The sequence below is a fragment of the Mixophyes fleayi genome, chromosome 6 (genome assembly GCF_038048845.1).
Source record: "Mixophyes fleayi isolate aMixFle1 chromosome 6, aMixFle1.hap1, whole genome shotgun sequence".
Taxonomy (NCBI): domain Eukaryota; kingdom Metazoa; phylum Chordata; class Amphibia; order Anura; family Limnodynastidae; genus Mixophyes; species Mixophyes fleayi.
Genome location: NC_134407.1, coordinates 141303691 through 141375779, shown reverse-complemented (window position 1 = coordinate 141375779; position 72089 = coordinate 141303691). Strand labels below are relative to the sequence as shown.

At 41.8% G+C, this 72089-nt stretch overlaps 2 protein-coding genes across 2 annotated transcripts; one reads left to right on the top strand and one right to left on the bottom strand.

Annotated features, from left to right (window-relative positions):
- Nucleotides 1-13853: 13853 nt before the first annotated feature.
- Nucleotides 13854-29016, top strand: SDCBP2 (syndecan binding protein 2). The gene is made up of 9 exons (XM_075176595.1): nucleotides 13854-13941; nucleotides 17996-18055; nucleotides 19826-19892; nucleotides 22942-23042; nucleotides 25006-25167; nucleotides 25267-25442; nucleotides 27086-27257; nucleotides 27732-27823; nucleotides 28465-29016. Exons 2-9 carry the CDS (start codon nucleotides 18005-18007, stop codon nucleotides 28517-28519), a joined length of 876 nt encoding a protein of 291 aa, XP_075032696.1. The 5' UTR covers nucleotides 13854-13941; nucleotides 17996-18004; the 3' UTR covers nucleotides 28520-29016.
- Nucleotides 29017-29218: 202 nt separating this feature from the next.
- On the bottom strand, nucleotides 29219-44214 carry SNPH (syntaphilin). The gene is made up of 5 exons (XM_075176594.1): nucleotides 44136-44214; nucleotides 40479-40566; nucleotides 40278-40382; nucleotides 32802-32951; nucleotides 29219-31837 (listed from the first exon to the last, which is right to left on the bottom strand). The coding sequence occupies exons 1-5, from the start codon at nucleotides 44149-44151 to the stop codon at nucleotides 30880-30882; spliced, it is 1317 nt and encodes a 438-aa protein (XP_075032695.1). The 5' UTR covers nucleotides 44152-44214; the 3' UTR covers nucleotides 29219-30879.
- Nucleotides 44215-72089: the final 27875 nt, after the last annotated feature.

Below are 72089 nucleotides of genomic sequence, written 5' to 3'. Positions count from 1 at the left end.
GAATCTGACTCCCATCAATGGCTGTGAGCAGCACTGGGGTAGGTAGTAACGTGGTAGGGAGTGACAAGGATTACACTAGATCGGAAGAAATAAAGTTCTCGGCTGCCCCAGAGTCCAGAAGAGGAGGCAGTTGTCTAGATTCCCTGGGACCATGAAGGGTAACGGGAATTAAATTAGCAGACAATTTATTTAATTCTGGAGAGGACTTAGAACTCCCCAATCTGACCATTCGATCATAGATTAGAGTTTGGCATTTCCCTGGCGTTTAGAGCATGAGACCAAGCGATGCCTGGGTTCAGCATAATAGAGACAAGTCCACTCGAAATTCTCCTTCTTTCTTCAGGAGAGAGCCTAGAGCGCCCTAACTGCATAGGCTCCTCTATTGCACTAGAGTGTAGGCTATGGGAGGCCGTTAACACAGGATTCTGCTGAGAAGGTTTTTTCTCTGAAGCCCTCTCTTGACATCAAAATGTCAACTCGGTGGCACAATGATATGAGAGCGTCTAGAGTAGTAGTCAGTTCCTGCAAAGCTAAAACATCTTTAATTCGGTCAGCCAGCCCTTGCCAGAATGTTGCCACGACGGCGTCATTATTCCATTGCAGCTCGGATGAAAGTGTACGGAACCGGATAACATGTCGAGGGTACGGGAACCCTGTCAGGGTCTGCGTAGACTTGAAGTGGCTGAGGAAACACGCCCTGGCTCATCAAAATGTTTTCAGAAGGTTGCAATAAACGCAGCACAATCCTGCAATAAGGTATCGTTCATCTGCCACAGAGGGGAAGCCCATGCCAGAGCTTGTCCAGAGAGGAGTAATATGATGTAAGCCACTGTAGTGCGATCAGTGGGATAATTTTGCGGGAGTAGCTCAAACTGAATTAAACACTGGTTCAAAAACCCTTCACAAAGTTTAGGGTCACCATCAAACTTTTGAGGAGTAGGTAAACTTAGAAATGAGGAGGATTCAGTCTGGGCAACTTCACTGGACTCAGAAACTGGTGGTGCCTGGGCGACCGATAAGGCAGTTTGCAGAGAATCTAACCTAGAGGCTAGGGCCTGTAGCCATTGAAGAAGTTGCATTTGCCTAGCATTCTGACGTTCACTGTGACCAGGTGTTACAGCATGTCTTTAACAGACGGTTCCCGATCAGGGTCCATTCCTAGTTTGAGCCAGGTCTTACTGTCACGAAGCCTGAGTCTCTCGAAACCCCGCACTTACCCCCAAAGTGGTGCAGAGTCTAACGGTAGAGAGGTATTCACCACGGATCCCATCAAGGGAATATGAACTTCGCTGCTCTCTAGCCGCAAGTCGTGGTCCTCTAAGGGAGATTAGAGCAGGGTGAGATTGAACCGTTGAGTGGAGCAGGACTGCTGGACGATAAATGCAGAGGTTCAAGTGAACGTCAGTGAACCGAAGTTTTGAGGTCTAGGTCTTTAGAAAGCGAATAGTTGAGAACAGGACTGATTATGAGGCATGAGGTTCTTGTAACAATACCGCAGGTTCTTATCAGTCACTCAGGCAAATGCAGTTAGAAAGTAAAGCAACACATTTATTGTAATAAAAAGCAATCACTAGATTATTATGTACACACAATAAATAAATGCCATTGTGAAAAATAGAGAAAATCATGTTATTTTGAGCTGTTTTTGTTCCTACAATTACTATTTATAGCATTAACATTCATTTACAGTCAATTTTCTAATGATCTCTTCACAACTGTTAAATTTTCACCAAAATTTGGTGAAAGTCTGCAGAGAGCTGGCTGGCTAAAATTTGTGACAGAGCAGCAGCAGGTTAATAAAAGATACAATCACTATGAAATATAGTGGCATAGCAGTGTGCATAAATGAAATGTACCTACATGTGGTTTCTGAATGATGAAAATGACATTCCTGTAGGAAAGGCACTAATTTCACCAATAATATTACTAATAAAAATATATGCAGCATGTCTGGGGACAATCAACCTATTCTATATATATATATTTTTAACGTTACACTGCATGCCTAATGGAAAGTGAAGAGGTTATTAAACATGTAACAAATGATGCTAGACCAAGGCCATAATGTTAAATAGTGCAATATGGAATTGTCCTTGGGCCAACCCATATGTTAAAAAGGACATGCACATTTTGCGAGACTGTACTGTATACATACGATAAATATGGAAACATTTGGCACAGGTGGGGAATATCTCTGCGAGAATTGGATTGCTCGCTGTATTTTGTATCGGGCAGACACCGCCATTCCATGTATTTTCCTTTTGTTTCTACTGAATATTTGCCTTGCTCATTGTAATGTATAACCTTGCTTACACAATGTATTCTACGTTGGTTGTTTTGCCTTTTGACCTCATGTTGTACATGTGCTTTGATTTTGAAGGGATAAATGTTTTGTTTGCAGTGCTGTTTGTGCAGTGTTTGATTATATGACACTTATCAAGTGCTCCTGCCTGGGTTTAGTTTTGTTTGTTTGTTCTCATAATTTTTTTTTACAAGAAAACCAATAAAACTTGTTTGATTTAACAAAAAAAAAGGACATGCACATAGTATAACATACCAAGCACTTCAACGACAGGGACTGCCACTTTTGTGGCTGAAGTGCTTGATTTGTTTGGGCCCCCACAAAAGAGAAGATTTTGGTTGTTGGTTGATGAACTAGAGAATATATAGGGATTTTAACAAATTGCTAAGGGGTATTTGGCTAATAATGGTCATTTTCTTTTATGTTGACAATGTCATCACCATCATCCTCATCACTGATGTTATAGATTCTGTTTGTAAGTGGCGGCAGGAATGGTATTCCTCATACAATTTGTAGTTCATTTTGATGAACACCATATTTTCTACACTTTTGGGAAGTAGTTTCCTCCGACAATCACAATGTTCACAGCTGTGCTAAACACTATTTCCGTGTACACACCGGAGGGTGGCCAACTTAAGTACACCATAGATAGTTTATACAAGGAGCTCCAAATTGCCTTTGTTTCCTCCCAGGATTCAAAGGGATTATCTAGGATGCTAATTTCTACTTTATCATTAAAGTAATCCTCCACCATTCTACTAATACAAGCTGTATCTGCTTGAGACATGGTAGAGGTCTCAATATATTTGGGCATTTCTTTTAAACCTGACCAGATATTATAACCTTTCACATTGATGTGCTGTGTTGACCCATCATCAGTGTGACTCGTAGAAAAAGGAAGTTTTTGTTCTGGCAGTAGCATTTTTAGGAGAAGCTGAAGCAAGGGACGTGTCATGTGCGACTTGAGATGACAGCTTGCTCATGAGGAGATGTTGCCATCTGTGAAGATTTGTGTCTGTTGGAAAGAAAGACGTTACATCAGCTAGGATCAAACATGGTTGCCAAAATGTAGTGATTCAATTTCAAGATGCTGCAAACCCTTGGGTCCTGGCAAAGTGGAGTCGCTAGGTTTAATCTACTCCTTCAGCTTCTTCAGCTGCTTTTCCAGTAACATGCCAAATCATCTGTATTGTTTTCACTGTATCACTGACTGTATATAAGCACGGGTTCTGGGACCAGTGTTCAGTCTATCTGACCACAGACTTCAGGACTGAATGACTGTATACTGGATCCAGGGTGCCTGTTATGTAACGGCTGTACTTATTTTACTTGGATTGTTACTCTGCTACTTTTTGCTATTAAATCACATTGTGCTTTGGAGCCACATCACTGGAAGTGGACAATCGTTATTGGATCGCGACTAGACGCTCATAACAGACTTGACGCAGGCTGGCAGTGTTTGAACTCACTTTATTTGTAACAATTTCAAATGGTTTCAGTAGTTTGCATATAACAGTAAGGATGCTCCAATGTGCTGGAGTATGGCAACATCTCCCCTCTCCCTATCTCATGGTTTGCTGTGTAGGACTTAATGGCTTGTTACTGTTTCTCTAGTCGCTGAAGCATAAAAAGTGTGGAATTCCACTTTGTTAGTACCTCTTGCTTCCGGTGGTGGCATGGCATGATATTTTTTTGCAGACGGTCGCGAAATGTTTACAATGGGCAGAAATTTTATGGGCCATAAACAGCATCTCCTGCATTGACATATCATTTTTTAAAGAAATTCTGCACCACCAAGTACATTGTGTGTGCAAAGCATGGTATGTGTTGAAATTCACCCAGTCAAAATGCGCACACAATGTTCATTCTGTTATTGGCAAGGAGGTATCCTGAGGAGAGTCCTATCAGGGTGCGCCATATTCTGAATTTTTCCAACAGACTAACACCAGTATTTTTATTTGTGAAACCAGCGATTCAAAGAGTAGCTTGCCTGTGAATGACCTTGCGTTGTGTTCTAGCACTACTATGCTGAAAGAATGAGGAGGAGGATGGTGAAGCTGTCGGTGCTGCTGTTGGTGATACACATAATCAGTGGGCTGTCAAGATCATGTAGTCCTCTGTTTGACCAGGGCAGCTTGTCCACATATCCATAGTTAAGTGGACAGTCAGTACAATGGAATTTACTAGGGACTGAACTATTTTTGTTTTCACTCCCAGTGGAGCTGAGGAATTTCTGTTTGCGAGAAATGTAATTTGGGAGCATGGACACATTACCTCAACTAACTGGCTAAAACTTGAAGCATTGATGGTGGACATTGGAGGCACATGCAATGCCGACATAGCTGTCATGGTTAGTGATCTGTTGTGTAATAAGATACTGACTGTCATACTTGGTTCCTCTTTGAAACACTTGCTTCACAGATAATTGTGTAAATCTATGCTGCTTACTGTTACTGGACCATTTCTGTATAGATGTATCACCCCCAGCAGCAGCAGCTGTAGCGCGCAAGGATGTTACTTGGGAATCAGTGATTGCAATAGGGGAGTTAGTTGGAATTAGAAAATTGGATGCTGGACAACGTACTAATAATGAGGAGGTTGATGATGAAGGTGTTGACGACATTTTCCCAGAAATAACGTTTTGCCTCGTTTTCAGATCTGTTGGACTTCACTTAATCCAAACCGCTCTTCTCTATTTATAATATAAATGTAATATATTCAAATATAGCACATGCACTTACCTAAATAAGTTATATAATCTTTCCTCTCGGAATCTTCGGTCATCTTTCTGTTCTCTCCTGGGCTGGACATGTCAAAATGACGCTCTCCAGTGCAGGGTTTGAGGTAAGCAGTGGCCACTATTACCACTAACAATTGGTACATATACTAAATTGGAGACAGAGGGTACAATACAATTATGAGCGAGGTGTCTATTGCTGCCTTGCACGTTATTTTGGTGGAAATGATCATCATCATTTATTTATTTATATAGCGCCACTAATTCCGCAGCGCTGTACAGAGAACTCACATCAGTCCCTGCCCCATTGGAGCTTACAGTCTAAATTCCCTAACACACACACTCATACAGACAGACACAGAGACTAGGGTCAATTTAATAGCAGCCAATTAACCGACCAGTATGTTTTTGGAGTGTGGGAGGAAACCGGAGCACCTGGAGGAAACCCACGCAAACACGGGGAGAACATACAAACTCCACACAAATAAGGCCATGGTCGGGAATCAAACTCATGACCCCAGTGCTGAGAGGCAGAAGTGCAAACCACTAAGCCACCGTGCTGCCCATAATCATGTGACAATAAATATGCTTCATTCGCTCACATTTGCTCGCACCCCAACATGCGAGCAGATTTAGGCATATTTTATAACGCAATCAATACCATAATTGCCTATATTTTGTGCGGTAAAGAATGGGTGAGGCATCTACGAAGCTATTGCTTTTAATTGAATCGCCCCCAGAGTGACAGACATACAAAAAGATGACAGAGATGCACACAAACAAAGGAGGGGGGTCAAAGTTAGTGAGAGGTACACATACACATTTGGAAACGGAGAGACAAAAAAAAAGGGAACATAGAGGGGTGATAGACAGACACATGGGGGGAGGGAGGAAAGGGTAGCAGAGAGACACAGACACAGAGAGCAAGCCATACCAACATGGAGGGGAGGAAGGAGAAGGTAATCAAAATAACAGATACTCAAAATATCAGTACAAAAATTTATATAAATATAGAGAGTACAGTTTCTGATATGCAATCCAGGTGTGGCCATAATCGTATAGGATGTATTTGCAATGAATTATAATCTTGGGAATATAATTTGTATAAGGGGCATATGTCTAATATTAAGGTAAACTTTATTTTGTTTTCTTTATAGCAATCTCTATTGAACTCCTATTCTTCCATCAATATAGGGAGAGCCTGCAGTAGAAGTCTGGACTCCTACCATGTAGTGTTTTTAAGGCAGTGGTAGATGTGTTGTTGGATTGTTAATAAAACTTATTCCCATATTTCAAAAGAAAAGTTTGTTTTTGAATAGATTTAAATCAGGTGGTTGTTCCTGCATCCATAATTGTAAAATACATTTCCAAGCCACTGCCAAAACTATTAATAGTAGTTTTCTATTACCTTTAGTTAGCTTTAAGGAAGGATCCACTATATCTAATACTGTCCACTGAGGAGAAAGTGAAAGACAATGTAATAAACGGTTAGAGGCATAAAGCTGAACCTTTCTCTAAAAATGTTTATTTCTAGGACATTCCCACATACAGTGTACAAAGGATGCTCCTTGAGAGCCACATTTCATACAAGCATCTGTGTTTGATAGTACCGTAACATTTCTTGCTATGGCGACGGCTGCGCATGCGCACCACGCCGCCGGAAGAAGCGTCCCCGTTGCTTGGCGGAAGAAGACGCCCGTCCCTGCCTAACGAGGAGGCACAGGGACGGTGTCTGATACTGGGATTCAGTTGGTTTTCAACCAGGAAATAGTTCTTGAGAAGGTGTTGTGAACATATAACGTATATGTTGTCAGAGGGGTTGCATAGCCTCCAAAAGTCTGTAGGGTTTTATCTATTTTTTAGGAGATGTATATTTTCACATTGGGATCAAGTAAAGTTAGGTAGTGAATGTGATTTCTCTAATTTAGGGTTATCAACAGTATTGAAATCGCCTCCTATAATTAGATTTGGTGTGTTTCTTTGGAGTAGTCTGGAAAGTGAGGCATAAAAGACTTGGTTTGGAGAATTTGATACATAAGTATTCAAGAAGATCAATTAGTGTCAATCAGAGCATCCAATAGGAGAAATCTACCATCCGGATCTACAAGTTGATTTGTAATATCATACTGCAAGTTTCTCCTAAAGAGGATTGCTACAACTCTTTTGTTATGTAAGGCGCCAAAATGCATTAGTTAATTCAGGAATCCATCTTTTGAAATACACCAGTGAGTTTCCTAAATAAACGCGACATCAGGTTCAAGATGTGTCAATATTTTCTCCTTTTAATTGGGGTATTTAGACCCCTTACATTCCATGAGACTATGCGAAGATTAGAAGATGATGAGTGATAGTATGGGACATATGTGGGTGTGTAATAATATACCTGATGGTGTGTTGCTCACCATGGTAAATGTTTCCAAACTGTTAATCAGTGTGCCCGTGACCACTGTCATGTGGGCTGGCTATAGTCATTTTTCCAACGTGGTACTGTACCCATTGTTGCACCATAAGTTCCGATTGTTGCACTATAAGAAACTGTTTACAATTTATAACTTATTACCCATTGTTGCACTGTATATTACATTTATTGTACTATATATTACCACTGTTGCTTTGTATACTACTGTTTGCTGCTTGTTTACGTTCTCTTTAGTCACTGTGTACTACATCTCCATTGTCTTCTCAGTACTTTTGTTACGTCACTACATACAAACAGTATGTAGTGACGTAACAAAAGTACTGAGAAGACAGGTTCTACTTCCTGTGCCTTGCATTATGCACTGTTCTCCGTCATTATTCCGTGCCTTCCTAGTTCCATCTCATCACTTAGTCCGTCCCCTCCTCCTCCCCTCCGCGGCCCTCAACATGAGCTTCCTTAAAGCACAACCTCCCTTTTTGCGCAATAACCACCCTTCTCTCTCCCTCTCTCACTATAGCCTCATCCTTTTCTCCTTTCTCACCCCCTTTTCTCTCTTTAAATCCCCTCTCTCTTTTCACACCATGCCTCCTTGCTCACGTCCTGTACCCATTCTTTCCCCCTGCCCTAGTCTGCGGGGTGTGATAAAAATAAAAAACTTCTGAAAACTATTTGAAATCATGTAATAATGAGAAAAAAAAGAGAAAATATGTTTATTACTAATGTCTAACATGTAAAAGTTGATTTTATTGTGAAAAAATAATTAAATAAAAAAAACATTAAAAAAATCAATACAAAAATCAATTATTAAATATATTTATGTATGTTTTTGGTACAAATATGTTTGTACTTGTGACAGGATGCCAACCTGTCTGTTGTTGCTGGGAACCGGCTGGGCTTACTTTGCCACTGTTCCCTTCCGTTATCCCAAATGTGCCCTCTTGCCGCAGTAGGAGGGGCTTACAAAGGATGCCACCACTGGAATTCTATACCGTCATCCAGAACCGGGTTTCTTCTGGGTAACTGACGCTGCTAGCGTATCTCGTTGCTGGTGTACCTGGGCTGGTACTCCTGACCTCTTACTGTGGATCAGGGATGCTGTGGATGGATCCCCCTGGCCTATCACACTGACCAGGGCTGCTGGGTAGCAGGCAGAGCGATGGTACCGGAAAGCTTGGATCGAAACCTCAGAGACAGCTGGAGAACGGATTAGATTTAGGGTCTAATCTGCAGGTCACAGGAATACAGCAATACTGAAGATGTTTTCAAGCAGGTCTTTGAAGCAAGTGATTTTATTTGCTCTCACACTGGTTAGAGGTACCAGTGATCAGGTCAGATGTTGAAATCAAAAGAACAAGTTTCCAATACAAGCTAGTGCCTTTTATACAATTCAGACACAGGCTATTTTTAGCATCAGGATATAACCTGCTTACACAAACATGGATTTACATGCATTGCAAAGCCACTAATATTTACACTTAGCTATGAAATTCTTAAAAACCTTGCTGTGATATTCTGCGTCTTATTTCAGAGGCAGGAAACATACTAGCAAGTCAAAAGGTCTGATATAAATACCTGCTTCAGACAGTCGCCGAATACACATTCCCACAGAACAACAAAAACCCAAAACAAGCCACTTCCCCACATAACAATACACCAAAGGCTTTGTAAACAAAGGCTCATTGTATCAGATATATACCTCAGACATAATGCATTTCCTCTATAAAGGCTAAACAGAAAAAACACAATTTCTACCCTTGTTTCAGAAATAACGATTTCCTATCTCAAAATATACACAATATTAAAAAATAAGTGCATTGGCAATTTATATAAATAAGCACCCGCGCTATTTCCTTTAAATAAATTCATACCATAAGTTATTTATATGTTATCCAGTCACAGTACTAATGTGTTTTGACATGGTATAGATGATTCTATAGCAAAAAATAGTTAAATAAAAAAATATGCTAAAGAAAGTACTGTAATGTAGATATTATCAACTAGAATGGTTGTGTAATGCAATCTAATGTATGAAAATGTATGCCAGTCCTTTTTTTGTGTTATACATGACCGCGTTAAACACTCCCCTTCACTTTCCTAAAAACTCGCAAACACCAATGATTAACGCGCGGGGGCAGCATTCCCTCTTTTTCAATTGAATTGCACATGTTTTCACGCTGCGTTTACTAAAAACGGTCGGTATACAGTTGAAAACCCGCGGGTGATTTTTATTTTTCTAACGCGGCACGAAAAAAAAAAATCTTGCGGTCAATTGAATACCTCCCTAATGCTATTAAGATGAACATTCTCCCTAGACTTTTATATATCTTTCAGGTCCTCCCCATCCGTGTCTCCCTCAAACCCTTAAATTCATACAAAACATAACCTCTAATTTTATATGAACCAAAAAATGCCTCAGAATAAGTCTAACCATTTGACAAAGACCTTACCAAAGTGGCTAGTTGGGTATCCCAAATTTCAAAAAGTATGACCAAGCAGCACAGCTGGCCCAGTGTGTCCAATGGAATATGGCTCCTAATGCAAAAGCATGGCTCTTTCTATTTAAGCAGACTCCATTAAAATGCACTCATTCTTCTCCCTTTTATGGTTGCCACCCCAAATTAGCAAAAGCCCACCCAGTGATATAGCTTTCCTTGTCAGTCTGGGTACATGCGAACAAGGTCTATGATCCTGCTCCAGACCCTTCTCCACTCATCCCTATTTTTACGCAACCCTGCCTTCACCACAAGTCTTAACTCCACATTTTCTTCCCTATGACTTACGGGTAACATTACATTTCTCAATGATTTAGCCTGCTCAACTTCTTTCCCTCAAATCACGGATCTTCAATCTTCACTTAATATTTCAAATAAACACTTTTATCAGTTTTTACAGATCAGAAATTTTCATGCGTCGCAAGATTACTTAAGTCTACAAAATGTCCGCTTTCACTGTGTGCTTGTAACAGGTAACATTGATTAAAATTTGGATGCTGTGAGATTGAAATTTTTATGGACACATCTTAGTGTACGAGAATGTGTACCTGTGATTTTGATTGTATTAAAGGTAACAAGCATTTTCATTGCATATGACAGGGTTTCCCAAATAAGTCCTAAGAGAGCACCAACAGTGCATGTTTTAAATTACATCGAGTTTGGTATAATTTTATTCGCAATTGCATGAATATTCCGGTATTATTTATGTAGCGTTCGCACCTTGCAAATATATAAATAATATCACTTTTTCATACACCAAATAGCCAGTACACAGGGTTCATAGAAAAAAGTTTATACGGGTCTAGAGGGGGGAGCTTGAGGAAAGGACATCTGGCAATCTCAAAGAAAAATGACCAGAGGAGTTCACCAATGCCACGTCGAGTTCTTAGAAGGTCAAGAAGCTTCGACCTATGAATGAAGACCTTAATATTTTAACTGTGTATCTTTGTGATGTCACTGCTTTTTACAACTGTGCTGTGTATAAATTGTTCACATCTGGCTTTGGAAACAGAGCGTTCTGAAAGAAGCTTGTGTTGGTGCCAACAGGTGCAAGCATATGTATGCCAAACTCTGCCTTGTAATACTTTGCGAATAAAACCGTTTGTGCTGTGGATCGCATCGGAGAATCTTTATTGCAAACGATAGATAAGAATGTAACACATATGACACATATAAGATACTTCATCAAAATTAAATGCCAAAAAATCTAACATAAAATATTCTATTTTAAAAATGCTTCCAATTCACAAACTTTTATGCCAAATTTCAGGAAAAATGGCTGTCAGGATGCCTGTCATATGTAAGCTACTTACCATATAAAACTGCAAGTAGGTGTTTGTGATTTAATTCATAGTATTAGCTTGGTGTAGCTCAGAGGAATTATTTTAATCATGAGTTAATACCTGACCTGAGAGGGAGAGACTAAATTACATTGTAATCTCTTTGATTGTCTTATTCTGCTCTGTGCATGAGGTATTCATGGATATCCAGAGGTGTAGCTACAGAAGAGTGCCTAATACCAATTTATGGCACAGGTCAAAAAAAGTTATAACCTTTTGAATAACCTTTTGGAACCTCTATTTAAAGTCAATATCCGCAATAATATCAATACATATATCAATTTCAATCAATAACCTGTTGTATGATGGTAATATCACCTTTGTACCACATTCTGGAGAAGTAAGGCCAGTGTAAATAAAACCTGACTTGAAAGGTGTTTTGAATAAATGGTTGTAAAACTAATTTGCATTTACACAGAGTTTCTAGTTCTGACATCCCACAAAGGGGGGAGGCTGTGGGCACTTGAAGCATGTTTAAAATGTCTTGTAAATCTAATAGTTTTTGTTCACATTTGGGAGTCAATTTCTTATTGTTCCATTGAATTCATACTCCCCAGAAAACAGAAAAACTGATCACTCTTGAGTGTACCATTTTCTGTTGTTTATTCCTTTTATATTTTACAAGAAACTATTGTATTATGTTTCTGTATGTTATTTTTGTTAATGGTTTTTCATCTTAAGCATTGTGGATTTATTGTCCATATTAAATTACACTTAATAAGTTCATGTCTCTGTTTTCTTACAAATTCACCTATCAGACTGTTAGAATTGCAGAAACTGATAAGCCTTTAAAAATCAATATCTGATATGTGTATGTCAGCAGATGAGTGCAGTTGTGACAGACAAAAACTATGTTAAAAAATACCTTTAAAGTTTTGGATTAAGTTACATTTTAAGATAAGTGGCCTTATAATATTGACTTTCTAATCAAAAGAAATAAATGTCATAAATATAGTGTATTAAACTTGTATTATCAGTGTTCAAAAGTTCAAGAGATCACATGTCCTTCACTGCATAATGTAATGACTTTGTTATCTCTGGGTGTGAGAACACATGATACATCTATTTATAGATGGCAGGTTTGTTTATCAGAGAGAAAAATAAGTTACCTGTATGCTGTGTTTCTGGGCATGGCACTAGCAGTATACAGTGCATAAAAATTTTGTTTTATATAATGGTGTGGATTAAGCCAGTGAGGAGAGTGTCTGTCTGTGGAGGTCTATATGTTAGCATTGTATGAAGTACTCTATTTAATTATTACGGTGTTCACATTGTTTCATAAAATGTATACAGTAATATAAATATGGCTGTAACTAAGTGGGGGCATCAATGCACATTATGGGTGACCTCCAAATTACTATAATCACAGGACATGATCCCGTATTTTAAGATATCTTCTTCAATATTTCTCAGCATATAGTGAAAGAACAGATAATGAACATTCCACCAAGTAGAAAGAACAAGTACAAATCATACTTGCCAACTCTCCCGGAATGTCCGGGAGACTCCCGAAATTCGGGTTGGTGTCACGGACTCCCAGGAGAGCTGGCAAATCTCCCGCATCCCGCAATTGCGGGGCTAAAATGATGTGATTTGCGGTGAATCGTGTCATTTTGGCCCCGCCCCTGCGACAAAACTGCATATTTGACGCAGGGGGCAGGACCAAAAGACACGATTCACCATACCCCGCCCCCTCCCTCTAGACACGCCCCTCTCCCAGATACAACTTGCCAAAGGTAGGCAAGTATGAAGTACATTGCTGAACTAATGGAAACACAATATACTGACAATTCTGTAACATGTACAAATAGACCCAGCATGCAAAACAAACAAGAGGAGTGGTACTCTGCAGTTGTCCCTATTTACCAAATAAGGTTCATATATTGTGAATGACATCACACATAGATTGGTACTGTGCTTTTGCCCATAGTTAGAGAATGATAACAACTCAAGTACTGGGAATTCCTTATCAGTTCAGGGACAAAGCTTTTAAATCAGTGATCGTTTATAACTTTGCATGTGATGCTATATATGAAAGGAATAGTGTACATAGTTACTGTATTTAGCTATGTATGTAATGTGGATACTGTACATACAGCAGTATGCTGCTACATGCATGCTTTTATGTCATTTCTTCACCTGCAGTTTATAAACTGGATCCTGTGAATATTGGTGTCCAAACTTTCCCTCTGCCATTTCCCTTTTATGGGTCTGATTATACACCTTTAAATTCTTCTGTGTGTAGAAAGCTATATATTATGGTCATTTGTATCAGGCCTGCAGTGTAGCTATGTAAACACATATTTATATCTCACTTTGTATGTTTCAAATGTTAGAAGGTTTACAGTATAATAAGTATAGTGAAACATGTAACATATAGTGTCATATGCCTTTCCCAACCACACTATCCAGTTACTGATCTGAAACGAAGTCATGTGGAGATACAATCCTCGTCAGTACTAGAGGTACTGCCATGTGCCTGTCATTATGTGCAACCTGCACTTCCAGTTTACTTCCTAGTTATGACTTCAAAGTCTTGTGACCTAGGTGATGTCACTGCCCCTCCCTGTTATTAGCACATATAGTCTTCAGAAACACAGGAGAAGTAAGTACAGAGAGAGAGAGAGTGAGACAGAGACAGCACTGAACAGGTGAGTTCACTTCTACATTCTATTACCTGCATCATTTCTGTGTCTCTTCACCTTCTAGCCTCCTCTCCCTTATTTGTGATACATCTTTCTCCCATATCGAAATCAACTCTCCATGTAACATATCTATGTTCTAAGATCAACCTTGGGAAAACTGGCTCTCCAGCTATTGCATAACTTTAAGTCCCAGCATAATGGCATGCTGATACTCTTAGTTTCAAAACCTTTTCAGAACCATAAATTGTTCACCTCGTGACAATCGACTTCCACCATCATTTACCAGCTTCTCCTGCATCCCACCCACCCTTCTAGATCAAATTTTTCATCTCTGGTCCGCACTTATCTACGAACAGGTCAGGCCTCAGTCCAAAGAGTGAATTTGATCAATTCACCTGTGTGTGATTAAGGAGATTCTTAAAACTCAACAAATTGGTTGTACTAGAGTATATTAGTAGGGTAACCTTGCCATAACCCATAGGCATTGTCCACCACGTAGAATCTTATGTGTACAGCCCCACAGTCTGGTAACCAAGGGTGATTTTTAACAGGTGGGTGGGATACAGGCATGGTTGAAAACTGTTTGCGGAATACCCCGGGAGAACAATCACAAATAATTAGTTGTTAAATGATCCCGTTTGAATTATAACTGTATCACGCTGTTACCTATAGTCTTTGCTCCTTTGCTCGTCACCCTGTGTTTTCTTCCCTTTCTGCTAATCTCCACTCCTAGTATCATCCCAAAACAGTATCATGTTTCTAGTCATACTGGTCTCAGTGCTCTCATACCTGTGTAATCCATCCCCACCTAGTGTCTGCATCATGTACTATTATTTCCTCTTATCTGAGGCCACCTGTATTTCACATTCTTCAAAAGCATGGTCACAGACAGCACTAAGTGTCAGTTCTCCTGGGCAGTGGGAGCAGGGTCCATAAAAAGTGGAGTAAGGTCATACAATAATGTTAAGTTGTCCAGTCACTGGCACACTGCAATTATTATTAATCATGTTGCTGTATTATTAGTTGGCCACAAGGACAAGGCTATATTATCATATAGGCACATACCTAGACGTGAGACTCCTATATGATATTATGTAATTGTTTTTTGTTTTCCATTTTCAATTTTTGCTACTTAGTCTTTTTCAGCCACGTATTTATCTTAGTAAAAGCAGTAAAGCAGTGGTTGTTCCAGAGGGGCATGTAGGGTACTCAAATGTGGGTTGTTTGTGGCACAGCCTGAAATGACTGACAACACAGAGAAAAAAGCTTACCCAACAGGAAGGGCACACCACGCCGTGTGGAGTTTTTACACAGTAAATATTTAATGCCTTTTCATTTTGGATCAGCTAACTGGTCCTTCAAAGAAGACATAAAAGAATGTATTCGTAACATAGGGGCCTATTTATTAATTATTGTTTTTTTCACCAAATATTTTCCGATGCCTTTCACACCTCTTCACTTTAAGTTTTCACGGCGATTTAACATTTCACAGGAGCTGGAACAGCACTTTCGAAAAGTGACTGTGCCAGCAAAGACACACAGAGTAGCCCATAGTAGGAGGCTGGGTTTCTTTGCAATCCTGGAGGTAAGAGGGGGGGGGGGGTGAATTTTAGGAGCAGGACTGAGATGATCAGGTAACCACAGTGGTTAGTAAGTAGAATGTTGCCAATAACTCATCACCAATAGGTGATCTTAGTGTGAGCGCTGGTTTATGTGATCGGCGGGCATTCCAGGAGGGATGCTCTAAAGGTAGCAGAGTGCCTGCTATCTTAGCAATAGGCACCAAGCTGGATTGGCATCTGTTTCCCATCGATTGCTTGTGAGTAGGAGAGGAGGAGCATGAAGCCTACAGGAGATGGATCTGAAGAGATCCCTCTACTCTGTCTCCGACAGGCATTTACAATGAGAAAAAAGCTGCTACATGGCATTAGCAAATGAGGACAAACTTGTAAAATAGAACCAGTTCACAGCTTTTGCAAACGTTAGATTACAGAACTAGCAGATATCTGCAGCAATACTACATTAATAATTACACATGTCACTTAATAAAGATGTAATCCTGCGTTTTCACAGGATTTACTGCATGGTAGACCTTGATAAATAGGCCCCATAGTGCCTGTCTCATTCATGATAAAGGTACAGTTACCTGGTAAGACTGACTTTGAATTTCATAAAGAACATTAAACTTTGTGACCCGTCCACACCCAGCTATTGGGTGACAGTTTCTTGTATGAGGTGTACATTAGTCATTGTATAACAGTTACTGACCTGACCTGGTCATTTTGTGATTCACAACACCAGTGATACTTAAGGTCTCCACACAATTAATTATACTGTTACTGACAAACCTGCTAACATGACAAAACTGGCCTGGAATTTTTACAGTGGAATTTATTCAGTCATTTCCTGATACTTGAGCTTGTCGATAGGCATATCTGGAGGCAAGCAGGAAGAACAGGAGGTCTATATTGCCTGGTGCACTATATCTTTGGTCAGAGAACAGGGGTAAATTACCCCAAATGGGATAAAAAAGAAATTCCTGGGGGTAATGCTGCCGATTCACATGCTGTCAGTTGGATTGTAGACCCCTTTAAATGTGAAATTGCTGTTGTACCAGAAGAGGCTCAAGGGTTGGCAGAGGCACTTCTTGAGCTTCGATGCAATAATGAAGCATGTATTGCATTTGAAAACAAAGCAGATCTGTCATATTTTTGGATGTCAACAGCTGCAAAGGCATTCACAATTGCACATGAGGAGGCAGTCAAAAAGTTGCTGCCTTTTGCAACAACCTACCTTTGCAAACAAGGATTTTCCACTCTAACGAACATAAAAACAAAGCAGAGAAATAGATTGGACGCTGAAGACTGTATCCAAATTGCTCCGACATCAAAATGCCCCAATTTTGATGCTCTCGTATCAAAAATGAAGCAACATCATTTCTCCAAAACCTGAATTTTTGAAGTTGAAGCTTTCAAAGAAATTTTGAATAGATTCAATACAATTTTGAATTCCAATAATTAATAATATATGATTTCCTTCCTTTCAAATCAAGGGGGTAATGTTGGCGTATGTAAATAGATTTGGTGGTAAAAGGTAAAAAAAAATCCCTGACTCCTGCACTATGTAGACCAATAATAGTTTTAACCATTAGTTTTTATTCATTTTCAATTGAAATCTATTTTTCTGCATTTCTCTTTAAACCACAATCTCATAATCATAAGGAATGGAGATGTTTAATTCATATATATATATTTATATTTACATCTTGGCACTTTCAAATAAAGTTAAAGCTGATGGGATGATGTGTGTTTGGACTAGCAGACTAAAACAATTTAGGGTCACCAGTATAGAACCAAAAGGGGCTACGTGAAGGACCTATTTTTTGGTGGTGGGTCTCAATTCAGGAAAGGAGACTGGTCAAAGGGTGGATATCCCATCCAACCCATTAGAGGTGCAAGTAGATGGGTAGATGGATCGTATTAACTGAAACATGTATCATCTTGAATAGGTTTGGCATCTGACTAGTAATAGTCGTCCTCAGTTACAATGTTATTTGCAAGATTGAAACAAAAATAGGAAGACCAGTATTGTTTCAGGAAAAGGTGCAATATGAATTCAGAACCTCATAGTTTCTATTTTGCAGAATATTTCCTTTGCTATCTATACTAATTGTTTATTAGATTACTGACCAATCTACAAGTCTACAGAACATTGCACTGCTCAATCGACCACCTCACATATACATATTATATTTTGCAGGGCATTTTATGCTTAGACACTGGAATAACACAAAACTGGATTTATTGTTTATTACGTTCCCTTAAAACCACTTTTCCTCTTACTTGCATCGGTGAACCTCACTCTACCATATATCCCTTCTTTAGATTTCCTTGGGATGAGAATCATCTGAAACTTATCTTCAGAGGCTCTATTATCTGACATTGCCCCATTGTCCCTGACAGATATAAGATGAACTGCACAGTGAAAGCATTAGTGTCATTTCTGACGTTATCCATAATTTAAGCAGCATGTACTTATACAAATTCTTTACTTGCCCTAGGTTTCCACCATGTCTCTATATCCATCTCTAGAAGATCTGAAAGTAGACAGGACAATGCAGGTAAGTCTGGTGGAACATTTAAGTAGATGAATTAACATGTGTATGATTAAGGAATTCCTCAAATATAGTCTATCTATAGGACTGTGTGTTAAATATTAACATCTACAGAAATAACCTATCATATCTAGAAGTGTTTGCTCTGTCTACGTCCACCCCCTTTCACCGGTTTTGAACAAAGTAGCCCAAAAAAATCTATTATTTATTATTGGTTAGCAGTAACCATCATTGAGATTTGCTGTGATACATAATAAAGTACCATGCCAGGGCTTCTCCGTTACCCTGGTGAAAATCCCCTCCTCTATGAAGATTTTTTTCCTGTTTATCAGCAGCTTAATGCTGCTGGAGAATTGAGGAAGTGCTATGTGCATGCATACTTATTTTGTTTAATAATTTGACTTAAGCCGCTGTCCCCATAGGTCTATAGGGACTACGGTAAGTGCCGGCTTTCACTCTTTGATAAATGAGAAAAAGCGGTGAAAGAACTTTTTGCGGGCGTTTACCTCGTCATTTGGACTCTTCACCGCTTGTTCTATAGACCCCTGATGATGCTGAGTTTGTGACACAGCAAGTGTGTGTTGTCGTAAATAGAGGGCTCGCTACGCTAACCCCCGCAAGATGGAGGATTTCAGGAATGTATATAGCAAATGCTTACACATAATATGCGGGCTAGTATCCTTTAAGTTAAGGAAGGTTCATTTATCTCCACCAAATGTACAGTCAGTAGTCATCTTACTTCTTGCATTACACCAGGTGCTATTTCCTCTCTCATATGAATATAATGCCACTGACATTAAGGAGGAGCTTCTAAAAAAAAAAAATCCCAAAAAAAAGGTTAGGGAGGCTGACAAATAATTGAGAGGTGACTAATAAAAACAAACAACTGTTTCCGTTTTGTATTGTGTACAGGTAGTTTGAAATAGAGCTAAACAAATTTTATTTCATTTTGACAGGTCTGTAATAAGCGCTCGTTTCACTCTTGATACATAGCAGTGATGTGATTCAGATTGTTTGTTGTGCAACTCTCACCCAGCCTCTACCCTTGTCCATCATTGTTATGTTCTGCCATGTGAAATATCATATAATGTCACACTGTTATTTTATCTCACGTGAAATAATATATTGTTGTGTGGGTGTAGCTGATTCACAGATGAGTTGTTGAGAAAACACTGTGATTATTCATTGATAGAACAGAGCAGGGGAGTAAATGTCATTACCCTGTGGTCAGATTAAGAGCCATGTGCATAAACACAAAGACATGCATAATTATCCTGCACACAGAGGGCAATAACTAGGGTTGTGCAATAGGGACAGCCACCCAAGGCACAAAGAGGAAGGGGGAGCAGGGAATTAATGTTTTACATTAATTTGGTTACAATTGAGGGTTTCGGAGTATCACGTTTCTTTCTTGTCCCAGACACTAACATTCCTAGTTAATCTCTGGCGCACAGTATCCTAACAGTATCGGGAGTATTTGTTAACACTATGGGTCTAATCACACGTTCACTTAACACGTGTATTTATCCCACATTTATTACGTGTTTATAAAAAGGAATGGATTAATGCACATATTTAAAGCAATATGCAACTTTTTTGTAGTTCCAGGTGGGCGGAGTGTTGAAATCCTACTTTTACAAGGACGCAGGTGTGAATGTCCTTCTGTTATAATCTGTTCACAAGACTCGTGTTTATGCACGTGTGATGGGGCTCTAAGATGCTACCGTTAGGGTACTGAAATCAATCTCTCCATTCATTTTGATTTGCTTCTTTCAGGCTCAGGCTACTCAAGTGCTTGCGCAGCCTGCTGCCATCATGCCAGCGTCTGTGCTAGCTGCTCCAGGTAGGTGACAACTGTCAGTTGTATCAGCAACATTTTTTCTTTCTTTACAGGTGCTCTCCCAGGTGGTGGCAAAATGAATAAAAAGATGAGAGACTATTGACATCTAATAATTTCAACAGGGATTTCATTAGACAGATTAGTCTCATAATGCCCAGACTCTGTATTAAATGAGAACGATGGCAGAGAAAACTAAGGTTTAAAAGAAAAAAAAACAAAAAACAACTACTGGAAGCATACTGCTGGCTCTTGTAAGATTCTAATAAAATACAAGATTTAAGTAACCTGTGGCATACTAACTTATTGAACAGGTTTGTTTCCTATAGAAGGTGCACAGGACTTCTGGTGTCAGTTACTGGAGCCTCTAATCACTACTTTGCGTTTGGTGGACCCTGGTCCTACTACTATCTATTTGCCATTTATCCTATTCTAAAGTGCAATTTGTCATCATTCTCTGGCACGTGCTCATCCGTGTGCCCCGATTTTGACAATCAAATTGTCAGAATGTTCACAGGAGCACAGATCACTTCAGTAGATGCAGGGACACCATAGCAAAATTTGGGCAGCACCGATGCAACTCTAGCCTCCTAGTGCCCACTTTATTTTCATTGGCAAGTGCCTCCAGTCTTACAGAGAAATTAGACGTGCTTCGGCATTATAGGAACAGCGCATAAACTTCCTGGTCTATCATCACATATAACTGTGGTGGTATCAGGGCTCATCCCAAGGACTTCCCCAAATAGACTGAAGTACTCCCTAGGCTCCACTCCCATTGCAATTAGGGGCAATGATGAAACACTAAGCGATCGTGCTGCACCTCTAAACCAGAAACGCACAAGTAATTGTGGGGTAACGGAGGAATGGAACATTGCTAAAGAGCCAGCAAAATGTGGGGAATGTCCCCCAATGGTGGAGGGAGACCCTAATCAATCACCCTCTAATAAAATAAGAGGTGTAGTATAAAAAATTTTTTTTTTAAAAAAAATAAAAAAATAATACACTTTAGTTACATGTGAAAAAAAAAAAAAGACATAAATAATAAACACTGGGGGCCTGATTCATTAAGGATCTTAACTTAAATAAGAAGTTTCTTAAGTCTCCTGGACAAAACCATATTACAATGCAAGGGGTGCAAATTAGTATTCTGTTTTGCACATAAGTTAAATACTGACTTTTTTCATGTAGCACACAAATACTTGATAGCTTATTTGTACACTGAAATTTAAAGTTGATATTTGTGTGCTACATGAAAAAACAGTCAGTATTTAACTTATATGCAAAATAGAAAACTAGTTTGAACCCCTTGCATTGTAACATGGTTTTGTCCAAGAGACTTAAGAAACTTCTTATTTAAGTTAGGATCCTTAATGAATCAGGCCCTGAGTTCTCAAAAAACTTAATGCTGAAAATCATAAACCTTAAATATACTGATCGGAACAATTAAAAATAAACAATCAGTATTTGCCAATGGACCCTGTTAGATCTAAAATTTAAAAAAAATATTTTTAGCACTGATTATATATCTATATCTATTCTCGGACCTCAAATATACCCTTTAATAATTGTATGTCATTAAGAGGTTCTACTGTACTGAAAAGATCTCTAATTTCAAGCCTATCATTACAAAAGAGTGTATTTTTTTTTAATTGTAAATGGTTTTGCATTTATATACCATTTTGAAAAACTTACATTAGACTATAAAACATGATTGTTCCCACATGGTGTACACTGGAGGTCATTCATGAAGTGCAAAGTCCATTGTGCAGTGTATCTGATTTAGAAGCACTAAGCTCCTTGATTTGGGCCAATGTGCTTACATTTCTGCCAAAGCTCTTGAGCTTGCAGAGCAAGATGATAGCAATTGCACAAGCAGTGGGAAGGAGTCTAGCGAGCTGTAGGCCCCGATGCAGGGAAGCGTGGAAGAGGGAACCGGGGTCCACAGCCCCCTAGTTCCCTGTGCAGCGGGTCCCATTATCTCCATGGTCCCCAGTGCACTGCACCAATTATAGTTCTGACACTTGACCTGTATGTAAACGAGATTTCAATTTATAAATGTATAGGACAAGATCTGGTATTGGCCTAGCAGCAGTTTTAGGCACACTACAAGCAGTATAACAACAAATAACGTCACATAGTACTTCCACATGCGATAAAGACCGGCCATTCACTCATGATTAATGAAAGCCATACAGGGACGCATGCAGGATTTTTAAGGGGGAGGGGGAGGGGGAGTACTTGTCAAGATCTCTTCCAAATATTGTTTTTAAAATAATCAATATTTCAGTAAAATGCCTCTGCAATGCCTCTAATTCTTAGTAAATACGTAGATTTAAACCAGTAATGGGCCAACTGATACACTTCAGGTGGCCACAGATGAAGGCTACAGGGGCTGCCTGCTGCACATCACTGACAAACCCTCTAACATGGCCTCTAAAACCCCATACAAGATGCTTTGTAGGTGATTACGTTTTAAGATAAAATAAGTTATCAATAGTGAAATTAAATTGTATAGCGTTGGGCAAGATGCGCACAATATACCATATTATCAGGAAATTCTTGTATTGCAACAAGAATTAGAGGATTTCTAAATATTGATGATCTGTAATTCTCAGCATGCTCTGCTACTGAAGGATGACAAATCTAGGTGTGATATTTCAATAAGTTAGCCTGCCACAGGTTACTTAAATCTGTATTAATGGCAATGCAAAACCTTAGTTACCAAATACTCATTTATATCTACAATGCTCCATCGTGTGGAGGATTCAGGTTACTACAGGCAGAAAAGTACAAAGGGAATGAAAATGTAAATATTTTGCAACTAGCACAGTGCCTAAAAAATTAACTCAGTCGTTAGTAAATTATATTGTTATGTACCAGACATTACAAATAGATATGTTAATTCTAATTAAACATAACTGGGATATCAACAAGAGTTAATATTGTTACCTGTTTTGTCTAACCAGCAGTTTTAGTATATGAAACTATTCCAGTCCACACATATTTGTTAGCTCAGAATGTCTTCACATCATTATTGTGGTCCGTTTTGCCATAGGTCTATACCCAAACCTGGCTGACCTGCAAAATTACATGGGTCTGTCGTTGTCTGAGGAGGAGTTACAACTTAATTTGTCGCTGGTTCCATCTGGAGGAAACGTGAGTTCAAATACCTATCCACCTGTTTTTTTTTTGTTTTTTTTTTAATCAGCAATAAAAAATTGAGCTAAACCTGTATTCAACTGATTAATTTAGTTTATTTCAGAACATTACTGAGGAATATGACATCACTGGTTGATTATATGCCCAAGTCAGGGTTTCCCAAACCCAGTCCTCAGGGCTCCCCAACAGTGCAGGTTTTTCGGATCACATGTGACATAATTAGGACCACCTGTGGATCTGTTACAATGTGTCAGTCAGTAATGAATACACCTGTGCTCCAGCAAGGAGATATGGAAAACCTGCACTGTTGGGGAGCCCTGAGTTTGGGAAACCCTGGCCTAAGTGATATATATCATTGGTTCCAAGGAATGGATAGGCTGTATTCTCATGAATATTGTTTCAGTCCATATAATGGCTGCCTTCACTGTGCATTGAAGACAAATTATCTTCAATGGAAAACCTATGCTTAATGATTTCCCTTGAGAACAAGTCTACTGGGTGACATTGTTCCTTTAGAAAAATGTTCCATGTTACCATGACGCAATAAACAATACAGCAGCTCCTATTCATGTTACACTAAATGTATATATAAAAAACAAACTTAGTTTTCTGAATAATTATACTTATATTTTTACTGAAAATGTAGTGATTTAAATTGAAGATGCACAATATCTTTCAGTAGGTTACAAATAAAGCTATACCACAAAAACCGCACTCATTTTTGCATAGTCCACAGCTCTTTAGATTGCCAGAAATCTGGAGTGTTGGCAGGTACGCCAAACCAAGGGCCCCATTGCAAACACTTTCATTCACGCACCATATCATTCATATTTTTTAAACATCCATTCCGGACCACTATTGACCTGGGGTATTAGTATATTATTATTATTATTAATTTTTATTTATAGGGCGCCACTAGGTGTCCGTAGCGCCGTACAGGGACAAACGAGATTACAATACGAGGTGAGACAGCACAGTACAGTAAACAATAATCACAGTAACTCAGTGAGCTCAAAGCACCGCTAGAGGGGCGGAGGAGGGGAGAGGGGAAGGTCCGCCAACGACGGAGTCCAAGAGGGAAGGCACGGATGACAGGGAGACCCCTAAAGGGGAGAGGAGGGAGCGAGAGGGGACACGGGAAAGAGGGTCCTCAAGGAGGAGGGCTAAGTAGCTGGAGAGCAGAGTTAACAGTGGTGAAGACAGGAGGAGAGAATACCCTGCTCAAAGGAGCGTACAATCTAAGGGGTGGGGTAGACAGACAGAGAGACACGGGGGAGAGATGGAGGAACGGAGGATAAGGATAAGGGGGGATGAAGAGGCAGAAGAAAAGGTAGGAAGTTAAGTGGGAGACTGGAAGGCTTTAAGAAAAAGGTGGGTTTTTAAAGCCCGTTTGAAACTGGACAGATTAGGGGAAGTTCTGATGGAGGGAGGGAGCTTGTTCCAGTGGAGGGGGGCAGCACGGGCGAAGTCTTGGATACGCGCGTGGGAGGAGGTGATCAGGGGGGAAGAGAGGCGACGGTCATTGGCAGAACGGAGAGGGCGGGATGGCGCATGAATAGAGAGGAGGGTGGAGATGTAGGGTGCAGTGGAGTTGGCGAGGGCCTTGTATGTAAGAGTGAGTAGCTTGAACAGGATTCTGTAGGGGAAGGGGAGCCAGTGAAGGGATTGGTAGAGGGGGGAGACAATACTGAGTATACCGAACATGCCTTTTCCTCCAAGTATTCTGGCATAAGGTTCAAGAACATATGAAGAAAGAAAATACAGGAAACCACTCACCACAGTGCTTTATCTAGACCGGGCGATTATTGCAGCATTGAGTTTGAATGGCGGTGGTCTGGGACCCAGACTACCATTGCAAAGCCCCATATAATCCACCAGTATCAAAAAAACATTCTCTGTAAAATAGCTTATTTTGAGCTTCTACGCATTTTTAATATTCTTTAACCTCTTTGCCCCGCAGGATGTAGCTGTCCCATGCATCCTCTCGGGGGGGCTGGTAGCTCCAATCACAGGCAATGATATCGGTCTGAGACGTGCAGAAATTAAGCACGGAATCCGAGAAGTGGTTTTATGCAAGGACGAGAACGGGAAGATGGGCTTGAGATTAAAAGCTGTAGACAAGGTGAGAAGAGAAAGGAGTGGGGTTCATAAGCCGCAATGGCAAGATTGATGTTGATCTGGTGGTCCTGGACAATTGTAATAGCAGCCTGTGTCTTTTTAGGGGGTGTTTGTACAGCTAGTCCAGGCAAATTCTCCAGCCTCTCTGGTTGGCCTGCGGTTTGGGGATCAGATTCTGCAAATCGATGACCAGAGCTGTGCTGGGTGGAGCAGTGACCGGGCGCACAAAGCACTTAAGAAAGCCGGACAGGACAGAATCAGTATTATAGTGCGAGACCGGTGAGTCACACATCTCATCAATGTAGTTCTGAGATCTCTGCTTGTTGGAAGATAACACTTCCTTACGTTAATCTAATTTTTACTAGACTGATCAATGGTTAACGCTAATTAGTTATGTATTAAATTAGGTACCCACTACAGGTTTTTCACCCAATTATCATGCCAATCACACGATAAACGACTGTTCGGTCCGATATTGTATTAGTAATCATGTTTTATATTAACAAAGCACATCATACCGTTTAATTTGATTTTATAAAATGACCAAAAACTATCAGCGATGGAACAATGTTGGACAAATTCTGAAGTGTGTATGCACTCACGACCAGCAGTGTAGGCAGATCTCTATAGAGTTTAGAGTCACAATCTTTTCAGCAGATGGTTATGACAAATGAACAGCACAGATCTGAAGGTAAATTCTGTAGGCATGCTCGTTGGGACTTTCAATCGTTGGTAAAAGTGTTACAGATATCACAGATATCTCATTGTGAGAAATTTTCTGTAGTGTAGTTGACTACTACACATAACACATTGCACTTATATAATAGCTGGTACACAGGAAAAATAATAATTTTATAAAATAAACTAGAAAAATTAAACACCGATTGGTTGCCATGAGTCACACTTTTGTCCCGTTGCTCAGATTCATAAATGTCCTCCATTTACACCTCATCCTCATTATTTTGTTACATTCTCATATTATTACCATCCTATGACACAATATAAAGCGCAAATGTTCCAATTGAATAATTAGAGCTTTAATCCACTTTATTTTTTTAAGAAATATTCAGTGATTAAAACAAGATCGCACACAAATAATGCAAATATGCAATACATTCGGTTATCAGTGACAATTCCAATGCTGTAACAGTAGGTAACGTGCAGCTCTGCAGCTGTTGCAGAATTCTCTGCATGTCTTGGCTAGTTGAGCATGCAGGGACTTGTAGTTTCACAACAGAAAGAGAAAGCCAGGGGTTGCCATATGGTTTCCTAAGCAGAGGTAAAATGGTACTGTGTGTCTAGCAGACACTCTCCTACTTGTTTCATTATACCAAATGACGAACAAGACATCCAGAGCATAAGAGTGCCCTTATTTTAAGAATCAGAAAAAATGTATATATTATTTTAAAGATGAACAACATTTCCATGTATATTCAGGTCTTTGTTTAGCAGAGCAAAAACCTTACACGCTGCAAACTTTTCTAGAGCAGCTTTGTTGTGCACTACAAAATATCTTCCCTTCCCACACACATACACCAAAGTTCCTTTAGACCTAAGATCGACAACCAGTTTTACTTCTCAAGACAACGGTTTAATACAAATGCTACTAAAAAAAAAGCAACATAAAGGAGATATATATATATATATATATATATATATATATATATATATCTGTCTAAGAGGAGAGGAGGAAAAAATTGACAAAAGATTTTATGGACTTAGAAAACTTAAATAAAGTTTGCAATGTGTAAAATTCCTTTCAAAATTAAAATCCATTTTAACTGTTAGAGGTAAGAGGCCTTTTTACACAAAGTTTTAATGAGTTTCCCTTTTGTGATGTTACGTGAAAGTGACATAGTAACACATTGTACCATATATCCATATATTGTGTGCTGCAGAGAGTGATTCATTATTCTCCCCAGGCCGTTCCAGCGCACAGTGACTCTGCAGAAAGACAGCACAGGACATGTTGGTTTTATCTTTAAAAAAGGACAGATCACATCTTTGGTGAAGGACAGCTCAGCTGCCAGAAATGGCCTGCTCACTAACCACTATCTGTGTGAAATCAATGGGCAAAACGTTATTGGACTGAAGGTGAGCATGTGCTTTCACGCAGTGCATACTCAAAGGAGGTCAGGTTATGTGTGCATTCTAATGCAGTGTACACATCCACTGGAGGACTAGAAGTGTGTGCTGATGCAGTATACAAATGTAGTTAGAGGTGTGGGTGTGTGTCTGCTTTAAAAGTGTACATTTCCAATGCAGGGCAAGAGGTGTGCACTGGAGGGCTACAAGTGTGCATGGTTTACAAAGTGTACAAGTCCAGCGTGAGAAAGGTGATCGTGTGAACATTGTCAGTGGTGGGCTCAATATGTGTGCTTCCATGTGGTATACAAGTCCACTGAAAGCTGTGCGCGAGCACTTTGATGCAGTGTGTTTACAGCAAGTGCTAGGTTAGTATAATAAATCCAATTAAGTGTGTATTAAATGATTTTCAGCAAATAGAAAGTCAGAAATGTTTGATGAAAGTCCAGATGTTCTAAAGAGTCGTCTCCTCTTTTTTTACAGGACCGACAGATCGGGGACATTTTGGCATCTTGCGGCCGTAGTGTCACAGTGACCGTGATCCCCACTATCATCTTTGAACACATTGTGAAACAGTGAGTATCCACTCAAATTCCAATACTGATTGGGGAAGGAGTGTGTAAATCAGGGTTTCTCTTCAATCACACCTAACAGGTCATGTTTTCAGGATTTCTGTTTTTGGGGACAAGTGAGATCATTGATACATGCACACGTCTAAGGAAATCCTTGGATATATGGCCTGTTGGGGACCTGGAAAAGAGTTTGGATAAAAAAAAAAGATATTGCTTATAAATGAAGCAAATCAGATTATTGTGCTCCATGGAAGGGTGGTTTGTGCAATAAGTGACTGTGGTTTTTTGATAGTTCATATATCATGGTCACAGCCTCCTTAGTTTGGGTAAGGAAAGTGGGCCCAGGACAATCTGGTATGGATAATAATGGAAAGTACTAGAGGTGTAGGTGAACACACACAGAATATAGAAAGAAATGTATATGACCTTATTATACGCAGAAGAAATGAGGATGAATATAGGCAGCATTATAGATGAACACAGTATGTACAATGTAGATGGGAGAAAGTGGGTTGCTTATAGGCAGCTTTGATGCTGATGTGAGTAGCTGAGATTAAACCAGTTTGTACAGATGAAGGGAAAGCGGGTTACTATAGGTTGGGTCTGCAGTACAATATGTAATGATTGATTCGTATTTCTTGCAGAATGTCCTCAGGACTCATGAAGAAAGCCATGGATCACTCTATCCCAGAAGTGTAAAGTAACCTTTCTGGAATGCCCTGATGCCAATGTATCTGGTGTACGATGGCAATCCTGCACTTTGTTTCTCTTTGGGGGACATAATATAGCTCTCAGATGCTAGCAGTACGGGGTGGGTGGCGGAGGGGGAAATGCGCAGTTCTGACATACACGTTTATAATGTGTCTTTTGGCTTCTGGTCGGGATAAAAGGATAAAACTCCACTCCTCACCCACGATTATCACAGCCCTGCAGTGAGGTCCTCCCCTTCTTGCCTGACTCTAAAACGGACAGGTGTTCGTGACCATTTTCCCTTTGTTAATACCGGACAAGACTGTTCTTACTTTGATAACCACCATGCCAGTCTCCTCCTGGCAAGAGCAAAACTCAAGTCTCCAACCACACAATCACAGAGGTTAAAGGTTTACATGAATTAGATAGTGTCATGTTATATGTACTGCCTTTCTTTTTACACTGAGAAGAAATCTTTAAATAAACTTACTGTTGTGTTGCCTGTATACCCTACTATATTCAAAAAGATACCACTGTTCTGGTACATTTGTGTTGAGCTCAATGTTGTGACTTTTTTTTTTTTAAAGAGAAAAAGAAAAAAAATTCTTACCTTTGGTTGGTCCTGATATACATACACCCCACAGGTGCAGGGAATTTAAGCCAGAGCTTACCGAGATTAGCGCAGGACAGACTACCAGTAAAACCATACATGGCTCATTACGTGGCTCAGGCCAGTTTAATACATTCAGCAGAACAGACAGCAAATGACAAGCAACATCAAAAATATATCTCTTTCTATATATATAGATCTATAACATTATAAGTGACGTCATTTCAAGATCAGCTACATTTTACCTGTCCACAAAGCTTAGTGACAGTCCGTAGACCATAGCCTTAGATTCCATTGGTCCCCAACTCCCATGAAATTGAGGGGGATCAGGTAAGTGCAAAGAAAAAGGTTTCCCAAGTGCTCAAAATATGTCAATCTGGGCTTAGTCCCTGTGGAGTTTGTGGTAATCCCTGTAAGCGCCCCCTAGTGAGAAGTAAACAGAGCGCAGTGTGAGTGACCAGCACATACACCACCACTCCAGCAGGGAAAGGGCTAACAAAGGTGCAGAGGATCTAGCTCACATCAGGGGACTTATACAACAGAAAACATGTGTCTGTAGGTGCCGGAGGCAGTGCTTAGCAGTGTGTTCCTGCACCATGCCAGCTTCTGCACAACCGAACCACATGACAGCTGGAGATACACAGCCATTTTGTAAGAGGACAGAGACAAAACCCAGCATTCTACAACAAAAATGCAGTATTAGGAGGTATGTGTACACAAAAGGGAGGTAGAAGCTTTGCGCACTCAATCGGGGTAGATGGGAGTCAGCTCAGAACACACACTTCACAGTGGGGTTTATAGCTCTGGGTAACATGCATAATGCACCAACATCACCTGGTATACAACTGCATCTACAAGGTGCCTCCTATGCACACTGCAAGGTCACATGACCGGTGATGACAATCAAGCAGCAGGAAGAAAAAAAAGGGAAGGAAAAATAATGCAGCAGTTTGCCTGTGGGCAGCAAAGAAATGATAAGGCTGGGGGCAAGGTCAAGGAAGGACAAGTACCATCAAGGTGAGAACAAGTGAGACTAGAACAGGTGTAGACAGGACCAGCACATAGCATGCACCAGTCTACATATGCACAGCACACGCCAACACACAACATATGTTTACAGATTACATTCAATGGCAATGCACTGCTCCCTCACTCTCCATCAGACAATATGGTCTGCTGAAATACATGGCAAATATGTATAAACAGGAAGAGCAGGTGAAATTGCATGTATGTGTATATGGCCTTCACATGGACACCATGTAAACCCTGGCACAGACATACTTCTTCATGTGAGTTATTAGGATCTGCTGTACCATGACAACGTATGAATAAGGACAGCTGAACATCTTATTTGTGTAGTCAGATCAGCAGCATCTATATATCTGTTCTAGAGGTATAAACATCTGAAGCTGGCAGTGCACTGTACGGACTACTGACAGACTCCTATTACTCCCCCAGTCACAGAAATGCCCTGAACTGGTCTTCTATGACCAGATGCCCTCACCAGATTACCAACACTACCTGTGTTTGGGGTGTTACCCCTATGATACAGTATGTGGCGACTGGCCATAACTCTTTCACAACCAGGGATATATAGGCACACAGTCTGCTCTGTGATCACCAGTAGGGTAAAACCACTCACCACATCACCTCTTTTTTCCCCCTCCTTTTAATTCAAAAACAAGATCCCAGGGGGGGGGGGGGGCGAGGGGGGGAAGAGTTCTACTAAGTGCTGAGTAGTGTCAAAGGGCAGACAGTTTTAGGGCTGGCTAGTGGAAGCACTGACTGGACGACAGCTGATCCTGCGGATTGAGTGCAGAGCGACAGAGCAGCAGCCGCGCATCAGAGAACTGATGTTATATACAGGCTGTCCTTGACGCCTCTGCGCGCGGCATAGCCAGGCTACGGTAGGCACCACAGGGATCAGTACAGCCAAGAGGTCCACCACAAAGTGCCGACTCCAGTAGCTAAGTGGTGCATCAGGCTCTTCTACTCCAGAAACTCCAGTTTCTGCTCCAGAAACTCCATCTGTGACCAGCACAACACAGCTCGGATCAAGATTTGCAGCTTCTAGATCTTTGGTGTCCTGGGCTGTGGGGCTGCTAGCTGCTTGCGATTGGAGCACCTTCTCTATGATTGCATCTGGGTCAGGGGTGCCAGGGGCATAGTCTGTCTGTACTCCGCAGTCACTCACACTGCTGGCCTGAACAGCAGCCTCTGCACACTGTGGTGTGAGCTGTACAGCAAGACACAAGGGCCCTTCCCCAAGGCAGAAGTCTGCACCAGAAGATACAGCACTGCTGTCATCAGGAGCAGCGTACCCGCTATCCCCAGTGTCCTGAGAGTGGCAATCTCCAGCAGGCGCCTCGCTCAGTTTGGTGTAAGTTGAGCTACGTGTGAGGGAGCGAGCTGGTGAATCCCCAGCGGATCCTCCACCTTCAGCACCATGTGCTACTCCATCATGTGCCAGCTCCATGTTCTGCAACAGGGTCTCCAACTTGCGGTTCTGCAGGGTGATGTCAGCAAAGTATTTCTGGACTCCCATGTCACCGTCTCCCAGGCGTCCGCGCACACTTTCCATAACCTCACGAAGCTGCTGGATCTCTCTTTGTGCAGTTTTCAATGCCAACTGTGCCTCCACCCGATGACACTCTTCCTCTATCCAATCTTCCTGCATCCGGCTCAGTTGGGACTTCAGCTCATCAACCTCCAAGTCTCTAAATCATTATAGAAGGGAAGCATACAAGGTGAAAGAATGAGAAAGAGAAAGGTGGAGGGAGAGACAAAAAGAGCCTGATAAACAAGGGAGTTGAGAGAGATCCGTTCATAATACATTGAAAAAGGTCTATGAACAGCACAAGACTTAACTCTACATCTTACAGGAAAGAAATGGTGACCTCAATTTGCGAGTCACCTAGATACCACGTACATTAAATCATTTTAGCAGAAGGGATTGTTTCCAGAATAAAAAATTATTATTAACATACATTTTACATACATTTATGGGCTTCTTGGAGAGAAAAAAAAAGTTGTAGCTGGCTGGAACGAACTTCCAGCAGTCATGGTCAAACTAAACAATAAAGGAATTCAAACAAACTTAGGACAGCCTTTGATATGTTTTTTCCCCCCAAGACACTACCAAAGTGGACCTGTCAAGTTTGAGAAGTTTATCAGAGTTGTAAAGCCCAATTACAATATAGTGGTATTTACATACACATGCATCATTCAATGGAAACCAACTGAAAGAGGCCCATTCATCAATATTGTGTAACGGCTACTTTGCTACTATGTCAGTGGGGTGCTGTGTAATCTCATGTGATTATTCAGTCAATCAAGAGCCTGTGTTGTAAACCAGGAAGGGTCCTAGTTTGATGATGCCACATGATATTTCTCAGGACCATAGTGTCCATGCTCCTGACAGTTCATTGTATTATTAATATTTGTATGTGCCCAGAAGATGGTTCCTGTATTGCATACAGTTAAAGTGTTGAATGTAGAAGAAACATAACGTTTTATTTATTTGTAGAGGATAGGTCCACTATATATAGCAAGTAAGGCCAGTACAAAGACTGAATGGGCCAGATTGACTATATATTCACATTTTATGTTTCGGATGTAAATTTTAAATCCTGTTGCATTAAATCTTAAAATGCAAGGAATTAATCGTAAGGGTAAACTCACCGCTCTTGTAGAGCGTCCTGCATATCTTTCAGCCTTCCCCGCAGGTGTCGAATGCAGACTTCTTTCTGCTGCAGGGGGGTGAGGTACTGTTCTGGGGTGGGTGGCTTGATACCATGGTTTTCGCTGCACAAATTATATTTGTTTGGGCGTCTGTGAAGACAGAAACAAATGTACACAAATCTCAGGAGTATGATAGAATTAAGAAAATGCACACCATTAAAAATGAAAACTCTTTGACAGGTCATTGAGCCAGGCCAACCCATGATCCAAGAAAAAAAAATGTATTTGTGACCTATATTTATATTATTTGCTTTGTATTTTGGGTCAGGTGTATTTAATGAGTCTGGGGTTATTTCAGTAACTAGTATGTACTGGAGCTGTACCACAAATACACTTCGCAGAAGATTATGGAACAGACGAAAACCCAGGTGTAAGCATATCTCCTCCACTCCCCTTTGCAGCCATGTGTAAAAATCCTGATTGTTAACCCGTTAACAACAAGAGTTCCATCCACTTCTAGTCACTCAATTTGGGCAAATTAAAAATATGACAGCTATAAAGCTTTGACTTCAATACTCTAGTCTTAATTTTTAGAGATCACTTTTGCTAGCCTAAAAAGCAGAAATTGAAAGCCCACCAGACCAATGTGAACCAAAGTATTTGTCACAGATATAAATAAAAAAAAAACTAGATGTACTTGAATTAAGGAAACACCTTTTCAAAGTAAAATTACATAATTGTGTTACAAACATTCAATAGTCATATATACAGTCCTTCTTTGCTTTAGAGGTTTTGATCAGCAGATCCATAGAAGAAATTCACTGTACTCAAAGTACAGATATTTTGTCTGTACTGCCAGCAGTGTTCAGTGATACTCCCCAACCACAATTGTGCATGTACCCCTGGAATCACTTCAATTCTAATGTGTAATGAAATCAATGAGCAAGCCCATTTTTGTGGAAAGGATATGGAGTAGCATGACACTTCTACATGTGCACAGAACTGGTTGTAAAAAGGACTTTGAAGTGACGCTTTGTTTTTTTAGAAAAAATGTTCCACCTTTGGCATATCCGTCTGGGGCCATAGTCCTACAGAAGGTTTTTTTTTGCAAGGGCAGCTCCCAAAAGCTAAACTGGGGTGTGTCCTTCTGTATGTGCAAGGCAAAATGTGTACAAAATTATTACACTATAGAGATGGTTCGGGAAAAACCAATCCCTCGGCTTAGGAAACTAGTTTTCACTATTTGAGTACAGAGAAAAATGTTAAACAACCAAAACTAGTAATAAGACATCGGTTCAAATGTCTTGCCACAATATTTTAAAAATACACAAGATTTGTGTACCTTATTTTGATAATTTTCCCTATTGCCACTATATAACAGAGGACCACCTACATTTCACAAATATTGAGCAAAGGGAGGGAGCGCAGTGTCCCCCAATGAACTCTGCAAAATGGATTTTATGGGAAGTAGAATATACTTTTCTCCTTAATGCCACTGGGGGACACTGCGACAATGGTGAAATTCCTAAGCTGCCCCTAAGGGAGGTATTGCTCTGAAACAGTTGCATGTAAAACCTTGCAAAAAACTAGCATCCCGAGATGCAAAGCCACGCAACCTGTAGAATTTGGAAAAGGTGTGGACAAACAACCACATAGCAGCCCACCACAACTATTCAGCTGATGCATGATGACACACTACCCAGGAAGCACCAACAGCCTTGGTCAAATGAGCCTTCAAGCCAACTGCACCTGTCTAAGTCAAACGTTTAGAGATTAATAAATGGCGGTCAACCATGCTTGTGTGCATCTCTAGTAAGATCCCAGAGCACCACATTAAGATCCCAAGGCTCTACAGGATGTACAAAGGAGGGACTGAGCATGTAGAGTCCTTTGTAAGGTCTGCACATCTTTCATGAATGTCACTCTTTGCTGGAAGAAAATCAAGGACGGAGACCTGCGGATTCAAAGAAAATGGTTTCCTTGCCTTAATCATCATCTGTAGAACTCTGTGCAAGAAACCCCTAGCCGGAAGAATCAGGGTCTCAGTAACCACGCAGTCAAAGCCAGACAACCTAAAGAGTGGCATCAAAGGGGGCTTTGGACCAAAAGACCTGGTAAGATGGGCCTATGGCCATCCCTAGAATGTAGGCCACTCTGGGTTGGCCACTCCGGACTCCATGTCCGGAGTGTCCAACCCTGAGCCACCAGAATGGCGGCTACTCAAGTCTTTTTAGGTTCTTGAGCACCAGTGGGAGCATGGAAATCTGTGGAAACAAGTAAACTAGACGAAACCCTCATGGGAACGTCATGGCATCCGTGTACCTTGCAACGGGATCCCTGGACTTTTCACTGAAAAGAGGGACTTTAAGGTTCCAACTGGATGCCATGAGATCCATCTCTTACTGACCCCAATATTGAACCAGAAGAGCAAAGACCTCTGCATGAAGGGACCAGTTGTGGCAGAGGTAATCGGCCTCCCAGTTCTCCACCTCCAGTATGAATATGGCTGATATCATTGGAACATGTCGTTCTGCCCCCATGATGGTTCAGGTAAGCGACTGCTGTAGCATTGTCTGATTGAACCTTCAGGGGCATTTTGCCAAAACCCCATGACCCTGTACGTTTCAACAATGACTCCTGGTCGAGACCAGAGTCCCTAGTACAGGAGAGGACCAATGGCTGCGCCCCACCAGATAGACTGACGATTTGGGAACGAAGGTCCACACCCCTGTTTGAAAGGACTGACCTCTGGTATGATTTGTCTTGGTCAACCACTATGCGAGGGACCGAGTCGTGACTGAGGACAGCGTGATGATTTACCTGTCCAGATGAAGGGTGGATTTGGACCATTTTCTGAAAAGTACCCTTTGAAACAATCTGGAACTAAACTGGGGTACGACCTGAGAACACAGTATACTTGCCATGATTGTCATAATTTTGGTGCGAACCAAAGGGTAAAGCCAGGAACCAATAATGCCAATCGCAGACTGTAAAGTGAAGGATAGACCGATGCCCCGCTCATATGGGGAGTGGGGGGTAGGCATATTTTATATCGAGGGATGCAAGGAACTCACCTTTTTCCATGCTCACGATCACTGACTGCAACAACTATATCTTGAAGCCCAGAACTGAGTTCTGAGATTCAAGATCGGACTAAACATTCCGTCCGGTTTGGAGACCAGAAAGAGGTTGGAGTAAAATTCAAAGCCTCTTCCTGAGGTGAAACCGGAATAATCAAACCAGAAATCAGAAGCTTCCAGTTAGCCTCCCTGAGTGCCAGTTTTCAGAGTCTGCAGGAGGACAGACCCGTGGTGAAGAATGTGTTTGGAGGGAATTTTACAAAATTTATGACATAGCCGCGTGTTACTATCCTCCTAACCCAGATATCTAAAGTCAAAGCCCGACATTGATCCTGAAACTGTAGCAGACGGGTCCCTACCACAATACTGCGGCGCGTTATCCAGACATGCAGAGGCTTTGTCCGACGACTTGGGAGCCCTGCGTCAATCAGATCCCCTGCCCCTATAGGAGCCTTCCCTAGAGGTGGAAGACTGGCTGGAGCTGCTCTCGACGTACCAAAGGGATGAAAGACCGATACACAAGTTGCTTCGGTTTAGTACTGCTGACAGACAGAAAGGAGCTCTTACCTCCAGTAGCTACCTGAATGATTTTATATGCTCTGAACCAAAAAGAGTAACACCATCAAATGATAAGGACTCCAGTGTACGTTTAGAGTCCACATCTAGTAACCAAGATCGCAACCACAAAGAATGCCTGGCTGCAACTATGAGAATAGAAAGTCTCGAGGTAACATAAACCGCTTCCAAAGATGCCTTAAAAGTCAAAAGCTTCCTGAATATGTTTAGCCAATACTAACAAGTTAGCTCCAAGCCTAGTTTCTTGCAGGCCCTTAGCCAACTGTTCCACCTAGGCTGTAGACATAGTTAGTCTAAACAAACTTCCTGCCGCCACATATGAGAATCTATGAAGAGAGTCACATTTTTTTTATCCGTAGCATTCCAGAGTGAAATTGCACCCCGCAACGGAATAGCGTTGGTTCTGGTTAGGTGAGAAATGGAAGTATCCACTTTGGGAGAACCCTCCCATTTAACAGACTCATCCAATGGAAAAAGATAAAGTGATTTAAATTTACCTGTCATCTGGAACTTCCCTGTCGGGTTTCTGCCAGGCCTCTGAAACAAAAAGTCATCCAAACTCTGTGATTTAGAGGTATCCTCTACACTACAAGAGTGCTCCCATCGAGACTCCTGAATCAACTCCCAATCTTCTTCAGAAGAAAGTTCAGAGTCGGATATAATGGCATGAATCATTTCAGGAATTTGACATTTGCCCATTGTCCTATGGGGGGCACCAAGAAGCCGGACCTGCGTCAACCTGGGAATCCCCACTTATGGTAGGTAGAAGCTGTGAAGGTGGAATGTGTGGTGCGTTTAGAGAATTAGAAGAGTCACCTGCTTGGACTGAGACATTCCCAGAGCGAGATCAGCTATGGATGTCACCAGTGACTTAGCCCAAGCTGGTTCCTCCACGTCTACTGGTGTAGTCGTGTGAGAACGTTTATCACGGAATATCGCCTCACACAATGCACACAGGGCATCCAGGCCAGACTTTCCATAATTTAGCATTACATTTGGCACAAATATAGTGTTGGACAGACTTTCCAGCAGACCATTTAGTCTTGGAAGGCTCTTTCAAACATGGTGATATAATAAAAATATAGTTACACAACAGAAAGAGACCATCTATTATAACACTATTAGCTATAACAAGGTATTGCTAACCCCGATACTGTTAAAATGACAGTCAATTGGGTCACAATTACACTTTAAACCAAGAGAGTGTATATAACCTACTAGACACAAACACAAAGTCTGAAAGATGGCACCAGATAAGGAGGACCCAGAGCAGGAAACAGCAGCAATGCTGAGGAGAAGTCACCAAATCATAGATAACACATCCTCACACGAGAATTGACTGGTCTCAAGCATCAGAAAGTGCTTTCCCCTATGTTCACCCCTTTCTTACTGTACCTAATACAGCCATGCATGACAAAACTGTTCTCTCCTACACAGAGATCTGTTTTGGCTCTGTCATGTCCTCACTCGAGGCACTGTTGGTGCACAGCCTGGCGGTATAAGCATAGCCGCCAAAGCTGTTTTTCCTCAAAAGGAAATCTGTTCTGTCGGTCATCCCTGCCGAGAGACACTCGTTTCTAGTGTCACGACACTGACAAAGCTCTGTGTGAACGGTGGATCATCATCATCATCATCACTGGTGATTTATAGCGCAGCAGCTAGTTTAACAGCACGCTAATATAGCCTGTGAGGAGCTGGAAGACTGCTAGAGAGAGAGTCAATCCTGATGGCTACCCTTCCCTGATTAGGGACCCAGAGTTAAGGTGGCCGACGGGCACTTCTCCCCCTGGGAGATGCCCCTAATAGGCCTGAATGCAGAAAAAAAAACCCATTAAAACACTGAAAAACAAAATGGATGGGAGAGGCATATTAGAGGAGGAGCTATCCACTAAATAGTTTTAAAGTGCCTTTACTCCAGGTCTACCTACTATACCCCATTGTCGCAGTGTCCCCCAATGGCATGAAAGAGAAAGCTGTATATAATGAGCCCTAGGGGTACATACACACTGGTAAACAAGCTTTTTACCTAGCTGCATTGTCATAAGTCATAGCCACGGCAAGTTTGGTGTAGCTAGAAGGCCTGTCTTTGTACATATCTATGATCTCAATGGTAAATGTGCTTTTTCAGTCCTGTCCTGGTTCACCTCTTACCTTACTCACCGTTCCTTCTCTGTCACCACCTCTGGGTCTCTCTCCCCCCATCCACCCTTCCAGTCGGGGTCCCTCAGGGCTCTGTTCTGGGACCCTTACTCTTCTCTCTATACACCTCCTCCCTGGGTGAACTCATCAGCTCCTTCGGCTTCAGCTACCACCTTTACGCTGACGACACTCAACTATACCTCTCCTCTCCTAATCTCTCTCCCTCCCTCCTCTCTAGGGTGTCCGCCTGCCTCTCTGCCATCTCCTCCTGGATGTCCTCTCGATTCCTCAAACTTAACCTTGCCAAAACTGAGCTCATAGTTTTTCCTCCCTCTCATACCCCATCCCCTTCTGACCTCTCCATCACTGTCGACAACACCTCTATCTCCCCTGTCCCCCAACTTCGCTGCCTTGGTGTCATCCTCGACTCCTCTCTCTCCTTTGGCCCCCACATCCTCTCTCTTGCTAAATCCTGCCGCTTCCAGCTGCGCAACATCGCTCGCATCCGGCCCTTCCTCTCCCAAGATGCCACCAAATGCCTTATCCACTCTCTGATCATCTCCCGCCTGGACTACTGCAACCTCCTCCTCACTGGCCTCCCCCACTCTCATCTCGATCCCCTTCGATCCGTCCTTAACGCTGCAGCTAGGCTTATTTTCCTCTCTCGCCGCTCCTCTTTTGTCTCCCCCCTCTACCTAGCCCTTCACTGGCTCCCATTCCCCTTCAGAATCCTCTTTAAGCTCCTCACACTCACCTACAAGGCCCTCGCCAACTCCACTGCGCCCTACATCTCCACCCTCCTCTCTATTCATGCTCCATCCCGCCCTCTCCGTTCTGCCTCTGACCGTCGCCTCTCTTCCCCCCTTATAACCTCCTCCCACGCGCGTATCCAAGACTTCACCCGCGCTGCCCCCCTCCACTGGAACAAGCTCCCTCCCTCCATCAGAACTTCCCCTAATCTATCCAGCTTCAAACGGGCCCTAAAAACCCACCTTTTTCTTAAAGCCTTTCTGTCTCCCACTTAACTTCCTACCTTATCTTCTGCCTCTGTCCCCCTACTCTCCCTCTCTCCCCTGCGTCTCTCTGTCTGTCCACCCCTCCCCTTAGATTGTACGCTCCTCTGAGCAGGGCCATCTCTCCTCCTGTTTCCACCACTTCTAACTCTGCTCTCCAGCTACTTAGCCCTCCTCCTCAAAGGTCCTCCACCCCACATCCACTTTCGCTCCCTCCTCCCCCCTGGGGGTCTCCCTGTCTTCCACGCCCCCCTTCTTGGGCCCCGTCATTTTCGGATCCTCCCTCCCCCTTCCCCGCCCTCTCTAGCTGTGCATTGAGCGTACTGAGTTGCTGTGTTTACTGTACTGTGCTGTCTCCCATTGTATTGTGATTTTGTTTGTCTCTGTACGGCGCTGCGGATGCCTTGTAGCGCCTTATAAATAAATATTAATAATAATAATAATAATTTTCTACTCACAATCATTAGGGCACTCTAGAAACTTAGTTTTGTCTACTTTAAGTGCATCCTGCTGATCAGCAAGCACGGAATTCATGTTTGCCAAAGAGAACAACAATCTGTACAATGCCATGTGAAAAACAATGTTCCGTTACTTAGTGTGTACGAGGCCTACAGCATTACCTCATGATATACTGCACTTCTGTTGTTTTAACTAGTTATTAGGCTTACCTGAATGAAGGACTGCTGTCGCTTCCTTTATAGGACCCAGAAGTGCTGCTGCTAACTGAGGATGTGCCATATGGGTCCCTCATTGAGACTGGAGGAGAGGCTCGCCTGGGATGAGGAGAAACGGCAAAAAAAGGTAGTAAAAAAACAAAAAACAGAGTGGAGATGAAAGGAGATGTGGATATTGTGTGGGGAGGGACTTACCTTCGTGAGCCAATTGAAGCCCTTCTGCCTCCTGGCACAGACATAGGTGCACTGCAGCAAGGGGGCACAAGAGGGCGGCACAGAGCACCTGTTACAATAACAACAAAAGTTTATAGAACATGGGTGCAATGGAAATAGAAGGTATGTTATTTTATACAGTTTCACAATTTTAATTTACAAGAGAAGCAAAAGATATCAACAACTGTGGACGCTACATGCATCTATCTTAGAAAGAAAGGGCAGTCACATAGGCACTCTGCGGGAATGTAACATCACAGAATCTTCCTTGCGCTGGGCAGGAAAATTTGTGATGTGCAGGTACCGTAGTTCCCAATAATGAGCGCAACCCAATTCCTAGTGTCTCATCGCTCCAAATTTAATTCCCCCCAATATTCGGCTTAGGAGGAGCAGTACTCTCAGGTCATTATATCTTCAGATCAGTTAGTGCAGCATCATTATCATTATCGCAGAATTACTTAGCACTACTAAAATAGAAATTACAGGACTGTTGATATGCTGACAATAGTAAGGGAGGAATTTAATTCCCCGCTATAAGTCGCTTCTGCGCTCACTTCAGGGTACTACAGTACTTGAACATCACTGAATTGTCTGCGCACCTCAATGATGTTACATTGTCGCGGCTTCATGACTGTTCCTGGAGGCACTTGGGACCTTTGGTTTGCACGGTGGCTCAGTGGTTACCTCACAGAGCTGGATTCTAGAGTTTGATTACCGACCAAGGAGTTTATATGTGGTCCCCATGTTTGATTGGATTTCGTCCAAGGGCTATGGTTTCCTCCTACACTCCAAAAACATATTTGTAGGTAGGTTTATTGGCTGCTAACAAAATTAAACCCTAGTATGTGTGCGTTAGAGGAAATTTAGACTGTAAACTCCAATGGAGCAGAGACTGATTTGAGTGGCAAAGATTATCTGCACAACACTGCAGAATTGGTGGCGTTAGCGATGACCCTTGGTATAAGTTTAACAACTCTCTTACCCTTGTAATATTTTAATATTACCACAACTGGTCACCCCTCAACTCCCCCGCCCCCCACCTGGGTGCCACACCTATTCAGAGATTAAAAAAGGCAATACCACTTCACCCAAATGCAGCACACACTTTCTTCTGTGCAAACAAATACTAGGTACAAACAAGGCAGATTCAGTTCATTGTTTGTTTATTTTTTAAAGTTGCAAAACAGACATTGTTTACTCTGAGTGTACCAAAAAGCTTTGTGTGTTTATACTTTTAAATGTTGCATTATAAAAATGAAAAGTTTAAAACAAATGGAGCACAAAAATAAGCAATTTTTATACGATCAATATGGTTTCAAAGAACTTTTTAGATTCATTCACTTTTATAGGCTGTACCCCAAGAGGGTCCGTAGCACCCACATGGGCTCTACAGCTACTACCATCATCGCTGCCATATGGGCTGTGCAGCAGATATTACCACCAATATATGGGCACCAGGTGATATGTATGCACCATTTATCCATTACTGTTTATAGACTTTATATCATATTTTTTAGTAAATAATATTTCATATATATCAAAATAGAATAGAAACATGCATAGTAAATCACAAAGGGACAAGGAAAGTGTGCGTTATTTCAAATGGCTACAGTGATTAAACATAACAGAACATCCCATGAATACAGATCAACTTTAAGATGTCCATTGTAATAATGGTCAGCGAGGCACTAAGCACCTCTTCCAGCGAGGCACTCAGGCACCCCGCACAGCTACACAATATAAATCAGGCATTTAATGGAGGTACTAAGAGAGTTCAGTAACCCATAGCAACCAGACATTCACTTTTACTGTGTAACTTTACATATATTAATGTCAATGGGCAGCTATGCAATTGCTATACTCAATTTATTTTACACACAGCAATGGATGTACTTACATAAAATACATGCATATGTATACAAAGCACTAAATTTATAAATATACATATGTACTTTAAGAATTAGATATGTGATTCAAGCAAGTCTATACAGAAGCTCCTCACAGAGAGAGCTCGGAGGAGGAGGACATACACTGACATGGGCAACCTGCCTTCACTCATTACCATGGTTGCCATAGTAACAGGGATGATGCTCAATTAGGATTCCAAGCTGCCAAATACAGTCTTTTCCTATTTCTCCACCCACTACTAACTGGAATCACACAAACAGAATCCACAGCAAAGCTGCAACAACACTGCTTTCAGAAGTCTTTAAAAGCACAAACACAACATGTTTCCACTACCGAAATCATCCCACCAACAGCATATCCAGAACCTGTTTTTCCCAGTACTGGGTATCCTGTAATATATGTCCCTTACACTCTGCTCAGAATCTTACATGCACCATTACTATACTCTATAAATATATATATCAGAAATATCATCTATAACCTTACATGCATGCATCATATATTCTTTATGTTACATACAAAAATCTGGTATGCCCCATATAGATGCACAGGACTAACATGTTATACCTCCCTTGGTTACTGAATCCTACCTAGTCAAATTCTACATTCCAGCATCCAGAATGTAAATAAAAGCCCACTAGCATCTAGTGCATGCATCAATTCTGCATTTTCAAACAGCTATCGCTCCCTCATACTACACAGCTCACTTATTCAGCAGATTTGCAGTGTTCTGGACCCAAGAGATCCACCCACACATTAAACCATCCATCTCACAGGCTGTGGATTGAAACAGAACAGATGCCCCAACCCTGCGGCCGTCACAGTGGATCCTGGCAGTGGTAATGCCGCAGTTCTGTGACCTTCACAATAACAGTACATACAGCAACACCAGTTTAGAACCCCAGAGGGAATACAGCAAATGGCAGGTTGTATTCTATGAGATATACTGAACAGAGATAAACAGCTGCAAGACAGTTTTATGGCTAAATTCAAAGGTTATACTGCTAAATGATGCAGAATACGTGATTGCCAGACAGTGCACACATTACATGAATGTAAGCTCCCTGGGACAGTACTTATCTCAATACACATGAAACAACTACGGTGTCAGAGAATAAGGCAAACTGCACCCAACAACAAAGGTCTGAGAACAAGACCAACTGACACCACTTAGAAAGGTTAAAACATGATACAAACTGCACTGGTTAGAGGGGGTTCAGCACAAGTTAAACTGCCCCAGTCATTGAAACATATGAACCTGAGGCTAAGTGCCCCTAATAACAGAAAAGCCAGTGTAAGGTAAGCTAGTCCCCCTTAGGCAGTCTCACAAGAGTCTGCCTTCACAAGGCAAGATGCCCCTTATTTTACAAGGTGCTGCGCCAGTATACAATTTCTGATATGAAACCAGTATTTTAATGATCCTTTTAGGATTTAAGGAAACTGATGTAAACTCCTTATAAAAACCAACATGTAATCAACACATTGATCATTAAAACACATAGCTTATCTCCAGCAGCTGACTCTCTCACAAACACATAATGCAAACAGACCACCCTGCAAAGCACAAAACGCTGCACACTACACATAGAGCTGCTGTACACCTCCACATCTCGCCTGACTCGTGCACAAGCTGTACCCCACAACCATTCATGCACACCCTTCTCTCCGTAAACACAGCCATATTCTGCCCCCTCCAAGCCCAGCGTACGGCCCTAGCCCGGGCGGTGTCACCTGCGGGACTCTGCATGATGCTGCCGCAGCTCCGACCGGCGGAGGAGGAGTGCGGGGAGGAGAGGTGTGGGCTGGGGGGACACCGGGGAGAGGGGAGCTGGGGGAGGAGACACTGAGTCATCTCACTTTCACTTAAAGACACAGCTCATCCAGTAGGGAGACTGCAACAACAGATTCTACACACATAGCAAAGTAGTTATTCTGTAACTACTAGTTATCTTGTTTATTTTTATATACATATCCTAACAGACAATTGAAAACTGTTGACATCAGCCAGTATCATTTGATAATGATGTGATCATGACTGTCAAGCTGCTATGGAACTACATGTCCCAGCATACATCCCTTCCAAACACTAGCTTTGCACATTGGGACTTCTAGTTCGACAAAAATATCAGGGCAACAGGTTACCTATAGGAATAATAATAGGGTTTAATTCTTAATATGATCACTTGTTTTCTGGTATTTATTTTGAAAAAGTAAAATTATCCTGAATAAAGACCCTTTAAAGTATTAGTGTAATTGTGGCATTTATAGTGAACAAATATAAAATGACCATAGTCACAGCCCATGCCTCTCCTATAACTGCATCGGACATGTTTTGGTCCTTTAAATGGTAATCATACTAAGAATTACATATTCGGAAACAATTTGTAGGATAAAGTGAGTTTTATAGGCTTGACATAGGCTGCATTTGTAGTTAGAAGTAATCATGAACTATATATATATATATATATATATATATATATATATATATATATATATATATATACACAAATTGGGAGGATGCGGAAACGGCCGCTGGAGCTTATGCAAGCCTGGAGCAAGTAGGTCAGCCGGTACCCGTTTGCGGCTCCGTCATGTTACAGTAACCCCCCTTTTAAAAGTGCCCACTGGACACTTAGAGATGGTTTTATGAGGAAATTTGGCATGGCATTTTCGTAGAAGGGCAGGAGCGTGAGTATCAGAAGCGTTAACCCACAAGCATTCTTCAGGACCAAAACCCCTCCAGTCCACCAAATACTTGACTACGGCTCTGAATGTCTTTGAATCCAGAATTTGTGTAATTTCAAACTCCTCCTGTTGTTGAAATTTGGGTACTTAGGAGGAAGATGTCGTGGAAAATCTATTGATGATCAATGGCTTGAGAAGAGAGATATGGAAAGAATTGGAAATACGGAGCAAGGCAGGAAGCTGTAATTTATAGGAGACAGGGTTTATAATACGTAAAATCCTATAAGGTCCGGTGAACCGGGGAGCAAACTTCATTGAAGGAACCTTGAGACGGAATGTCCGGGTAGAGAGCCACACCTTGTCTCTGACTTTGAGTGCAGAAACTGCCCAACCTTTTCTGTCCAAAAAGAGTTTGTAGCAGTTAGAGGATTTCTTGAGACAGGTAACAACTCAAGACCAAATAGCAAAAACATTTTGTAGAAGATCCTCAACAGCAGGAACATGGGTGGACGCTCCCAAGAAAATTTGGGGAGAGTAGAATGTAACCCATTAATGATAAAGAACCGTGTAGAAGAGATAGACTCATGAAATAAGTTGTTGTAAGCGAATTCGACCCAGGGTAAGAGATCAACCCAGTTGTCCTGGTTGAAGGAACAATAAATTCTGAGAAAGGTTTCAAGATCTCGGTTTATTCCCTCCTTTTGCCCGTTAGACTGTGGTATGCAGAGGAGAAATTAAGTTGAATGCAGAAACTCTTGCATAAAGCATGCCAAAACTTGGAAATAAATTGAACCCCTCTATCGAAAACAATCTCTAGAGGACATCCATGGAGCCAAAAAACTTTTTTAATGAAATGTTGTGCCAAACCTGAGGAGGAAGGGAGACCCACTAGGGAAATAAAATGAGCCATTTTTGAAAAGCGATCCACCACGACCCAAATGGTGTTAAATCCTCTACTGGGAGGAAGATCAGTGACAAAGTCCATGCTTATTTCTGTCCAAGGTTTGGAAGGTACTGGAAGAGGTAATAGTGGACCCATAGGAGTCAGACGGCGAGATTTGTGTTGGGCGCAGAAGTTGCAAGCAGCCATGAATTCTTTGACATCTGACTGAAGAGAGGACCACCAATAGATTCGAGATTACCTTGTAGGTTTTGAGGAATCCCGCGTGTCCGGTAAAGCTAGAGGCATGATACCACTGAAGAAGTCTTTTCCGGAAAGAAGCAGGCACGAAGGTCTTCAAAGGAGAAGGAGTAGAAGACACAGAAATAGCTAACAAACACTTGGGGTCCAAGATAGGATGGCAAAAAGCTGGATCAGAATCTTGGCTGGAATCGAAGGCCCGGGAAAGAGCATCCGCTTTCTTATTTAAATGACCAGGCTTAAGTAACCAGCAATCCTGCCGGGAATTGAGGCATTGAGCCGTTTGACGATACAAAAGGTTCTTATGATCTGTAAAGATGGTAACCACGTGCTGAGCTCCTTCCAGGAGATAGTGCCATTCAGAGAGGGCGAACTTCATTGCCAGTAGCTCTTTATCGCCTATGGTATAGTTTTGTTCAGCTGGTAGAAATTTGCGTGAGAAGAAGGCACAGGGTAGGAGTTTGTTGGTTATCGACTTTTGGGAAAGCACAGCACCTACACCAACTGCGGAAGCATCCACTTTGAGGAAAAAAGGTTTAGAGAGCTCTGGTTGCCTGAGGATAAGAGCAGTAGAGACAGCTTGCGTAAGGAATGAAAAGGCCTCTTGATCGTTTACCGACTAGTTCTTGGTATCAGCTCCCTTCTGGGTGAGTGCTGTAATGGGAGCAATAATAAGAGAATAGTTTTGAATGAACTTGTCACATGCCGGTCCTATAGTCAGGTCCCGGCTCTGTGACTTTCCCTTTAAGAACCATGATTCTGCTTGCTTCTCTTTCAGAGACACCACTTTCACAGGTGCTCCTAGCTACTGTGATCTGGACCACTCCCTAAACCTCATTGGTCCTGGAGCACTATATGAATCTCCCAAGGTTATGGGCTCATTGCCTGAGCTTCGTGTTACTCAGTCTACCTTGGTCTAGGCTAAATCTCCTGCTGCTGTTACCTGTGTGCTGGACTTCTACATCTACAACCACCATACCTGGTACTTGTAGTTCAACACTGCTTACTAAATCTCCTACTGCTGTTACCTGTGTGCTGGACTTCTACATCTACAACCTCCATACCTGGTACTTGTAGTTCCACACTGCTTACTGAATCTCCTACGGCTGTTACCTGTGTGCTGGACTTCTACATCTACAACCTCCATACCTGGTACTTGTAGTTCCACACTGCTTACTGAATCTCCTACGGCTGTTACCTGTGTACTGGACTTCTACATCTGCACACTGAACTGGCTCGTGAGTTGCCTTTTACACCTGCACTCATATTGATTGGCTTAACTACCTCTCTGCTCGGCTGCCTGTATTCTTTACTGAACTACAATCAAGTTACCTTGTCATCTGTGATTCTATGTTTGGCACAGCTATTATTATTACTCTGCTGATTATTAGTTGCTGGACTGTTATTAAGAATATATTGCCAAGCTAGTTGCCAGTTCCGTTATTCAAGTTGTGTGCATTCATTCTTCATGCCGTTGCTATTGGTTACCAACTGAACTTCTTTCGTGATTTCATTGTATTTTGTGAACTGTTGTGTACTCAGCTTGCTGAGTTGTACAAATCTTTCACTGTTGCTGTTATACCATCTACCAATATACTATATTGCAACTATCATCTTCTGTGTTTTGTTCAACCTCCACCATTCACTGCTAATGACATCCAAGTAGTGGCAAAAGGGATCCATAAAATATCCATAGCCGTGACAGTAAGATCAGGCCACAATGTCTGATCCCCCAGTGGAGCCATCTGCGAGGGATATGCTACAGAATTTAATTATTGGAGCTGAAAAATTGGAGGACACACTGGCTCTGGTGCTACGATGTCTTCATGCACTCACTGGTCGTCTGGATGCGTTGCCAACAAATCAACCACAGATGCCAGCCTCCCCTCCTGAGCAAGTTTTGGAACTTCAGGCCTATCTTGTGACTTCCTCTACGCTCAGGTTACCTACTCCGGCCAAATTTGATGGGGACCCTAAAATGTGTCGTGGTTTTCTCAATCAGTGCTCAATCCAGTTTGAGCTTCAATCACAAAATTTTCCCACTGATAGGTCTAAAGTGGCATATGTGGTTTCTCTACTGAATGGCAAAGCCTTAGCCTGGGCATCCCCACTCTGGGAGAGGAATGATTCACTTCTCTCTGATTATGCATCTTTTCTTTTGATGTTCCGTCGCATCTTCGATGAACCTGGTCGACTCTCCTCTGCATCCATGGCTATACTCCATTTGCGACAAGGGAATCTGTCAGTGGCTCAATATGTCATTGAATTTCGCATATTATCCTCTGAATTATCTTAATACGATGAAGCACTGGTGGCCGCATTTTGGCAGGGGTTATCTGACCGTGTTAAAAATGCTTTAGCCTCTTATGAACTTCCTACTAATTTGGATGCGGTCATCTCATTGTGTAACAAAGTGGATTTATGTTTCAGAGAGAGAGCTATAGAGGAAGAGATAGCTCGCCGCCCAATCTATAGGCCAGTTCCGCACTCTGTGTCACTTTCTTCAATTCCTGATGAGCCTATGCAAATTGGGAAATCTCGATTGACCCCAGAGGAACGTGACAGAAGACGTCGGGACAAGTTATGCATTTATTGTGGTGACTCTGGTCACTTTCTAGATTTCTGTGGTAAAAGACCGGGAAAAGATCAAACCCTGATCTGCTTCGGGAGAGTCAGATTTGAGCCTAGGGAAACCTTTTCTCCTGTGGCTTGTAGCCTTTCTGTTTCCTTGATGTACAATTCCAAAAGTCATGCTACTCAAGCTTTGGTGGATTCTGGTGCGGCTGAGAACTTTATTTCACAGACTTTAGTTAATGAATGGTTAATTCCATCTGTTCCTTTGGAGAATCCTGTTGTCATCACAACCATCGATGGATCCCAGATTTCTCAAGGGGTGGTTCATGCCCGGACCGAGCCTCTTCGTCTTCATGTTGGTGCTTTACATTCTGAAAGTATTTCTTTTCTGATTTTGCCTCGTACTGCTTTTCCAGTTGTCCTGGGCCTTTCATGGCTTCAATTACTTTCTCCACAACTGGATTGAAAGACTTCTGAGATTCTGTCCTGGGGTCCTCATTGCCATTCTGGATGTCTAACCAAGTGGAAACCACTCCAGTCTCTTAGACTCCCTGCACCTTAGGAACCTTCTGCATTACCTTCTCAATATCAATCATCTGCTCCAGAGAGGGCCCTGTCCCTCCAGTCTGCTCCAGAGAGGGCCCTGTCCCTCCAGTCTGCTCCAGAGAGGGCCCTGTCCCAGGCGGTTCAGCCCGAGTTGCCAGTCCATGCGGTTCAGCCCGAGTTGCCAGTCTATGCGGTTCAGCCCGAGTTGCCACTCTATGCGGTTCAGCCCGAGTTGCCACTCTATGCGGTTCAGCCCGAGTTACCACTTGGTGCAGTCTGCTCTGCGGCTCCTCACAGTGCTGTCTGCTCTGCGGCTCCTCACCGTGCTGTCTACTCTGAGGCCGTAATTCTTCCTCAACAATCTCCTACTAATCGTTCCAGTTTGGATCCTAAGTGCCTACAGATGTCTATGGTTATTCCATCTTCTCCTGCTGCAGAACTTGTTCAGAATTTTTCAGATACTTGGAATCCAGTTATATCTCAGCTTAAGAAGACTTCTATTCGATATAAGTCAGCGTCTGACAGGAGACGTAGAGCCGTATCTGCCCTTAAAGTGAGTGACAGAGTTTGGTTGTCCACTCGGAACATTCATCGTAAAGTCCCTTCTAGGAGGTTCGCCCCTCGACTCATCGGACAGTATAAAGTTTTGAGGTCATCGCTAAGTGTCCAGTGGCCACTTTTAAAAGGGGGAGTACTGTCACACGCCGGTCCTATAGTCAGGTCCCGGCTCTGTGACTTTCCCTTTAAGAACCATGATTCTGCTTGCTTCTCTTTCAGAGACACCACTTTCACAGGTGCTCCTAGCTACTGTGATCTGGACCACTCCCTGAACCTCATTGGTCCTGGAGCACTATATGAACCTCTCAAGGTTATGGGCTCATTGCCTGATCTTCGTGTTACTCAGTCTACCTTGGTCTAGGCTAAATCTCCTGCTGCAGTTACCTGTGTGCTGGACTTCTACATCTACAACCACCATACCTGGTACTTGTAGTTCAACACTGCTTACTAAATCTCCTGCTGCTGTTACCTGTGTGCTGGACTTCTACATCTACAACCACCATACCTGGTACTTATAGTTCAACACTGCTTACTAAATCTCCTACTGCTGTTACCTGTGTGCTGGACTTCTACATCTACAACCACCATACCTGGTACTTGTAGTTCAACACTGCTTACTAAATCTCCTACGGCTGTTACCTGTGTACTGGACTTCTACATCTGCACACTGAACTGTCTTGTGAGTTGCCTATTACACCTGCATTCATATTGGTTGGCTCAACTACCTCTCTGCTCGGCTGCCTGTATTCTTTACTGAACTACAATCAAGTTACCTTGTCATCTGTGATTCTATGTTTGGCACAGCTATTATTATTACTCTGCTGATTATTAGTTGCTGGACTGTTATTAAGAATATATTGCCAAGCTAGTTGCCAGTTCCATTATTCAAGTTGTGTGCATTCATTCTTCATGCCGTTGCTATTGGTTACCAACTGAACTTCTTTCGTGATTTCACTGTATTTTGTGAACTGTCGTGTACTCAGCTTGCTGAGTTGTACATATCTTTCACTGTTGCTGTTATACCATCTACCAATATACTATATTGCAACGCTACTATCATCTTCTGTGTTTTGTTCAACCTTCACCATCCACTGCTAATAACATCCAAGTAGTGGCAAAAGGGATCCATAAAATATCCATAGCCGTGACAGAACTGTCTGTAATAATTTGGAAGCCCAGAAAATGTTGGATAACCTTGAGACTGGATGGACGTGGCCAATCCAAAATAACTCAAACCTTTTCTGGGTCCATACGAAGACCGGCCCCCGAGATAATGTAACCCAGGAAGGGCATAGAAGTGGTCTTGTAGGAGCATTTCTCCAGTTTACAATAAAGTTGATTTTTCGGAGCCTGGGCAACACCTCTGTGACATGCACACGATGTGAATCAATATCTTGAGAAAAAAATAAGGGTGTCATCAAGATATACCACCACACAAGAATAGAGGAGGTCCCTGAAAATTTCATTAACAAAGCTGGGGCATTACAGAGTCCAAAGGGCATGACAAGATATTTGTAATGCCCATTGCGGGTGTTAAATGCGGTCTTCCATTCATCCCCAGTCCGAATGCGTATGGGATTATAGGCCCCACGAAGGTCCAGTTTGGAAAAGATTTTAGCCCCCTTGATGCGGTCAGATAACTCGGTGATGAGTGGAATGGGGTAACGATTCTAAATTATTACTGAATTCAGACCGCGATAATCAATGCAGGGGCGTAGGGACCCATCTTTCTTCTTTACAAAAACAAAGCGGGTGAAACGGAGGGCCTGATGAATCCTCTCTGGAGATTCTCCTTGATATAATCAGTCATGACTTAGGTCTCAGCTTATTAGGAGGGTTTTTTTCCTAGTAGTAGGTCTATGGGACAGTCTCAAGGGCGATGAGGAGGTAAGACCTCAGCACGGCCCTTGTCAAATACATCTGAGAACGCAAGATAGTGGGATGGTAGGGTCGAAGGAACCACAACTGTAGAGGTGGAAATGGACTGCAGAGGTCTTACCAGGGTTAGGCAACGGGAACAGCAGGAGGACCCCCAGGCTACAGTCTCGGAAGTATTCCAGTCCACATGTGGAGAGTGTAAACAAAGCCAAAGAAGGCCCAGGATGACAGGTGTAGTAGTTTGGGGAATGACCAGAAATGATACTTGTTCCAAATGGAGGGCTCCAACCCAGAGTGTGAGAGGCTTGGTTTGAAGACGGATCACCCCACCAGGAAGATGGGAACCATTGATGGTGGAAATTTTGACTGGGTTTTCCAGAGGGACTTTAGGTAGGGACCACTGTAAAATCAAAGATTGAGAAATGAAATTCCCGGCAGCACCCGAATCCAATAGAACAAACGACTGAAATTCCGTAGCGTACTGTAGAGAAACTGGAATGGTACAGACAGATGAGGTGGAGGAGTATTTAGATGATCCCAACCTGACCTCTCTGGATCAGGTTAGGGCTTGGCGTTTCCCAATCTTTTTGGGCAAGAATTTAGGAAGTGGCCGCATTGTGCACAGTAGATGCAGAGATTATTCCTGCATCTTCTTTCACGTTCCACAGGAGTCAAGTGAGCTCATCCTATTTGCATAGGCTTCTCGGGTCAAGAGGGCATCTGGAAACGAGGGGCTACCCGAAAGGAAGGTTGATGGGACTGATCTTTCTCAGCAGAGCTCTCCTGGAAGCATAGGTCCACCCTGTTACACAGGGAAATGATTGCGTCCAGAGTAGAGAAAAGTTCGTTTGAAGCCAGTACATCTTTCACCCGATCAGACAGACTTTGCCAGAAGGCAGCGACAAGTGCATCGTTGTTCCATACCAGCTCAGAAGTGAGGGTACGAAATTCAATAGCGTACTGTGCTACCGAACGATTCCCTTGGCGAAGCCTGAGAATACTGGCCGAGGCAGAAGAGACACATCCGGGCTCATCAAAGATGCAGCGGAATGCCGTTAGGAAAGAAGCATAGTTACTAAGTAAAGGGTCATCTCTGTCCCACAGGGGTGAGAGAAAGCAGATAATGGAGTCACTGGAACAGCGTGGAGTCAAATACAAATAGTCTGCGGACAGGTAGCACTGGACTGTAAACTGTACATGAGGAGGTGACACAGAGTAGAGGCCCAGGCTAATGTTTGTCCAGTCAACAAGGATACAATGTAAGCAACCTTGGTCCTAACGGTAGGGAAGTTCTGTGACTGCAGATCGAACTGAATAGAACATTGGTTCAAGAAATCGCAGGAGTAGGTAACCTGTATGTAGAGGTAGTTGTAGCAGCTGCTTGAGGAGCAACTGGTTCATCCGGAGGAGCAGAGGCAGATGACTGTGCGGCTTGTAGGGTATCCAGATGAGCGGCCAAAGCTTGGAGACACTGTAACAACTGATGTTGTGTAGCGTCTTGTTGCTTCACTCGTCCAACTAAATGTTGCAGCATGTCTTTAGCTTAAGGTTCCCTTGTGGGATCCGACATTTTTTGCAGCACCTGTCCCGCAGGTCGCAGCCCCTTGGGTGAGTACCAAACTGACCCACTTAGGAGAGTAGTGAACAGAGAGACAGTAGCTAAAGGCAATGGGAGCCTTAGAAGAGACTGGAATAGCGTGAAGTGAAATACAGAAAATCTGCGAATGGGTACAACTGAAGTGTAGTTTGTACATGAGGAGGAGACACAGAGTAGTGTGTAATAATGTCACTGAAACAGCATGGAGTCCAATACAAATAATCTGCGGACAGGTAGCACTGACCTGTAGGCTGTACACGAGGAGGTGACACAGAGTAGCGGATAATGGAGTCACTGGAACAGCGTGGAGTCCAATACAAATAGTCTGCGGGTAGGTAGCACTGAACTGTAGGCTGTACACGAGGAGGTGACATGGAGTAGCGAATAATGGAGTCACTGGAACATTGTGTAATCCAATACATATAGTCTACGGACAGGTAGCACTGAACTGTAGGCTGTACACGAGGAGGTGACACAGAGTAGCGGATAATGGAGTCACTGGAACAGCGTGGAGTCAAATACAAATAGTCTGCGGACAGGATGAAGTCCAATATAGATATAGAGCTGGGAGGAATCCAGGAGTAGGAGAGAGCCAGGTCCTAACAATTCAGGGAAGTGAGCACAAAGAACAGGCACTTGACAGCTATGTCAGGTGCATTAAATATCCCTCAAATAAAGTGGGACCATTGGGAGGCAAGTGGGTAGTTATTAAATAGAGGAACGCAGACCCGAAAGCAAAGTGGTGCCCACCATCGGGAGGACACGACAACGGCCGCTGGGGCTTCTGCCTGCCTGAAGCAGGTAAGTCCACTGATACCCGCTTGCAGGTTCGGCGCGTGACACCAACCTTGTATCTTTATTACTATTGACTGAACTATTTGTCATTTCTTACATCTGTGGCTCAAACCTGGTTGTCCTGCTACCTTTTACGGCGGTTAACCCTTCATTTCCTGGAGCTGTTGTTCTACGGACTAACCTTGCTATTCCATATGTTTGAACACACCATTGCTTGTTCTGAGTTGCTGTTCATAGGTTCTCTGCACCAATTGGCTTTCCATGTGTATCTGCCTTAATAAACATACTTTATTTTATTCAGACACTTCCATTTTCCTTGGAGTTCATACTATGAATCATAACAGGCTCAAGGTTGGTGATTTGTGCACTCAATTTCTTCTTTTCTCCACTGGTTAGAGCAATACATGTACCAAAGATAGTGGTTTTGTGCGCTTCCCATACTGTCAGGGAAAGGGGGGCGTCTGGTGAAAAGTTGTGGTCTCTGATCTCCTGATTCGCCTCTGTCACCTGGTCCTGGCCTCTGGTCTCCTTCTTGAGGAGTGAGTGGTCTGGCAACCTCCAATAAAAGCGTGAGGTGGTTGGGGTTTGGAGGTCCACCTCCAGTAATACTGCTGTGTGATCTGACCAAGAGATAGGGATGGTATCCGCAGTGCGGATCAATGGCATGATTGAATGATCAACCAGCACCATGTCAATTCAAGAGTAGAGTCTGTGCGGGGCATAATAATGGGTGAAGGTCCTGGTCAAGGACTATAGGACCCGCCACGAATCGTAAAGGTCGTACAATTTCAGAGATTCATTCAGTCTTTGTGACTCACTGAGTATGCATGTGTTGCGCATGCTGGAGGGGGAGCGATCAAGGGACAAATGTAGGACTGCATTGAAATCTCCACCCACTATGGTTTTGCCTTTGGAAACTTGCAAGCATTTCAGGAAGAAGTTTGTAAAGAGGGCACACTGTCCCGAATTTGGGGCATACAGTGAGGCTATTGTGAGGTGTTCTTGGCGGATCGTGACAGTTATTATGATGTATCTCTCTTGGTCATCAGAGGTGGTGGAGTCTAGTGTGAATGGGACAGTGTTGTGAAGCAAGATAGCTATGGCATTAGTTTTATGGTTCGAAGTCAATTAGTAGGTTTGTGGGAACTGTTTGCCCATGAGACTGGGGTGTGACTGAGTAAAATGGGTTTTCTGCAGGAATACTATATGGGCTTTCAGGCGTTTAAAGGTTTGAACCACAATGGTGCATTTCTGGAGCTTGTTTAGAGCATTAACATTAAATGAAATAATTTAAAGTGCCATAGTTGGGAGTGAGGTTGGAGTTGTGAGGTAGTGTAGATGTGAGCGGGGGCTTTGGTTCCAGCAAATAAGGGGAGGGGGCATGGAGAGCAGTGGGGAATTTTTGGTATGGGGACAGGGAAAGCGAGGGGTGGGGGGGATGGTGGCGCTGGAGACCAACCTGAAACCCGGTGAGTCAGGACTATAAAGGCACATCCTTTGTGCTGAGGGGTGCAGAGCTATGTTGACTGGAGTAGAAAGAAGCGGGGGGGGGGGGTTGTTGGGTGAGTGTGTAATAGGGAAATAGATAATAGGGCAAGTTAGCCGGCTTTGTGGTCAACATGAATCTCATTTGGGGAGGCGGTCAGACGGACAGGGAGCTAGTGAAGGATTTGGGTGTCTGCTGGTCCTTTGGGAGTAGGAAAACATGGGCTAGGCTTGTGAGGCTATCCTAGGTTCTTAAAGGGAACCACTGTTTAGGCTAGACATAGAACCAAACTAATCTGAACATATTTTTACACTATAAACAGATATAAACAGTGCTAAGAGAAAATTCCAAATTCAATTACGAACACCATCTAAACTGTAAATGCAGGATGATGTTGTGCCTAGAGGATCAGGGTCGTGGTTGAACAGAGAAGGGATTGGTGATTTGGGCTGGTGAGAGGAAGGCATGTGGAGGCAGGGCCGGGACTAGGGCTGTGCGGAAGGGGCAACCGCCCAGGGCGCAACGCTGAAAGCAGCCGCAGTTTATGAATATTTTAGGTGCATTTGGTTAAAATTCAGGGCTAGGGAGGCAGCATTTTTCTTTCTCACCCCAGGGCCTAAAATTTTAAGTTACAGCAGATTTTTGGTTTTGTGCGACATAATTGTACACTTGCAAGGTCTGACACGTATCAAGTCGGTGAGGAGAGCGTAGTAGAGATTAAGTTGACCCTGGTTTATGTGTGAAACTGGGAAAAGTCGTTGGAGCGTCTGGGTCCGGGCCTGTGTGTATGTGTGTATGTAACTGGGAGTCAGTCACGGTGCGGGTGCCCAGGGTGCTTGGGGCAGTTATGAGAAGAAGAGTGTAATAATGTTCCAAACGGAGTGATGTGGGTGCTCTAAGGGGTCTTAGCACCCCAGTATGTACAGGTAATAGCAGCACAAATGGAGACTGTGGAGTGGGGTGTAATTCCAGATTTAGCAACTCGGGGGCAGCAAAGACCAGGCCCTTGCCACTAAGTCTATCAGCCTTCTTTCTTACTCCTCTGTCCTGACTTTCTCCCCCAGTTAGCACCACCCTATGTGTGTCTCCCCCTTTCCTTTAGGTTGCAAGCTCTCACGAGCAGGGCCCTATTTCCTTGTGTTCTCCTATGATTCCATCACCATCTGTACCTCTTGGCCTGCTTCCCTAGCCCTGTTTTCTTAAGCTTCGGCCTACTTTTCACTCATTACTACCATCACTCTCACTCACTGTCCTAGAATTTTTTCGATCTGCATTACCATGTCGTCTGTTTTTTTGTTTTTTTATTAATTCAATATGTTTGATATTTGAATTTTGTTCTTCATGTGTCATGTTAAGTCATGGATTACTGTTTTCTGTGTATTTCATGTACGGCGCTGTGGACCCTTTGTGGCGCCTTATATATAAAAGATAATAATAATAATAAGCAGCAGGAGAGAATATCTGCTTGGGCTTTAATCATCATCATCATCACCATTTATTTATATAGCGCCACTAATTCCGCAGTGCTGTACAGAGAACTAACTCACTCACATCAGTCCCTGCCCCATTGGGGCTTATGGTATAAATTCCCTAACACACACACACACACACACACACACACACACAGACTAGGGTCAATTTGTTAGCAGCCAATTAACCTACTAGTATGTTTTTGGCGTTTAGGAGGAAACCGGAGCACCAGGTGGAAACCCACGCAAACACGGGGAGAACATACAAACTCCTCACAGATAAGGCCATAGTTGGGAATTGAACTCATGACCTTTAATGGGGATATTTTGTGGGCAGGTTAAGTGTCAAGTCTTATTAAAGATGGTACTCACACTGTTCACTGCAAATCGCAGGCCGGGTGATAAAGAGTGCCCCTTCTCTAGCGTGGTCTGGTCACCAGTACGTCTATGTACAGAACTGTGCTGAGCCGTGCAGCTGGTTTCTGAACCGCTGTATTGTCCTGGGTGCTCCAGCTGTCACTGCAGGAACCTTCACAAGATGGCTATCGGCAGTTAAGAGGCAAGTGCTGGGGCACAAGGATCATTGTTTGGCTGATGTTTGTGCTCTGCGTGGGGAATCGTTTGGTATCGGGCTGGCAGCGGGGGTCTCGTGATGGTATTACCCGTTGCCTCTGTATGTTGAGTGGATGCTCTGCAGGCTGTCTGGCCGAGACAGTGAAAGCCTGGTTGGGGAGCACTAGACAGCGTCCAGGTGTCAGTCAACAGGCTGTGATGTGCATCATTGGTGTTGGGCCCAGAGCGGGATGCACGAGTGTGCAGTAGGTAGGTTGGAGGGTTTCTGGGCAGATGTGAGCACTGCAGGTGGGAGGTGGAGAGCAAGGCCTTGTCAGGATACTGTGTGGGTATTGCAGATTGGGGTAAGGGTAATTGGTTTAAAATCCGTCAGTGGCAGTTCATCATCATCATCAACATTTATTTATATAGCGCCAGCAGATTCCGTAGCGCTTTACAATTGTGAACAAACAGTAATAAAACATTACTGGCCCTGCTCACAAACTTACAATCTATGGGACAATGGTTTGATACACAAGGGTAAGTGCTACATCATATTGAATATTTGTCCAGCTAGAATGCAAAGGTTGCAATTTATTTAATGGGCTATATGCTCAGTCACACAACTATGTTGGTCAGAGGGTTGTTGTCTTGTGTTAGAGGAATATTATAAGCTTGTTTGAAGAAGTGGGTTTTCAGAGAACGCTTTAAGGTTTGAAGACTAGAGGAATGTCTTCTGGTGCGAGGGAGTGAATGCCAAAAAGTGGATGCAGCCCGAAAAAAGTCCTTTAACCGAGAATGGGAGGAAGTGATGAGAGTGGAAGAGAGACGCAGATCTTTTGCAGAACGGAGGTGTCGACTTGGGAGATATTTTGAGACAAGTGAGGAATTGTATGTTGGTGCAATTTTGTTGCTGGCCTTGTATGTTAGTAGCAGAATTTTTTTAATATATTTTCTATTGGATTCGTTGAAAAACAGGCAACCATTGTAAAGACAGAGTGACTCAGCAGATGTATAATAATTTGCAAGGAAAATCAATCTAGCCGCTGCATGCAAAATAGATTGTAGGGGTTCGAGTCTGATTTTGATAAGACCAGTAAGGAGGGAATTACAATTGTCGATGCAGGAGATGAGTGCATGAATTAAAGTTTTTGCAGTGTCTTGTGTGAGATATGTGCGTATTCTGGAAATGTTTTTTCGATGGTAAGGATTACACCTAGGCAGCGAGCTTGCGGAGTGGGATTTATGGTCATGTTGTTAATAGAAATAGAAATGTCAGGCAGTAAGCTTTTATTGTTGGGTGGGAATATTATTAATTCTGTTTTTGAAAGATTGAGTTTGAGTGGGCGAGAGGACATCCAAGATGATATGGCAGAAAGAAAGTCAGTAACGCAAGACAACACAGATGGTGAGAGATCAGGAGAGGATAGATACATTTCTGTATCATCTGCATAGAGATGATACTGAAATTTAAAGGAGCTTATTAGTTTTCCTTGAGAAGTGGTGTAGACAGAGAATAGCAGACGACCTAGGACAGAGCCTTGTGGTACTCCAACTGATTAAGGAAGTGGAGTGGAGGTTGTTCCAGAGATATTAACACTGAAAGAGCGATTAGATTTGTAGGATGAGAACAAGGATAGGACAGTGTCTAGCTGTGATCAGATCATTGACAACCTTGAACAGTGCAGTCTCTGTGGATTGTTGAGAGCAAAAGCCTGATTGAAGAGGATTCAATAGGTTGTTTGCAGAAAGAAAACATGTGAGCCAAGTGTAGGCAGTTCACTCGAGAAGTTTGGAGAGAGAGTTTGGGTCAGAATTTAGTTTTTTTTTAGAATAGGAGTAATCACTGCGTGCTTGAATAGTGATGGAAAGATACTAGTAGAGAGAGATAGATTACAGATTTTAGTTAGAGGTGGAATGAGCACATGAGACAGGGACCTACCAATTTGTGAGGGTATGGGATCAAGAGGTCAGGAGGTTGAGTAGGAAGATAAGAAAAGAGTAGAAACTTTGTATTATTTGTGGGATCAAATGAAGAGAGGGTGTCAGAGGATGCTGGGAGGGAATTGAGCTGATTGCTAGGGAGGGAGATGATACCATTTCAAGTCTGATATTATCAATCTTGCCCTTGAAATAGGAAGCAAGATCCTGGGCACTGATGGTAATCGGAGGGTTTGGGGTGGGAGGATTGAGAAGAGATTTAAATGTGTTAAAAAGGCGTTGGGGTTAGAAGCCTGAGCATAGATGAGAGATTGGAATTATGCTTGTTTAGCAGTGTCCAGAGTACTTCGATAGGAGTGGTAGATAGCAGTACATGCGCTGAAATCATTAGGGGTGCAAGATTTACGCTAGTGACGTTCAGCCTTATGAGAACGTTTTTGTAGATTTTGTGTTACTTTAGTGTGCCATGGTTGCAAACGAAGTCTACGCGGAGTATGAAGAGTCGTTGGAGCCACTTGATCAAGGGCAGTTGCTAGGGTATGGTGAAAATGAGGAACTGCCATATCAGGGGAGGAGAATGTAGAAATTGGGGAGAGAAGGTGTTGGAGAGAGGTGGAAAACTGTTGAAAATCAATAGAGTAAATATTCCTGCGGGAATGAGGAGGCTTGGAAGAGTTTGACAGCAGGGAGGTTAAAGAACTGGGAGTAAGCGAGTAACTAATAAGGAGACTATCCAAGATGGGGACAGGAGTGTTAAGGAAATTAGAAACTGAGCATAGTCTAGAGAAAAGATCAAGACAGTGGCCATCCTGATGAGTAGCTGATTCAATCCACTGGGAGAGGTCAAGTTAGGAGGTTAGAGAGAGCAGTTTTGAAGCAGCATTGGAAAGTGGATTAGCAATAGGGATGTTAGAATCACCCATGATGATGGTGGGGATGTCAGAAGATAAGAAGTGATGGAGCCATGCAGAGAAGTGTTCAAGAAATTGTTGATGAGGTCCAGTGGGGCGATAGATCACAGCAACACGCATGAAGAATGGGTTAAAAATCCTAACAGTATGTACTTCAAAAGATGTGAATGTGAATGAAGGAACATTTGGTAGAACTGTGAATGTGCACTGTGGGGAGAGAAGTAGTCCAACCCCACCTCCTTGTCTGCCTCCAGGTCTGGTAGTGTGGGTGAAATGGACACCACCATGTCAAAGGGCTGCAAGTGAGGCAGTGTCTGATTGCGTGAGCCATGTTTCTGTTAATGCCATTAGGTTAAGGTTGTTTGAGAGAAAGAGGTCATGTAGGGAGATAAGTTTGTTACAAACAGAGCATGCATTCCAAAGTACACATTTAAATTACTTTGGAAGAGAGGGGAGGCAGGTGATGCGTTTGAGGTTTGCTGGATTTCGGTAGCATTCAGATATATGCGTGTGGGGGACCTGGATTAGGTGATATATCACCAGCTAATCGAAGCAGGGAGGAAGAAAGATAGGAAAGGTGATTGTAAGATATGTGTCCTTATGTGGCAACAGGGTGAGGCTGTTATAACTATTGAATTTAAATATGAAAACAGTTCATGCAGTTGATTCTGTTTATAATATTCAAATACCAACTGACATATTTACACAAACAATGCCCGGTATATGATAAAATATAAGTGCGATACCAGAATTAACATTGTAAGATAGGGGCAGGGGGATATGTACAGCAATACAGATTGATAATAACAATATGTATGATAGAAAACCAAAAAGAAGCATAAATCGTAAATTCAGATTAATGGGTACTGTATCGTCCAATAAATGGGTATGCTCAAGGGTGTCCTTAAGAAGTGCTGTATAAGTGTCTTTATAGTTGACAGAATTCGTTTGCCGGATTGCAGAATAGATCTGAATTGTCCTTTATGTATGCCTTTGGATAAATAGGGCGGATCTACAGTGGTAAGTGTGAATGATCCAGGTGAGAGGAAACTTGATATACTGTATATGTCTCAAAGGTTCTAAACACATAATTATTTTTGGTTTGAAGACGTATTTTATCTACAGCAATGTGCCACAGCAATTGGCACTAGATTTTCTCCCAGCTATGCCAATCTATTTATGAGTTGGTGGGAAGAGGACTATTATGGTCTAACAATAGCTGGGGAGCAAATCTGGTGCTATGGAAGAGATACATTGATGATATTTAATTTATTTGGCAAGGAACGCAGGTTGAATTTAATAGTTTCTTAAAATATCTTAATGGCAATAAAAGCGGTCTCCATTTTACCTCTAATTTTAGTAAGACCAAGGTCAAATTTTTAGATTTTAAAATTTTTGCAAATAATTGTGTTTTAGCCACTAGGACTTTTAGAAAGTCGCTGTGATGTAAACAGTTACATCTTAGCTGATAATCCAACTTGGATGATGGTAGCTAACAACATCACATTGGGTGAATTTACCAGAATAAGGATAATTTGCACTTATTTAGAGGATTATAGGGCACAAGAGACCTATATGAAACAACAGTTTATTGATAAAAAATACAATCAACACATAATAAAAAGAGACTTTGAGGTAATCGAGAAAACCGATAGAGAAACTCTTTTAAATTATAAAACAAGCAACAACAAGAACAAACATAATAAGATATACTTATACTAATTTCTGAATATTCAAATCAAGCTGTCACGGCTCTCTGGTATATTCCACAATATTTTTGCACAGCAACAGTGATGATAGTAAACTTAAATCTTTATTGTAAATAATACAGGCAGGGTTGGATCTCAGTGGCTGAAGGGCCAGGCAAGGCATGAAACAAAATGTCCAGGAATAATATTCAAAACAAAGTCTTTTAAACTTGCCAGGCTCCAGAGATGCAGAGTGAAGTCAGAGTCCAAAATCCAGAGCACAATGATCCAGAGCTGTAACACATCACAATGATCAAGCGCTGTAACACAAACAATGAACCAGCAAGGAATGATTGCCAGGGGTCAGTCTTTATGGTCTGGTGATCAGCATAAGACTTAACAGCTGAGTGAGGACACAAAATCTACAAAGCGGCCACTAGTGGGGAAAACGCAGAACTGCACCTGTAGGGACAGTGCAAAAAAGCATCAGGCCATAATACAAGCACATAGGCTCTATGCTAGATTATCAAAAAGCATTGGCACATTCTTAAAAAATATGACATCCCCCAAGACTATTTACCAGAACATCCTGATGTTGTGTGCATCAGATTTAAAAAAAACATTAGTTACGAACCATATCAAGACAAAAAAAGAGCAAAATGACTGATTAACAGCAAGAAACCAGGATTTTATCATTGCGGATCTTGCAAAAATTGCATGTCATTTAATTTCAGATGCACTAAACCAATTACTGAATATGTGTCCGTCCAAAAAGGAATCCAATACAAGATCAAAGATTTTATGTTCTTGAGAATGTATAGAAGACACCATAAGTGTGATTTAATAGTCACCATAAATCACATACTTATCAAATGATGTTTATCATCCCTTCATAATGCATTTATTTGGTAACCGTAGGCTATGTGCTATAAATTGTATAGTATAATCATACACTCCAATTCAGCATATTTTCTATGCATATTTTAACTAGTAGGATTTATTAGGTTATAGGACCACCGCACGCATGAATGAAGGAACATACTGAGGTGCGAACATAAAAGTGGCAATTTTTTAAATATAAGTCACAAATATCATCTAATCCCGATGGGTAACATATGTTATACACAATATTCATATGTATAGGAAAACATCCTCCGATTCATTTCAACCATATCATACACAGATCCTATTTATATATTTTGTCACCTCACAATATGGTTATCCTCATGCCTCATAAACTTGTAGTTTAAACATATTTTACTGCTGTTTTTCATATATGTAGAGATATTGTTAAAACATCAGAATAAAATTTTTATTATTCATTAGTAGTTCTTGATGTGTAACTAAAATGTGCCTCTGATGTCTAATTCCACCTATTGTATGATAGAATATTGTTAACATTCTTCTATGAATATACATGTCTATATATGGCTGTCACGAACACGCTCCCAGCTGCCGTGACTTTGGGGTCACACACGATTTCAGCCCGCAGTCTCTCTCACCTATCACACAGGTTCTAGACCTACGGAATCGCCCCCAAACACAGCGCTCTCACACATCCCAGACACTTCAAGGTTCAGCCACCATCTATTGGGTACGGGCAATAGGACCCCAATATACTGTCCCACGCTGGCACACAGGCTTCTAGTTATCCACAAACTAACAAGACCCACACCAGCACATGCAGGGTTAACTCTTCACACCTCCAGACTGTTACACAAATGTAAATACAAGCACACACAGCTTGTTAATCAAATGTATCAACAAATCACACACTGGCATTCCAAGGGTTTACCTGGACGAGCAATCTCTTCTGAAAAGGCTATGGATTCTTTAGAGTATCAAGGACGCAACTTATTAAATTTTAGATTTAATATACAAAAAGTACAGGGCATTCAGATATACAGAAAAATAATGAATAAACAATTGATAAATTTGACATAACAAGCAAAAACAGTTTTAAATAAAAAGGATTACATTCAGATTTGCACTTACATGAATTGCATTCTGGCCAAGGGGATTTGGCTAAGAAGATGGACAGCTTATCAATTTAACTTGATTTCCCCAGAAGTCTGACACTTTTTCCCCTCAGAACACAGATTTTTAAGCAAACTCAAATGGGACGGCATTCACAGGGGCAGTGTGAATGCTAATGTGGGGGCGGAAATGTCCCCTGGGTGTTACCTCAGGTTTGGTCAAACTATTCCTAAGTTTTGACCTGTTGGTTATTCTTCACAGATATATCTCAGAGAAATAACACCCCCCTCAATAAACCGGTCATAATCTCCCGCACGTTTAAATACCAAACATAATGGAATTACAACAATATCCAATCTCATCCTGAAATACATGTGCCTATGGCTGTTCCCTGTGTAGTTGGTATCTATGTTTCAAGACCCTTGTGTGGTTTTTGCCCCTCAGTACGGAGTAGCATCCAGATTTCCCAAAATATGAAAAATGAATTAATTTCCTTTCAAGTTCACATTTCTATATACCAGCATAAAGACCATAGAGGTTTTATACAAGAGTCTCCAAGATGCTCCCCTAGGCGTCTGGCTCTGCAATTTACACCTAGGGGTTAGTTTGTGTTTATAACCCTATTGAAAGGAAGTCAATTAGCTAGGGAAATACATGATCAAATACAATGGATGTCTGTGATCTGCATATCTAAAGCTGGTCTCTTCACACAGGGTTTGCCTAACTCAATTACCTGCTCCTGGGCTCATTTGGTCACACCTTTATCTGAATTGAAGATCAGGTTAATTTAGGTATTCATGCAAAGAGTTATTTTGAGTCCTGACATCCAATATTCTATTTCAGAATATCAGATTTATGCTCTCATCCTGACAATGGCTATCAACTGATTGTGCTTAAATTATGCCTGTTTATATATTGATCACATGGCATCAATTACACAGTTTATGTGCCTCTCACTATAATTTATACCATGAATGATTGTATTCAGATTTGTCCAATCGATGTGATAGCAAATCGCAAACCAGCAGTACAGACATATACCGCAGAGCCACTCCCCACACTTATCACCCTTGAGAAAGTCCTGACACCAAAAGTTGCATAGTATCCATGCTGTAATGCACGCTGTAGACTGTTGCTTTATACAACTACAGCTGAGCCACAATACTGCTCTGTTTACACCCATCGAGCCTAGCACCATGATCAGACATATCCATAGCACCTCACATGGTGAGCTGTACTAGTTACCTCTCTGCTATATTTTATCTGATGCATTTATATGTGTTTGTTTACAAGTACAATCATTAGGGAACTAGTGTCCCTGCATTTGTATATGGATATCTGTTAAGTGATTATAACTTTTTTGGCTGTTGCTGTCAATTTTTATTCTTTGATATGTTTTGTTTTGAGAGTACAATTCTTATGTATATTAGTTTTATGTGATTAGTCCTGGATTATTCATATTTATATTTTGTGCTGTACATATTTCCCCATTTATATTTGTATTCATCTTATTTTGCAGAGAACTCCAAGGTTGATGCTATGCCCAATAGATAGTCCATTTAAACATTTAAAATTGGTTGTTTCATGTTAAGAACATATTTTAAACCACTGGGTCCTGGCTAGTTCTCTGGGAATGGACCCTACCTTTAACCATGTGCCAGTAGAGTTTCATCTCAAATGTGTGGTTTTGTATGCATATATTTGTGCCTACACAAACCTTCTCATTGGTTATGTTCGTATTTTAAGCATTGGTGAAGTTTGCAAACTTGCATGCCCATAGGGCACAATTTTCTTAAATTTAAAATAGCAGTCTTTGCAGACCCGTAACGAGGGAGGTGCGAGTGGTGCGACCGCTCAGGGCGCAATGCTAAGGGGGCGCAACGGCCGCCCCAAGACTGAAGTATTTTGCTGAAATTAGAGACCAAACGTGCACACGTCACCTCTACGGGTCCCAATAGACAGCCGCAACCATAGAGACTAGCGGCGCCAGATCCCTGCAGCTGACGTGGTCACGTGACCTAATCACGTGATGCTGCTTTCACTGCAGAAGAGCCGACAGGTGCCAGCATGGAGAAGTGAAGAGACGCTCTATAGTAAGTAAACTACTTGGGGAATGGAGAAGTAGGGAGTGGGAAAGGGGCTGGGAAAAGTTAACAATTTATTGTTCGAGGGTGGGGGTGTGGAAAGTACACCTATAAAAATGAAAGAGAAGTAGCTAAGTGATAATTCGTCATTAAATAAGAAAGTGTCATTTTAGCCAGTAAATTAGTAGACAAATGTTAGTTTATCTGTTTACAGTCAAAGAGTAACGAGATCAAAGGTACAGGTGGGTGTAGGATGATCAAACTAGCAGGGGTCTGAAACACAGGGAATCACAGTAGTAATGCAGGAGCAAGGATGAAGCCTATATTCTGGCACTGAGAAGTGCTCAGAATTCTCTTTAAATAGAAGCACCAGAATAAATTTGGTGCAAAGAGTGGAGGCTGCTATAGTAGCAAAGACGGGATTAAATTAATATTAATAGCCTATATATATATATATATATATATATATATATATATATATATATATATATATATATATATAAAATAATGCATTTGGCATATCATGCATTTGCAAATATATGTAACGGAATTCATTCAGTAAAGTGCTAGCCACACCCCCACATTAGGTTGGCCACACCCACTCGGCATATGTCACTCTCACTTAGATGGGGGGCACCGGTGTCCTGTCTCACCCAGGGCACTAAAATATCTAGTTACGGCACTGAGTCTTTGTAAATTGCAGCCCAGCAATTTTGCCAATATTAAAAGAACCTGGGTAGTAGAGCCATTACAGGTAAGTTATAAATAATTGTTTTTAATGTGTAAAAATTTCTGAAAAATAATGCTGCAGTATTTATATTGCATCTCGCTCCAGTTTCAAATTATGGGCCTCTTTTAGAGTTGGACGTACGTCCTTTTTTCTGCACTCTAATCAGATTTGGACGCATCCCCAGATGGGCTTCTTAAGAGGCACATTTTTACAGGTATCAGAGCCATGCTGTAAGGATTTGTGATAAAGATGACTCCAGCTGTATTATCTAGCAACTTCTGATTGGTTGGTTGCGAATTTACCTCTCTGGCAGATTTTACATAATTCATTAGTGATGTGGCTATATTAGATATAAGTTGTGCTTGTCTGTTCGCATTTATAAAGAGATAAACAAATTTGTCCCGGCCGTTGCCAAGGCAATGGCCGGGACGCTCTCAGTCTGTAGCGCCGGCATCCAGGATAGCCGGGCGCGTGCGCAAATTAAGAAATAGCCTCAGGTGGCTAATTATCCCTCCTGTGCCCAAACGTTTTCAGTGGTCCATACTAGTATTTAAGGCAGGAAGGGGCAAAGCCTCCCTACCGGTTATAGTCCCTGCTTCCTAGCATACTTCTCCTGCTGTGTTGCTGTTCCTGATTTTCTTACTCTTCTGTTGCCGACCTTTGCCTGGATACTGACGCTGATTGATTGCCTGTGACCTTCTGACCCCTGGCCTGGATTTAGACGCTGCTGTATTGCCTGTGACCCTCAAACCTTTGCCAGGGTCTTCACTCGACCTCTGTTTAATCACCTGCGCTATGTTCTCATGTTATCAGCTCCTACTACTAGAAAACAAGTCCTGGGGGCATCCGAGTACCTGTGAGCGCATCTAGCTCTACGGGAAAGGCGGCTGCTATAGACGAAGACCTCTGAAGCGGTTCTAGGAGTTGATACCTCGGGCGTGAGCTCTAACACAATGGATGTTGTTTGTTTTTGTCATATGCCAGCTAATTAATAGATAAAACTGCAACTGTGTTTGTGATTTAATTCATAGTATTAACTTGGTGTGGCTTTTAGGAACTCTGTGTCCAGCCATGGGTTGAAACATGAAAAGGGGAGACTAAATTACTTTAGCTCTTTGATTGTTTCTAAATTTCTCTGCTCTACCCATGAGGTATTTATGGATAGAGAGTTCCAGACAAGAAGTTACAGATGAGTGCTCAATACCATTTAAGGCAGGGATAGTAAATGCTAAAGCCTTTGAAATATCTCCTTAAGGTTTTATCAATATCAATAATATGCTAAAACAGACCCCTCACATTCTTGGTGATTCTGTGATATCTCATGACATCTCAAATGAGTGACAGAGCAGCTGGGATAAGTTTGAATGAAGGGAAATAAGGACACAGGAAAATGTTATATTTTTACAATTCTGTCAATCATGTCTGGTATGTAAATGGAGATAAAATGATGGTCTGTGTAGGTAATATCTTCGTAGGACATTCTGGTAAGATGTCATAAATAGATGCGGGAGAATTGCCAGCTCTCCCGGGATTCCGGGAGACCTACCCGGAATTCCGGAGTCTCCCAGACATTCCGGGAGAGTTGGCATGTATGGTCAAACTTAGTTTGGTATTAGAACACTACATAGTTGAAGCAGAGGACATCATTTGGTTTATGATAACTCGAATGTAAATAAACTGTGACAGATTAGTTTAAAGGGAAAACCGAAGGCGTCCTGAGTAAGAGTGTCAACTCTTCAGAAAATGACCTTAGTGGTGGCTTAATTGGCAAGGCAAAGTTAGTGTGTGGACTAGACAGGAAGAGTTTTAAGCATTTTCAGACCATGTGATTGCAGGTTCAGGTGAGTGCTGGATTGTGACATATTTCATTACATTTTATATGCAAAACGCAATTTTCACATTTTTTACTAACGCTCTTATACACACGAGATAATAGTGTCTTTCCACTTTATTACATAGTTGTGCATAAGTACACACATTTGTATTTCCAAGGAAATACAATTTTTCATGGTTGTCTTTGAATAAAAGGCAGTGTTAGCAGGGTAAAACACAATTGCTCACTAACTAAACATCACACATGTTTATGCTAAGTATATACAGAATTGTTAGGAACTGGATGACCGATCATGTACATGGATGCGCACTGCAAAATGCAGACTGAGTACACTTTGCACAGGGTGATGGGCAGACCAAGTGCTGTGGAATACGTGCTATTCACAAAATAAAATTTTGTTATGTAGAGAAAGATACTTAAATAATATGGCAGGGTGAAAAATAAGTATATATGATTTTATGTGGTACCACGGAATTTTAAAGCTACACAAAATAACCAGAAATTGACACTATTTTGAAGGTGGGGAAAATAGTGTCTATGTTCCTTACACTATGGAAGCACTAGGCACAATGCACATAGATATGAATATGTAAATAAAATAATCACATAAGAAATGTAATTAGATAAAGGCAGCCCCAATTTTCCTTCCGTTCAGTAATTATTTAATCACGAATGAGCGTTAAATGAGCAGTATTATAAAATACAAAATAAAAATGTTAAATTAAGGATGGATGCAGGCTAAATGTGATAGTATAATGTTCTCAGTGACGTTTTTACTTGTGCAAGAATTGTTCCGGGGAGTCCCATTGTGCAAATCGTAATGATCGCACTAATTGGATGAGCAGGTGGACCGGGACTGATGTGAACATATGTATTCCTGTATAAGATATATATGATATGGTGCGCTCCACTTCAGAAAGCATGCACTAATGTAAATCCACTGATCACATCTATATCCTCAATTGTCCAGAACCACAACCAGCTGCTATTTTTTAACAGTTTTTTCCGCAAACAATATGCTGAAAGCTTTGTTGCACCAAGACTCTCCTTTAGTCTGCTTGCAACACCTTTATATGATTTCCCCGAATCCTCACGGGTTTAAAAAATATTTTGTTAAAGTAACACAAATTGGACACTTCATAGTGCATCTGGTTTTTCCCTTGTTGGATTTTTATGTTTATATGTGTTGATTTTATCTTCTTCTGATATGCATATTAATTTTGAATCCTTTTGAGCTACCTATTAAAATATTGTTTTTAATGCAGTATGAAGTGCCCCATTTGTGTTACTTTTACAGATATGTAATCCATTTGAGGATACTTGGTTTATGGTTAACTTTTTCCGCAGAAGCTGGCTGGTTTGCCTGTAGGCAGCCTTATATACCATCTGGTTGTAACATACTTTATTATATAACAACAACAAAATGAGTACGGTGTATTTTTTCTGGTCTCTCAGCTGAATGGGTTGGGGACGATATGACGAGGGTGAATATGTCGACAGCTATACCGTTGACACCAAAATGGTGACAGGATAATGCCAACAGATTTGTTCTTCTGACATGTTTAAAATTGTGACATTGTGACTTGTCGACAGTCACAATCAGAGCCGGATTTAGCCTTCATCGGTCCCTAGGCAAGAATCTGGTTTGAGGACCCCCACTCCCTGAAACAATCCCTAGCACTATATTTTTTTTTAGCATAGCATATATTAACTTTTAACACCTATTAGAAAAGATAGTGCAAACAATGTTACCTAAGACAGAGGTCAAAAAATGTTCTACAAAATGACTTCTTAGCTTTAAATGTCTTATATTAAAGTGCAAATAATGTTAAGTTTGCACTTTGTCTGATATAAGGCATTTAAAGCTAAGAAATTATTAACCCAAGCTTTTCTGTAACTTAACGCTTGACGTAAAACACACTGCAAACAATCTTTGTCAAAGTAAGTTATATCAACTTTAAACGCTAAAGTATAAACAATGTCACACCAAAAATTCCCTGATCACTATAGACAGTTATAATCAATTTATTTTCACAAATATAGCATCCCTTTACCTATACATTTCTAGTGTTATTCTGCATGGTTTATTTTTATTTTTTTGCAAAATCATCCACATGACTTCATCATGTTTTTACCTTTCACCATCACACTGTGCCCACTGCCCCCTTCATCATTACACTGTGCCACCTCATAAAAAAAACTGTGCCCTCCTTGATCATTACACTGTGCCCCTTCATAATCACAATGCTTCCTCTTTATTACTGTGCCCTCCGTTCTTTACTTACCTCTCTATGATCTTCTCCTGTTGTCTTCTTCTCTTCCTCATCTGTCTTAATTTCTTTGGTGCTGCTCCCTGTGTGGCTCCTCACTGACAGTGTCGGGACACATACCATATGTGTATAGCTGCAGTGAAACTAGTTCAGATCCATTTGACATAATTGCAGTTGTGGCAGGCATTACATTAAAACATCAAAGTTTACAACTGTGTTTTGTGGTCTCACGGTGAGCAAGAAATTTTACAAAGTCAAAAATACTTTGGGCATGGTGCACCTGATAATTCCATACCTGCATACCTGGCCATTTCTTTTGCATAACATATTTATGCTATATCATATTTACCATAGCACACATGCAAAGTATATTGCTGCAATAAATATGTCTTTTTTTTTCATGTCAGGTATATATTTTATTTATTTTGCTATAAAAGCATGCTAATCTAATATTTTGTCAGCACACCATACTATTTTATATTGTTATATTGCATGTTCAAGGTGCCATGTATCATTTTTGCCCGAATGGAATGTTCATTTACTAGTTTCTTTCCAATGTAATACATTCCACAGCATTCACCGTACTCTGTGTTACGCTCAGCGGAGTCCCTTCATCAGTATTAGCACTAGCTTAGCAGGGCGGAGTGTCCAACAGCCTCCCAGGTCTTCACCAAGAACTGCCGCAAAGCAGGATGGGCTTGGCTACAGAGAAACTGCACGTTGCGGCCCCTACAAAGCCTACAGAAGTAAGAGACAGGTAGACAGGCAGCAATATTATACTGGAAAGGTACCTGTAACCAAAGTCAGATGTACAGCGGAGATTCCTTCAAGGAGTAGTGAGGTACAGCCGGGTCTGGTACACAACAGCTGATGTCCGTCACGCCAAAGGAAGATCAGAATAAAATAATGAGGTCCAAGCCGGGTCTGGTACTCAGGAGTAGATGACAACCGTGCCAAGAACGGTCCAAT

Excerpts from the sequence above, each read along its gene's own strand:
- SNPH (XM_075176594.1), bottom strand. Across the intron at positions 40,383-40,478 it reads GCTTCAATTGGCTCACGAAG|GCGAGCCTCTCCTCCAGTCT; the intron begins GTAAGTCCCTCC and ends TCCTCATCCCAG. Across the intron at positions 31,838-32,801 it reads CAGGACGCTCTACAAGAGCG|AGACTTGGAGGTTGATGAGC; the intron begins GTGAGTTTACCC and ends ATAATGATTTAG.
- SDCBP2 (XM_075176595.1), top strand. The coding sequence starts at position 18,005 with ATGTCTCTATATCCATCTCTAGAAGATCTGAAAGTAGACAGGACAATG. Across the intron at positions 18,056-19,825 it reads AAGTAGACAGGACAATGCAG|GCTCAGGCTACTCAAGTGCT; the intron begins GTAAGTCTGGTG and ends TGCTTCTTTCAG. Across the intron at positions 27,258-27,731 it reads AAAACGTTATTGGACTGAAG|GACCGACAGATCGGGGACAT; the intron begins GTGAGCATGTGC and ends CTTTTTTTACAG.